Source organism: Arachis stenosperma, chromosome 9, assembly GCF_014773155.1.
Source record: "Arachis stenosperma cultivar V10309 chromosome 9, arast.V10309.gnm1.PFL2, whole genome shotgun sequence".
Lineage (NCBI taxonomy): Eukaryota > Viridiplantae > Streptophyta > Magnoliopsida > Fabales > Fabaceae > Arachis > Arachis stenosperma.
In genome coordinates this window covers 96,024,685-96,096,773 of record NC_080385.1, presented here as the reverse complement: position 1 = coordinate 96,096,773, position 72,089 = coordinate 96,024,685, and the positions used below count along the sequence as shown (strand labels likewise).

The 72,089-nt window shown below is 34.3% G+C and overlaps 3 protein-coding genes and 1 non-coding gene across 4 annotated transcripts; all 4 read left to right on the top strand.

The window, feature by feature from the left end:
• The first annotated feature begins 17,905 nt into the window (after positions 1–17,905).
• On the top strand, positions 17,906–18,013 carry LOC130953237 (small nucleolar RNA R71). The gene has a single exon (XR_009075409.1). It is a non-coding gene; the product is annotated as a small nucleolar RNA R71 (small nucleolar RNA).
• Positions 18,014–42,315: 24,302 nt separating this feature from the next.
• On the top strand, positions 42,316–45,601 carry LOC130949753 (uncharacterized). Its single transcript, XM_057878393.1, has 10 exons — positions 42,316–42,465; positions 42,586–42,853; positions 42,987–43,114; positions 43,229–43,333; positions 43,786–43,896; positions 44,009–44,163; positions 44,327–44,456; positions 44,611–44,811; positions 44,933–45,238; positions 45,428–45,601. Exons 1-10 carry the CDS (start codon positions 42,316–42,318, stop codon positions 45,599–45,601), a joined length of 1,728 nt encoding a protein of 575 aa, XP_057734376.1.
• A 4,415-nt stretch (positions 45,602–50,016) lies between these two features.
• Positions 50,017–51,782, top strand: LOC130949752 (uncharacterized). Its single transcript, XM_057878392.1, has 5 exons — positions 50,017–50,054; positions 50,193–50,614; positions 50,724–51,112; positions 51,219–51,234; positions 51,352–51,782. The coding sequence occupies exons 1-5, from the start codon at positions 50,017–50,019 to the stop codon at positions 51,780–51,782; spliced, it is 1,296 nt and encodes a 431-aa protein (XP_057734375.1).
• An 856-nt stretch (positions 51,783–52,638) lies between these two features.
• On the top strand, positions 52,639–54,291 carry LOC130949751 (uncharacterized). The gene has a single exon (XM_057878391.1). It carries the CDS (start codon positions 52,639–52,641, stop codon positions 54,289–54,291), a length of 1,653 nt encoding a protein of 550 aa, XP_057734374.1.
• The last annotated feature ends 17,798 nt before the right edge of the window (positions 54,292–72,089 follow it).

The window sequence follows — 72,089 nt, the reverse complement described above, 5'->3', positions numbered from 1 at the left end:
TCTCTACCATCTGGTCTATGAATGGTAAAGGAAAATGATCCTTTCTGGTGACTGTATTGAGCCTTCTGTAGTCAATACACATGCGCCACCCTGTAACTGTTCTTGTAGGAACTAGTTCATTCTTTTCATTATGAACCACTGTCATGCCTCCCTTCTTAGGGACAACGTGGACAGGGCTCACCCAGGGGCTATCAGAAATAGAATAAATAATCCCAGCCTCTAGTAACTTAGTGACCTCTTTCTGCACCACCTCCTTCATAGCTGGATTTAGCCGCCTTTGTTGTTGAACCACTGGCTTAGCATCATCCTCCAATAGGATCTTGTGCATGCATCTTGCTGGGCTAATGCCCTTAAGATCACTTATGGACCACCCAAGAGCTGTCTTGTGTGTCCTTAGCACTTGAATTAGTGCTTCCTCTTCCTGTGGATTTAGAGCAGAGCTTATGATCACTGGAAAAGTGTCACCTTCTCCCAGAAATGCATATTTCAAGGATGGTGGTAGTGGCTTGAGCTCTGGTTTAGGAGGCTTATCTTCTTCTTGAGAAATTTTCAGAATTTCTTTTATTTCCTTTAGTTCCTCCAGATCAGGCTGAACATCTTTAAAGATGTCATCTAGCTCTGATTCAAGACTTTCAGTCATATTGACCTCCTCCACCAAAGAGTCAATAATATCAGTACTCATGCAGTCATTTGATGTGTCTGGATGCTGCATAGCTTTGACGACATTCAACTTGAACTCATCCTCATTGACTCTCAGTGTTATTTCCTCTTTTTGTACATCAATGAGAGTTCGTCCAGTTGCTAGGAAAGGTCTTCCTAGAATAAGAGTTGCACTCTTGTGCTCCTCCATTTCCAGCACTACAAAGTCAGTTGGAAAGGCAATGGCCCAACCTTGACAATCATGTCCTCAATTATGCCTGATGGATATTTAATGGAGCCATCAGCAAGTTGGAGGCATATCCGGGTTGGTTTGACTTCTTCAGTCAACCCAAGCTTTCTGATAGTGGATGCAGGTATTAGATTGATGCTTGCTCCAAGGTCACACAGGGCTGTCTTGGTGCAAGCACCTTCTAATGTGCATGGTATCATAAAGCTTCCTGGATCTTGAAGCTTTTCTGGTAAGCTTTTCAGAATGACTGCACTGCATTCTTCAGTGAGAAACATTTTTTCAGTTTCTCTCCAATCCTTCTTATGACTTAAGATCTCTTTCATGAACTTAGCATAAGAAGGTATTTGCTCAAGTGCCTCTGCAAACGGAATCTTTATTTCAAGAGTCCTTAGATAGTCTGCAAAGCGGGAAAATTTCTTATCCTGTTCCGCTTGGTGGAGTTTCTGAGGATAAGGCATCCTGGCTTTATATTCTTCAACCTTAGTTGCTGCAGGTTTATTCCTTACAGAGGTGGTTGGAGAAGCCTTTTTAGAGGGGTTACTATCAGCACTCTCAGGTGTCTGGTTCCCCTTTGGCGTTTGAATGCCAGGATTGGGTGAAAATTGGGCATTTAACGCCAACTTTTCCCCCTTTACTGGCGTTTGAATGCCAGAACTGGGTAGGGAATGGGCATTTAACGCCAGCTTTCCCCCCTTTTCTGGCGTTTGAACGCCAATAGTATTCCTCTCTGGGCTCTTACTGTCCTCAGAGGGATTTTGGATAGTGGTTTGGCTATCCTCTGTCAATTGTTCCTTTATTGACTTTTTGCTACTTTGAGCAGTGTTATTCAATGTCTTCCCACTCCTTAGTTGAACTGCTTGGCATTCTTCTGTTATCTGTTTAGATAGCTGCTGTTTTGTCTGATTCAACTGTGATTCTATGTTCTTGTTAGCAATTTTAGTTTCTTGGAGCATCTCTTTAAATTCTGCTAACTATTTTGTCATCAGGTGTAGTTGCTAATTAAGCTCAACCATCTGTTCTTGAGGATTAGGATCAGTGGCTACTGCCATAACTTCTTCTTCTGTAGAGAACTCATTGCTAGAGTACAAATGTTGATTTCTAGCAACAGTATCTATAAGCTCTTGAGCCTCCTCAATCGTCTTCTTCATATGTATAGATCCACCAGCTGAGTGGTCTAGAGACATCTGAGCTTTTTCTGTAAGCCCATAGTAGAAGATGTCTAACTGTACCCACTCTGAAAACATTTCAGAGGGGCATTTTCTTAGCATACCTCTATACCTCTCCCAGGCATTATAAAGGGATTCATTATCCTCTTGTTTAAAGCCTTGGGTGTCCAGCCTTAGCTATGTCATCCTTTTTGGAGGGTAAAAGTGATTCAGGAATTTGTCTGATAACTGTTTCCATGTCTTTATGCTTGCTGTAGGTTGGTTATTCAACCACCTCTTAGCTTGATCTTTTACAGCAAATGGAAACAGTAATAGTCTATAGACATCCTGATCCACCTCTTTATCACGTACTGTGTCAGCAATTTGTAAGAATTGTGCCAGAAACTCAGTAGGTTCTTCCTGTGGAAGACTGGAATACTGGCAATTTTGCTGCACTATGATAATGAGTTGAGGATTTAGCTCAAAGCTGCTTGCTTTAATGGGAGGTATACAGATGCTACTCCCATATGCAGCTGTAATGGGGTTAGCATATGACCCCAGAGTCCTTCTGGACTGCTCAATTCCACTTAGGTCCATGATGGAGAAAGGGAAATGATATGGATTGCAAGTAGATTATTTATTTATTTATTTATTTATTTATTTATTTTAAAGTGACCGAAAAAAAATATAAAATAAAATAAATAGAAAATAAAATAAAATTTCGAAAATTAACAAAAAAATAAGATCAAAGCAAATTGAAAACTGAATCAATTAGTTAATTAAAAAGATTTTGAAATCAGCAATTGAAAAGATATGATTGAAAATTATTTTGAAAAAGATTTGATTTTTTTGAAATGAGGAAAGAGAAAAAACAACAAAATGACACCAAACTTAAAATTTTTAGAAAACCAAACACAAATTTTCAAAAATTTTAAAGGAAAAACACAAGGAGGACACCAAACTTAGAATCTTTAAAGAACAAGAAAGGACTAAGAACATGCAAATTCAAAAAAAATTAAAAGAAAACAAAGGCATGCAATTGACACCAAACTTAAAATATGAAACTAGACTCAAATAAAAGACTCTAAACCAACAAAAATAATACAGTCCCAATCTAAGCAACAAGATAAGCCGTCAGTTGTCCAAACTCGAACAATCCCCGGCAACGGCGCCAAAAACTTGGTGCACGAAATTGCAATCACACTTTTGCAATCCCGCACAACTAACCAGTAAGTGCACTGGGTCGTCCAAGTAATACCTTACGTGAGTAAGGGTCGATCCCACGGAGATTGTCGGCTTGAAGCAAGCTATGGTTATCTTGTAACTCTTAGGCAGGATATCAAAGATTATCAGGATTGATTGTAAAAAGCAAAAGAACATAAAACAGGTACTTGAATTGCAGTGATGGAGAATAGGTTGAGGTTTTGGAGGTGCTCTATCCTCTGAACCTCTGCTTTCCTACTGTCTTCTTCTTCAAACACGCAAGGCTCCTTCCATGGCAAGCTGTATTAGGGTTTCACCGTTGTCAATGGCTACCTCCCATCCTCTCAGTGGAAATGTTCAACGCACCCTGTCACGGCACGGCTATCCAGCTGTCGGTTCTCGATCTTGTCGGAATAGAATCCAGTGATTCTTTTGCGTCTATCACTAACGCCCCACAATCGCGAGTTTGAAGCTCGTCACAGTCATTCAATCATTGAATCCTACTCAGAATACCACAGACAAGGTTTAGACCTTCCGGATTCTCTTGAATGCCGCCATCAATTCTAGCTTATACCACGAAGATTCTGATTAAGGAATCCAAGAGATATCTACTCAATCTAAGGTAGAACGGAGGTGGTTGTCAGGCACGCGTTCATAGTTGAGAATATGATGAGTGTCACGGATCATCACATTCATCCGGGTTAAGAACAAGTGATATCTTAGAACGGAAGCAAGCATGATTGAATAAGAAACAGTAGTAATTGCATTAATCCATCAAGACACAGCAGAGCTCCTCACCCCCAACCATGGGGTTTAGAGACTCATGCTGTAAAAGGTACAATGAGAAACATGTAAAGTGTCATCCGGTACAGATACAATGTCAAAAGATCCTATTAATAGTGAACTAGTAACCTAGGGTTTACAGAAATGAGTAAATGACAGAAAAATCCACTTCCGGGCCCACTTGGTGTGTGCTTGGGCTGAGCATTGAAGCATTTTCGTGTAGAGGCTCTTTCTGGAGTTAAACGCCAGCTTTTATGCCAATTTGGGCGTTTAACTCCAATTTTTATGCCAGTTCCAGCGTTAAACGCTGGGAATTCTGAAGCTGATTTGCAACGCCGGTTTGAGCCATCAAATCTCGGGCAAAGTATGGACTATTATACATTGCTGGAAAGCCCAGGATGTTTACTTTCCAACGCCGTTGAGAGCGCGCCAATTGGGCTTCTGTAGCTCCAGAAAATCCACTTCGAGTGCAGGGAGGTCAGAATCCAACAGCATCTGCAGTCCTTTTCAGCCTCTAAATCAGATTTTTGCTCAGGACCCTTAATTTCAGCCAGAAAATACCTAAAATCACAGAAAAACACACAAACTCATATTAAAGTCCAGAAAAGTAAATTTTAACTAAAAACTAATAAAAATATACTAAAAACTAACTAAATCATACTAAAAACATACTAAAAACAATGCCAAAAAGCGTATAAATTATCCGCTCATCAGCTTCTTTAATGTCAGTAGCTTGACAGTGGGCTCTCATGGAGCCTCACAGATACTCAGAGCCATGTTGGAACCTCCCAACACCAAACTTAGAGTTTGAATGTGGGGGTTCAACACCAAACTTAGAATTTGGTTGTGGCCTCCCAACACCAAACTTAGAGTTTGACTGTGGGGGCTCTACTTGACTCTGCTTTGAGAGAAGCTCTTCATGCTTCCTTTGATTTAATCAACCATATGTGAATTAATGCAAATTCATGAGGTTTTATGCTATAATTGTTGCATATTATGATAGATTGAATATCTCATGATTTTGAGCATAGCTTTGATGTGTTTGGTTGATTAATGATAGGTGAAGAAAGCTTGGAGAAAGGTTGAAGTAAGAAGGAATGGCTAGAAGCAAAGAGAGGACAATGAAACAAGTGAAATTGAACCAGGAAGGACAAAGTTGGACTTGAAATTAGCCCTCAAACTTTTGCACAAACTTTTGGGTGAAAAGTTAGCCTCAAAGTTAGACCCCTAACTTGGAGGCTAACGTGAGAATTGGAAAATCACCCAGGGCTACTCACGTTTGCGCCAACGTTAGCCCCCTAACTTTGGGGCTAACGTTGGCGCCATTGGTGCATTAGGAATGGCCAACGTTGGAGCCAAAGTTAGACCCCTAACTTTGGCACCAACGTTGGTATCAGCAAATTTTGCTAGCTGATATGAAAAGTTAGCCTCAAAGTTAGACACCTAACTTTGACTCAAACTTTTACTCCAACTTTTACAAAACTCCAACCCGGTTCAATTGGTTCACTTTGGTTCCTCTCCAAACTTCAAGAGCAATCAACCAAGGCCTCTTTCAACCCAATTCCACCAAGAGCAAAGGCCCAACTCAAGGCTTGAAGATCATTTGAAGAAAGTGTATAAATAGGCTAGAATTCAAGTTATTCGGGGAGCTTCCTTTTCTTATTTTTCATAGAGTTTTCCTTTTGGCATTTTCAGAGAGTTTTAGATATTGAGTGAGCTTTAATTTCTTAGTTTGGGGAAGGAGAATTCTATTCTCTTCCTCTTAGTTTTATTGCTTTCAATTTCAATTACAACTGTCTTGGATCTTGGGTTGGAGAATTGAAGGAATTCTGTTTCAATCTCATCCTTGGATCTCTCTGTTTCTTTACTGCTTACTTGAATTAAATTTTCTGTTAATTGCTCTTCATCTAATTTCTTTGCAATTTACATTTCCCTTGTAATTGTTCTTGTTGGATCTAGGAAGGCATTGAGATCTAGACTTGATTTTCTAGTCTCTGGGTCCTGAGATCTAAATTCCAACTTTACATTCTGTTTAATGCTTTCCATGCTCATTTACTTTTCTGTTTAAGATCCGGTTTGATCTAAATCATTCTCTACTTCTCTGCTTGTTGCAATTTTGCTTTTCCTTGTTTAATTTCTGCAAATCCAACTCCCAATTCCCTTTACAATTCAAGCCATTTACATTTCCAGCACTTTAAGATTTTGCAATTTATATTTCTTGCAATCTAAGTTTCTGCCATTTAATTTCCTGTTATTTAAGATTCAGCAATTTATTTCCTGTTCTTTTTACTTTCAATGCAATTTAAATTCTGCAAATCACAAATCACTCAACCAAATCTTGATTCGCTTGACTAAATCAACCACTAAACTAAAATTGCTCAATCCTTCAATCCCTGTGGGATCGACCTCACTCCCGTGAGTTTTTATTACTTGATGCGACCCGGTGCACTTGCCGGTGAGTTTAGTGTCGGATCGTTTTCCACACGTCAAGTTTTTGGCGCCGTTGCCGGGGATTGAAATAGATTGACAATGATTAAGTGAGGTGGTGATCTAGATCAAGCACTTTTTCTTTATTTTTCTCTAATTTTGACTAACCCACTAACTGTTTGAATTTTTGCCTAACTTAACACTCACTTTGCTCTCTTAGTAGAGTACATTGCTTTTCTGGTTCTGTGTCCGTTTCTTGTTGTTCTGTACAACAAAAGCAATTTTCTTCTGATTTTCTCTCAAAGCCTATTAACTGTTTGACACATTGTGTCAACTAATCCTCTGACTACATTCTGGCATGAGAATATCCAATTTTCATTTGGATTGTTTGTGATTGTGCAGATCATGGAGGAAAGGAATCCTACAGAAAGAGGAAAAAAACTGAGGCATTATGATTTTCAGCCTCCATAATCAAAGAGCAAGATGTCAAGCTAGTGACAATAAAAGAGCGCTTGTTGGGAGGCAACCCAACCTGAGGTAGTTCTCTTTTCATATCTATTTCAATAAAAAGGTTAACTAACTTTATCTAGATTGCAAGAAGCTAAGTTTGGTGTTGCACACCAAAACAATCTAAGGGAGAATGAAGAATTCTAAGTTTGGTGTTCCACCAAAATCCCATTATAACACACATTCTCACCTTATGCATAATTCGGGCTTCAAGCATACTGGATAAATTACTTACTATTTTGCTGTTTTCTAGTTTTCAGCCTTATTACTTTTGAAAAAGAAAAAAAAGAATTTCACACATGGTTAATGAAAACCTTTGGCAAGGTACTAAGTTTGGTGTTCCCACACCAAAGTAAGTTCAAAAAGCCCACAAGAAAAAAATCATGCAGACTAACCACTGTTTCTAAGTGTTTGGGGAACAAGCAACTTCCAATATCACTGCAGAATATCATACAAACTTTTGGAGATTTTTAACATCATCAACCAAAAAGGTGAAAGATGAACATGAAAGCCAGCATTGATGATGATGAGAAGAGGGAAAGCAAGTGAACTCCAACAGGTTGTATTGTTAAGTGATTGTTTTACATCAAATATTGCTGTAATTGAAAGTTGGATTGTATCCTTATTTGTTCTACGTGTCTGCATAGTATAGTTTTCTTTATATACCCCTGCCTGCCTGCATAGCATAGTCTTTCTTTATAATTCAATAAGCAAGATGCTTGATTATTCACAACATTCTTATCTTCAAAACTTGTTTGCACTCAATTTTCAAGAATGCATCACATGAAAGTTCTTTGAAACGAAGGATTGAGGAATTAAACAATTTTGAGGTAAGCAAAAGATTAGGAGAAGTGGTGGTTCTAGTTGTATGATTATGTATTGAGGTTGCATGCTTGTGAAAACTTGCATGGGAGCTCATAGGCAGGATATGAAGTTCAAAGAAGTATTGTGGAGATTCTCAAAAATCAATTGATCCGAGAAGCAGCAAACAAAACAAAAAGAAAAGTAAAGAAAATACAAAAACAAAAAGAACATAGCCCAAGGCTCTGAGCATCAATTACTAGGCAGAAAAAGAAAGAAAGAAACAAAAACTCAAAGAGTTGCAATCCTAGTAAATGCTTGTGGTTGAAGTGTGTCAAGGAAAGAGGCTTGAGCAAGTAAATCCTTAGGGGTGCTTTAACACCTAATACCTTAAAACCAACTGGTTTAGGAGTATTGATTGAAAACTTATTTAAAGAGCCGCCTTGAGACATGACACTTAGAGTCGAGGCCAAAGCACAGAAACTATAAGCTGCTTCAAGGTGATTACATATAAAGAGATCTCTGTGATACCATTCGGATGAAAATCCTAAGACCTACGACTCCCAATATGTAAGGACTAGTGAGCACTGAAGCCCTTGCATGAGCATATAATTTAGAGTTCACCCCACTGTTACTTAATCACTTCACTCACTGTACTTTACAAGTGTTCTTCAATCCATCTTAATTGAAAGAACCTCTGAGCATAATTCATTTCTTGCTTGGGGACAAGCAAGCTTTAAGTTTGGTGTTGTGATGACAAGTCATCTTAGCCTAGTTTCACTAGTCTTTTTCTTTTGTTTTCACTTGAATTATGCACTTTCTTGAGCCATAAGCAAGCCAATTGGGTAGATTTTCATGCTTCCTTTGATTTAATCAACCGTATGTGAATTAATGCAAATTCATGAGGTTTTATGCTATAATTGTTGCATATTATGATAGATTGAATATCTCATGATTTTGAGCATAGCTTTGATGTGTTTGGTTGATTAATGATAGGTGAAGAAAGCTTGGAGAAAGGTTGAAGTAAGAAGGAATGGCTAGAAGCAAAGAGAGGACAATGAAACAAGTGAAATTGAACCAGGAAGGACAAAGTTGGACTTGAAATTAGCCCTCAAACTTTTGCACAAACTTTTGGGTGAAAAGTTAGCCTCAAAGTTAGACCCCTAACTTGGAGGCTAACGTGAGAATTGGAAAATCACCCAGGGCTACTCACGTTTGCGCCAACGTTAGCCCCCTAACTTTGGGGCTAACGTTGGCGCCATTGGTGCATTAGGAATGGCCAACGTTGGAGCCAAAGTTAGACCCCTAACTTTGGCACCAACGTTGGTATCAGCAAATTTTGCTAGCTGATATGAAAAGTTAGCCTCAAAGTTAGACACCTAACTTTGACTCAAACTTTTACTCCAACTTTTACAAAACTCCAACCCGGTTCAATTGGTTCACTTTGGTTCCTCTCCAAACTTCAAGAGCAATCAACCAAGGCCTCTTTCAACCCAATTCCACCAAGAGCAAAGGCCCAACTCAAGGCTTGAAGATCATTTGAAGAAAGTGTATAAATAGGCTAGAATTCAAGTTATTCGGGGAGCTTCCTTTTCTTATTTTTCATAGAGTTTTCCTTTTGGCATTTTCAGAGAGTTTTAGATATTGAGTGAGCTTTAATTTCTTAGTTTGGGGAAGGAGAATTCTATTCTCTTCCTCTTAGTTTTATTGCTTTCAATTTCAATTACAACTGTCTTGGATCTTGGGTTGGAGAATTGAAGGAATTCTGTTTCAATCTCATCCTTGGATCTCTCTGTTTCTTTACTGCTTACTTGAATTAAATTTTCTGTTAATTGCTCTTCATCTAATTTCTTTGCAATTTACATTTCCCTTGTAATTGTTCTTGTTGGATCTAGGAAGGCATTGAGATCTAGACTTGATTTTCTAGTCTCTGGGTCCTGAGATCTAAATTCCAACTTTACATTCTGTTTAATGCTTTCCATGCTCATTTACTTTTCTGTTTAAGATCCGGTTTGATCTAAATCATTCTCTACTTCTCTGCTTGTTGCAATTTTGCTTTTCCTTGTTTAATTTCTGCAAATCCAACTCCCAATTCCCTTTACAATTCAAGCCATTTACATTTCCAGCACTTTAAGATTTTGCAATTTATATTTCTTGCAATCTAAGTTTCTGCCATTTAATTTCCTGTTATTTAAGATTCAGCAATTTATTTCCTGTTCTTTTTACTTTCAATGCAATTTAAATTCTGCAAATCACAAATCACTCAACCAAATCTTGATTCGCTTGACTAAATCAACCACTAAACTAAAATTGCTCAATCCTTCAATCCCTGTGGGATCGACCTCACTCCCGTGAGTTTTTATTACTTGATGCGACCCGGTGCACTTGCCGGTGAGTTTAGTGTCGGATCGTTTTCCACACGTCAAGTTTTTGGCGCCGTTGCCGGGGATTGAAATAGATTGACAATGATTAAGTGAGGTGGTGATCTAGATCAAGCACTTTTTCTTTATTTTTCTCTAATTTTGACTAACCCACTAACTGTTTGAATTTTTGCCTAACTTAACACTCACTTTGCTCTCTTAGTAGAGTACATTGCTTTTCTGGTTCTGTGTCCGTTTCTTGTTGTTCTGTACAACAAAAGCAATTTTCTTCTGATTTTCTCTCAAAGCCTATTAACTGTTTGACACATTGTGTCAACTAATCCTCTGACTACATTCTGGCATGAGAATATCCAATTTTCATTTGGATTGTTTGTGATTGTGCAGATCATGGAGGAAAGGAATCCTACAGAAAGAGGAAAAAAACTGAGGCATTATGATTTTCAGCCTCCATAATCAAAGAGCAAGATGTCAAGCTAGTGACAATAAAAGAGCGCTTGTTGGGAGGCAACCCAACCTGAGGTAGTTCTCTTTTCATATCTATTTCAATAAAAAGGTTAACTAACTTTATCTAGATTGCAAGAAGCTAAGTTTGGTGTTGCACACCAAAACAATCTAAGGGAGAATGAAGAATTCTAAGTTTGGTGTTCCACCAAAATCCCATTATAACACACATTCTCACCTTATGCATAATTCGGGCTTCAAGCATACTGGATAAATTACTTACTATTTTGCTGTTTTCTAGTTTTCAGCCTTATTACTTTTGAAAAAGAAAAAAAAAGAATTTCACACATGGTTAATGAAAACCTTTGGCAAGGTACTAAGTTTGGTGTTCCCACACCAAAGTAAGTTCAAAAAGCCCACAAGAAAAAAATCATGCAGACTAACCACTGTTTCTAAGTGTTTGGGGAACAAGCAACTTCCAATATCACTGCAGAATATCATACAAACTTTTGGAGATTTTTAACATCATCAACCAAAAAGGTGAAAGATGAACATGAAAGCCAGCATTGATGATGATGAGAAGAGGGAAAGCAAGTGAACTCCAACAGGTTGTATTGTTAAGTGATTGTTTTACATCAAATATTGCTGTAATTGAAAGTTGGATTGTATCCTTATTTGTTCTACGTGTCTGCATAGTATAGTTTTCTTTATATACCCCTGCCTGCCTGCATAGCATAGTCTTTCTTTATAATTCAATAAGCAAGATGCTTGATTATTCACAACATTCTTATCTTCAAAACTTGTTTGCACTCAATTTTCAAGAATGCATCACATGAAAGTTCTTTGAAACGAAGGATTGAGGAATTAAACAATTTTGAGGTAAGCAAAAGATTAGGAGAAGTGGTGGTTCTAGTTGTATGATTATGTATTGAGGTTGCATGCTTGTGAAAACTTGCATGGGAGCTCATAGGCAGGATATGAAGTTCAAAGAAGTATTGTGGAGATTCTCAAAAATCAATTGATCCGAGAAGCAGCAAACAAAACAAAAAGAAAAGTAAAGAAAATACAAAAACAAAAAGAACATAGCCCAAGGCTCTGAGCATCAATTACTAGGCAGAAAAAGAAAGAAAGAAACAAAAACTCAAAGAGTTGCAATCCTAGTAAATGCTTGTGGTTGAAGTGTGTCAAGGAAAGAGGCTTGAGCAAGTAAATCCTTAGGGGTGCTTTAACACCTAATACCTTAAAACCAACTGGTTTAGGAGTATTGATTGAAAACTTATTTAAAGAGCCGCCTTGAGACATGACACTTAGAGTCGAGGCCAAAGCACAGAAACTATAAGCTGCTTCAAGGTGATTACATATAAAGAGATCTCTGTGATACCATTCGGATGAAAATCCTAAGACCTACGACTCCCAATATGTAAGGACTAGTGAGCACTGAAGCCCTTGCATGAGCATATAATTTAGAGTTCACCCCACTGTTACTTAATCACTTCACTCACTGTACTTTACAAGTGTTCTTCAATCCATCTTAATTGAAAGAACCTCTGAGCATAATTCATTTCTTGCTTGGGGACAAGCAAGCTTTAAGTTTGGTGTTGTGATGACAAGTCATCTTAGCCTAGTTTCACTAGTCTTTTTCTTTTGTTTTCACTTGAATTATGCACTTTCTTGAGCCATAAGCAAGCCAATTGGGTAGATTTTCATGCTTCCTTTGATTTAATCAACCATATGTGAATTAATGCAAATTCATGAGGTTTTATGCTATAATTGTTGCATATTATGATAGATTGAATATCTCATGATTTTGAGCATAGCTTTGATGTGTTTGGTTGATTAATGATAGGTGAAGAAAGCTTGGAGAAAGGTTGAAGTAAGAAGGAATGGCTAGAAGCAAAGAGAGGACAATGAAACAAGTGAAATTGAACCAGGAAGGACAAAGTTGGACTTGAAGTTAGCCCTCAAACTTTTGCACAAACTTTTGGGTGAAAAGTTAGCCTCAAAGTTAGACCCCTAACTTGGAGGCAAACGTGAGAATTGGAAAATCACCCAGGGCTACTGGTGCACGAAATTGCAATAACACTTTTGCAACTCCGCACAACTAACCAGCAAGTGCACTGGGTCGTCCAAGTAATAAACCTTACGCGAGTAAGGGTCGATCCCACGGAGATTGGTGGTATGAAGCAAGCTATGGTCATCTTGTAAATCTCAGTCAGGCAGACTCAAATGTATAATGGTGATGAACGAAAATAACATAAAGATAAAGATAGAGATACTTATGTATATCATTGGTGTAAGAGCTTCAGACAAGTGTATGAAGATGCCTTCCCTTCCGTCTCTCTGCTTTCCTACCGTCTTCATCCAATCCTTCTTACTCCTTTCCATGGCAAGCTCGTGTAGGGTTTCACTGTTGTCAGCAGCTACCTCCCATCCGCGCAGTGAAAGCTAATGCTCTTACACTCTGTCACAGTGCGGCCAATCACCGGTTTGGTTCCCTCCCCTACCGGAATAGAATCACTCTTTTGCGTCTGTCACTAACGCCCAGTAGGTTACAGGTTTGAAGCACGTCACAGTCATTCAATCATTGAATCCTACTCAGAATACCACAGACAAGGTTTAGACCTTCCGGATTCTCTTGAATGCCGCCATCAGGTCCTGCCTATACCACGAGGATTCCGATTAAAGAATCCAAGAGATATTCACTAAGCCTCAGATGCTTGTAGAACAAGAATGGTTGTCAGTCACCTTGTTCGTGAGTGAGAATGATGATGGGCGTCAATCATCACATTCATCAGGTTGAAGAACAAGTGATATCTTGGATAAAGAACAAGCAGAATTGAATAGAAGAACAATAGTAATTGCATTAATACTCGAGGTACAGCAGAGCTCCACACCTTAATCTATGGTGTGTAGAAACTCCACCGTTGAAAATACATAAGAACAAAAGTGATCATTGGTTTCGGCCCCAGAGAGGGAACCAGAAGAACCAAGATCTGATCTAAGAACTAGATGTCCCAAAAGATGAAAATACAATAGTACAAGGTCCTACTTATAGAAAACTAGTAGCCTAAGGCGTACAGAAATGAGTAAATGACATAAAAATCCACTTCCGGGCCCACTTGGTGTGTGCTTGGGCTGAGCAATGAAGCATTTTCGTGTAGATACTCTTCTTGGAGTTAAACGCCAGCTTTAGTGCCAGTTTGGGCGTTTAACTCCCAATTAGGTGCCAGTTCCGGCGTTTAACGCTGGAATTTCTTGAGGTGACTTTGAACGCCGGTTTGGGCCATCAAATCTTGGGCAAAGTATGGACTATTATATATTGCTGGAAAGCCCAGGATGTCTACTTTCCAACGCCGTTGAGAGCGTGCCAATTGGGCTTCTGTAGCTCCAGAAAATCCACTTCGAGTGCAGGGAGGTCAGAATCCAACAGCATCTGCAGTCCTTTTTAGTCTCTGAATCAGATTTTTGCTCAGGTCCCTCAATTTCAGCCAGAAAATACCTGAAATCACAGAAAAACACACAAACTCATAGTAAAGTCCAGAAAAGTGAATTTTAACTAAAAACTAATAAAAATATAATAAAAACTAACTAAAAGATACTAAAAACATACTAAAAACAATGCCAAAAAGCGTACAAATTATCCGCTCATCACAACACCAAACTTAAATTGTTGCTTGTCCCCAAGCAACTGAAAATCAAATAGGATAAAAAGAAGAGAATATACTATAGACTCCAAATTATCAATGAAACTTAGCTCCAAATTAGATGAGCGGGACTAGTAGCTTTTTGCCTCCGAACAGTTTTGGCATCTCACTTTATCCCTTGAAATTCAGAATGATTGGCTTCTTTAGGAACTCAGAATCCAGATAGTGTTATTGATTCTCTTAGTTAAGTATGATGATTCTTGAACACAGCTACTTATTGAGTCTTGGCCGTGGCCCAAAGCACTCTGTCTTCCAGTATTACCACCGGATACATACATGCCACAGACACATAATTGGGTGAACCTTTTCAGATTGTGACTCAGCTTTGCTAAAGTCCCCAATTAGAGGTGTCCAGGGTTCTTAAGCACACTCTTTTTTCCTTGGATCACAACTTTATTTCTTTCTTTTTCTTTCTTTTTCTTTCTTTTTCTCTCTTTTTCTTTCTTTTTCTCTTTTTTTTTTTGTATTCACTGCTTTTTCTTGCTTCAAGAATCATTTTTATGATTTTTCAGATCCTCAGTAACATGTCTCCTTTTTCATCATTCTTTCAAGAGCCAACAATTTTAACATTCATGAACAACAAATTCAAAAGACATATGCACTATTCAAGCATACATTCAGAAAACAAAAAGTATTGTCACCACATCAAACTAATTAAGCTAGTTTTAAAGATGAATTTGAAATCCTGTACTTCTTATTCTTTTGTGATAAAAACAGTTTTCATTTAAGAAAGGTGATGGATTCATATTGATAGCTTTAAGGCATAGACACTAAGACACTAATGATCATAAGACACAAACATAGATAAACATAAGCACTAAAATTCGAAAAACAGAAGAATAAAGAACAAGGAAATCAAGGAACGGGTCCACCTTAGTGATGGCGGCTCTTCCTTCCTCTTGAAGGTCCTATGGAGTGCTTGAGCTCCTCAATGTCTCTTCCTTGCCTTTGTTGCTCCTCTCTCATGATTCTTTGATCTTCTCTAATTTCATGGAGGAGAGTGGAGTGTTCTTGGTGCTCCACCCTTAGTTGTCCCATGTTGGAACTTAATTCTCCTAGGGAGGTGCTTAGTTGCTCCCAATAGTCTTGTGGAGGAAAGTGCATCCCTTGAGGCATCTCAGGGATCTCTTGATGAGAGGGGTCTCTTGTTTGCTCCATCTTCTTCCTAGTGATGGGCTTGAGGTCATGCCTTCTCAGTTGAACCGGCTTTGGATGCCATAAATGGTTATGGAAAAGCAAAAAGCAATGCTTTTACCACACCAAACTTAAAAGGTTTGCTCGTCCTCGAGCAAAAGAAGAAAGAAGAGAGTAGAAGAAGAAGAAATGGAGGAGAGGGAGATGGCCTTGTGGTTCGGCCAAAAGGGAAATGAGTGGTGTTTTATGAAGGATGGATGTGAGTGGTGAAGAGAAAGAGATGTTGAGGTGATTGGTGAATGGGTGAAGAAGAAGAGAGAGTGGTGGGGTTGTTTGGGGATCCTGTGGGGTCCACAGATCCTGAGGTGTCAAGGAAAAGTCATCCCTGCACCAATTGGCATCAAAATCCACGTTTTGAGCCATTTCTGGCGTTAAACGCCGGGCTGATGCCCATTCCTGGCGTTTAACGCCAGGTTCTTGCCCTTTCCTGGCGTTTAACGCCAGTCTGGTGCCCCTTTCTGGCGTTAAACGCCCAGAATGGTGCCAGACTGGGCGTTAAACGCCCAAATGCTAGGCTTACTGGCGTTTGAACGCCAGCAGCATCTTCCTCCAGGGTGTGCTGTTTTTCTTCCTGTTTTTCATTCTGTTTTTGCTTTTTCAATGGATTTTGTGACTTCTTATGATCATCAACCTACAAAAAAATAAAATAACAAAAGAAACTATATAAAATATAATATTGGGTTGCCTCCCAACAAGCGCTTCTTTAATGTCAGTAGCTTGACAGAGGGCTCTCATGGAGCCTCACAGATACTCAGAGCAATGTTGGAACCTCCCAACACCAAACTTAGAGTTTGAATGTGGGGGTTCAACACCAAACTTAGAGTTTGGTTGTGGCCTCCCAACACCAAACTTAGAGTTTGACTGTGGGGGCTCTGTTTGTCTCTGATTTGAGAGAAGCTCTTCAAGCTTCATCTCCATGGTGACAGAGGGATATCCTTGAGCCTTAAACACAAAGGATTCTTCATTCACTTGAATGATCAGTTCACCTCTATCAACATCAATCACAGCCTTTGCTGTGGCTAGGAAGGGTCTGCCAAGGATGATGGATTCATCCATGCACTTCCCAGTCTCTAGGACTATGAAATCAGTAGGGATGTAATGGTCTTCAATCTTAACCAAAACATTCTCTACAAGTCCATGAGCTTGTTTTCTTGAATTGTCTGCCATCTCTAATGAGATTCTTGCAGCTTGCACCTCAAAGATCCCTAATTTCTCCATTACAGAGAGGGGCATGAGGTTCACACTTGACCCTAAGTCACACAAGGCCTTCTTGAAGGTCATGGTGCCTATGGTACAAGGTATGGAAAACTTCCCAGGGTCTTGTCTCTTTTGAGGTAATTTCTGCCTAGACAAGTCATCCAGTTCTTTGGTGAGCAAAGGAGGTTCAGTCTCCCAAGTCTCATTTCCAAATAACTTGTCATTTAGCTTCATGATTGCTCCAAGATATTTAGCAACTTGCTCTTCAGTGACATACTCATCCTCTTCAGAGGAAGAATACTCATCAGAGCTCATGAATGGCAGAAGTAAGTCCAATGGAATCTCTATGGTCTCATTTTGAGCCTCAGATTCCCATGGTTCCTCATTGGGGAACTCATTGGAGGTTGGTGCACGCCCATTGAGGTCTTCCTCAGTGGCGTTCACTTCCTCCCCTTCCTCTCCAAATTCGGCCATATTGATGGCTTTGCACTCTCCTTTTGGATTTTCTTCTGTGTTGCTTGGAAGAGTACTTGGAGGGAGTTCAGTAACTTTCTTGCTCAGCTGTCCCACTTGTCCTTCCAAATTCCTAATGGAAGACCTTGTTTCAGTCATGAAACTTTGAGTGGTTTTGATTAGATCAGAGACCATGGTTGCTAAGTCAGAGGGGTTCTGCTTAGAACTCTCTGTCTGTTGCTGAGAAGATGATGGAAAAGGCTTGCTATTGCTAAGCCTGTTTCTTCCACCATTATTGTTATTGAAACCTTGTTGAGGTCTCTCTTGATTCTTCCATGAGAAATTTGGATGATTTCTCCATGAAGAGTTATAGGTGTCTCCATAGGGTTCTCCTAGGTAATTCACCTCTTCCATTGAAGGGTTCTCAGGATCATAAGCTTCTTCCTCAGATGAAGCATCCTTAGTACTGTTTGGTGCATTTTGCATTCCAGACAGACTTTGAGAAATCAAATTGACTTGTTGAGTCAATATGTTATTCTGAGCTAAAATGGCGTTCAGAGTGTCAATCTCAAGAACTCCTTTCTTCTGACTAGTCCCATTGTTCATAGGATTCCTTTCAGAAGTGTACATGAATTGGTTATTTGCAACCATTTCAATTAGCTCTTGAGCCTCTGCAGGCGTCTTCTTCAGATGAAGAGATCCTCCAGCTGAGCTATCCAAAGACATCTTGGATAGTTCAGAGAGACCATCATAGAAGATACCTATGATGCTCCATTCAGAAAGCATGTCTGAGGGACATCTTCTGATTAATTGTTTGTACCTTTCCCAAGCTTCATAGAGGGATTCTCCATCCTTCTGTCTGAAGGTTTGGACTTCCACTCTAAGCTTACTCCATCTTTGTGGTGGAAAGAACTTTGCCAAGAAGGCATTGACTAGCTTTTCCCAAGAGTCCAGGCTTTCTTTAGGTTGAGAATCCAACCATATTCTAGCTCTGTCTCTTACAGCAAAAGGGAATAGCATCAGTCTATAGACCTCAGGGTCTACCCCATTAGTCTTGACTGTGTCACAGATTTGCAAGAATTCAGCTAAGAACTGATGAGGATCTTCCATTGGAAGTCCATGGAACTTGCAATTCTGTTGCATTAGAGAAACTAATTGAGGTTTAAGCTCAAAGTTGTTTGCTCCAATGGCAGGGATAGAGATGCTTCTCCCATAGAAATCAGGAGTAGGTGCAGTAAAGTCACCCAGCACCTTCCTTGCATTGTTTGCATTGTTGTTGTTTTTGGCTGCCATGTCTTCTTCCTCTTTGAATAATTCGGTCAGGTCCTCTAAAGAGAGTTGTGCTTTGGCTTCTCTTAGCTTTCTCTTCAAGGTCCTTTCGGGTTCAGGGTCAGCTTCAACAAGAATGCCTTTGTCTCTGCTCCTGCTCATATGAAAGAGAAGAGAACAAGAAAATGTGGAATCCTCTATGTCACAGTATAGAGATTCCTTGAGGTGTCAGAGGAAGAAAAATGGAAGACAGAGGTAGAAAATTCGAACTTATTAAAGAAGATGAAGTTCGAATTTTGTATTAAGGAATAGTGTTAGTCTATAAACAGAAGGATGTGAGAAGAGGAGAAGTAATTTTCGAAAATTAAGTAAAAAAATTTTGAAAACATTTTGAAAAACACTAATTGATTCTCAAAAACTAAGAATAGAAAAAGAATCAAGTGATTTTTGAAAAAGATTTGAAATTAGAAATCAAAAAGATATGATTGAAAACTTATTTTGAAAAAGATGTGATTGAAAAATTATGGTTTTAAAAAGATATGATTGAAAAGATATGATTTGAAAACAATTTTAAAAAGATTTGATTTTAAAAATTAATGACTTGCCTAACAAGAAAAGATATGATTCAAACATAAAACCTTCCTCAACAGAAAAGGCAAAAAATGTTCAATCAAATCATTAATTGTTAGTAAGTATCTTTGAAAAAGGAAAGAAATTGATTTTGAAAATATTTGATTGAAAAGATATGGTTTGAAAAAGATTTGATTTTGAAAAACTTTGAAAACTTGAAAAAAATTGATTTTGAAAACAAAATCTTCCCCCTTTGCCATCCTGGCGTTAAACGCCCAGAATGGTGCACATTCTGGCGTTTAACGCCCAAACTACTACCCTTTTGGGCGTTAAACGCCCAGCCAGGCACCCTGGCTGGCGTTTAAACGCCAGTCTGTCTTCTTCACTGGGCATTTTTGAATGCCCAGCTTTTTCTGTATAATTCCTCTGCAGTATGTTCTGAATCTTCAATTCTCTGTATTATTGACTTGAAAAGACACAAATTAAAAATATTTTTGGATTTTTAATAATGAGGAATAATCAAAATGCAACTAAAATCAAATAACAATGCATGCAAGACACCAAACTTAGCAGTTTGTACACTACTGACATTAACAAAAATGAGAATGCATATGAGAAACAACAAAACACTCAAGTCAATAGAATTCAAAGATCAGAGCAAGAAATCATCAAGAATTACTTGAAGATCCTTAAGACACATGAATGAATGCATGCAATTGACACCAAACTTAAGATGAGACACTAGACTCAACCAAGAAACATCAAATATTTTTGGTTTTTATGATTTTTGTAAAATTTTTTTTTTGTGATTTTCGAAAATTAAGTAGAAAAAGATATCAAAATTCTTAATGAGAATTCCAGGAATCATGCAATGTTAGTCTAAAGCTTTAGTCTAAAGGAATTAGACATGGCCGGCCAAGCTTCAGCAGCACACTGCATTCAAGAGCTAAATTGATGAGAATCAATCAGCCTTGGTGATGATAAGAACATCACCTTGAAACACTAGAATTCATTCTTAAGAACTCTGAAGAAAAATACCTAATCTAAGCAACAAGATGAACCGTCAGTTGTCCATACACAAGAACAATCCCCGGCAACGGCGCCAAAAACTTGGTGCACGAAATTGCAATAACACTTTTGCAACTCCGCACAACTAACCAGCAAGTGCACTGGGTCGTCCAAGTAATAAACCTTACGCGAGTAAGGGTCGATCCCACGGAGATTGGTGGTATGAAGCAAGCTATGGTCATCTTGTAAATCTCAGTCAGGCAGACTCAAATGTATAATGGTGATGAACGAAAATAACATAAAGATAAAGATAGAGATACTTATGTATATCATTGGTGTAAGAGCTTCAGACAAGTGTATGAAGATGCCTTCCCTTCCGTCTCTCTGCTTTCCTACCGTCTTCATCCAATCCTTCTTACTCCTTTCCATGGCAAGCTCGTGTAGGGTTTCACTGTTGTCAGCAGCTACCTCCCATCCGCGCAGTGAAAGCTAATGCTCTTACACTCTGTCACAGTGCGGCCAATCACCGGTTTGGTTCCCTCCCCTACCGGAATAGAATCACTCTTTTGCGTCTGTCACTAACGCCCAGTAGGTTACAGGTTTGAAGCACGTCACAGTCATTCAATCATTGAATCCTACTCAGAATACCACAGACAAGGTTTAGACCTTCCGGATTCTCTTGAATGCCGCCATCAGGTCCTGCCTATACCACGAGGATTCCGATTAAAGAATCCAAGAGATATTCACTAAGCCTCAGATGCTTATAGAACAAGAATGGTTGTCAGTCACCTTGTTCGTGAGTGAGAATGATGATGGGCGTCAATCATCACATTCATCAGGTTGAAGAACAAGTGATATCTTGGATAAAGAACAAGCGGAATTGAATAGAAGAACAATAGTAATTGCATTAATACTCGAGGTACAGCAGAGCTCCACACCTTAATCTATGGTGTGTAGAAACTCCACCGTTGAAAATACATAAGAACAAAAGTGATCATTGGTTTCGGCCCCAGAGAGGGAACCAGAAGAACCAAGATCTGATCTAAGAACTAGATGTCCCAAAAGATGAAAATACAATAGTACAAGGTCCTACTTATAGAAAACTAGTAGCCTAAGGCGTACAGAAATGAGTAAATGACATAAAAATCCACTTCCGGGCCCACTTGGTGTGTGCTTGGGCTGAGCAATGAAGCATTTTCGTGTAGAGACTCTTCTTGGAGTTAAACGCCAGCTTTAGTGCCAGTTTGGGCGTTTAACTCCCAATTAGGTGCCAGTTCCGGCGTTTAACGCTGGAATTTCTTGAGGTGACGTTGAACGCCGGTTTGGGCCATCAAAGCTTGGGCAAAGTATGGACTATTATATATTGCTGGAAAGCCCAGGATGTCTACTTTCCAACGCCGTTGAGAGCGCGCCAATTGGGCTTCTGTAGCTCCAGAAAATCCACTTCGAGTGCAGGGAGGTCAGAATCCAACAGCATCTGCAGTCCTTTTTAGTCTCTGAATCAGATTTTTGCTCAGGTCCCTCAATTTCAGCCAGAAAATACCTGAAATCACAGAAAAACACACAAACTCATAGTAAAGTCCAGAAAAGTGAATTTTAACTAAAAAATAATAAAAATATAATAAAAACTAACTAAAAGATACTAAAAACAATGCCAAAAAGCGTACAAATTATCCGCTCATCAGCTACTCACGTTTGCGCCAACGTTAGCCCCCTAACTTTGGGGCTAACGTTGGCGCCATTGGTGTATTAGGAATGGCCAACGTTGGAGCCAAAGTTAGACCCCTAACTTTGGCACCAACGTTGGTATCAGCAAATTTTGCTAGCTGATATGAAAAGTTAGCCTCAAAGTTAGACCCCTAACTTTGACTCAAACTTTTACTCCAACTTTTACAAAACTCCAACCCGGTTCAATTGGTTCACTTTGGTTCCTCTCCAAACTTCAAGAGCAATCAACCAAGGCCTCTTTCAACCCAATTCCACCAAGAGCAAAGGCCCAACTCAAGGCTTGAAGATCATTTGAAGAAAGTGTATAAATAGGCTAGAATTCAAGTTATTCGAGGAGCTTCCTTTTCTTATTTTTCATAGAGTTTTCCTTTTGGCATTTTCAGAGAGTTTTAGATATTGAGTGAGCTTTAATTTCTTAGTTTGGGGAAGGAGAATTCTATTCTCTTCCTCTTAGTTTTATTGCTTTCAATTTCAATTACAACTGTCTTGGATCTTGGGTTGGAGAATTGAAGGAATTCTGTTTCAATCTCATCCTTGGATCTCTCTGTTTCTTTACTGCTTACTTGAATTAAATTTTCTGTTAATTGCTCTTCATCTAATTTCTTTGCAATTTACATTTCCCTTGCAATTGTTCTTGTTGGATCTTGGAAGGCATTGAGATTTAGACTTGATTTTCTAGTCTCTGGGTCCTGAGATCTAAATTCCAACTTTACATTCTGTTTAATGCTTTCCATGCTCATTTACTTTTCTGTTTAAGATCCGGTTTGATCTAAATCATTCTCTACTTCTCTGCTTGTTGCAATTTTACTTTTCCTTGTTTAATTTCTGCAAATCCAACTCCCAATTCCCTTTACAATTCAAGCCATTTACATTTCCAGCACTTTAAGATTTTGCAATTTATATTTCTTGCAATCTAAGTTTCTGCCATTTAATTTCCTGTTATTTAAGATTCAGCAATTTATTTCCTGTTCTTTTTACTTTCAATGCAATTTAAATTCTGCAAATCACAAATCACTCAACCAAATCTTGATTCGCTTGACTAAATCAACCACTAAACTAAAATTGCTCAATCCTTCAATCCCTGTGGGATCGACCTCACTCCCGTGAGTTTTTATTACTTGATGCGACCCGGTGCACTTGCCGGTGAGTTTAGTGTCGGATCGTTTTCCGCACGTCAATCTTCGTCCTCTTCAGAGGAAGAATACTCATCAGAGCTCATGAATGGCAGAAGTAATTCCAATGGAATCTCTATGGTTTCAGTGTGAGCCTCAGATTCCCATGGTTCCTCATTAGGGAACTCATTGGAGGCCAGTGGACGTCCATTGAGGTCTTCCTCAGTGGCGATCACTGCCTCTTCCTCCTCTCCAAATTTGGCCATGTTGATGGCCTTGCATTCTCCTTTTGGATTCTCTTATGTATTGCTTGGAAGAGTACTAGGAGGGAGTTCAGTAACTTTCTTACTCAGCTGACCCACTTGTGCCTCCAGGTTTCTAATGGAGGACCTTGTTTCAGTCATGAAACTTTGAGTGGTTTTGATTAGATCAGAGACCATGGTTGCTAAGTCAGAGTGGCTCTGCTTAAAATTCTCTGTCTGTTGCTGAGAAGATGATGAAAAAAGCTTGCCATTGCCAAACCTATTTCTTCCACCATTATTGTTGTTGAAACCTTGTTGAGGTCTCTGTTGATCCTTCCATGAGAGATTTGGATGATTTCTCTATGAAGGATTATAGGTGTTTCCATAGGGTTCTCCCATGTAATTTACCTCTTCCATTGATGGGTTCTCAGGATCATAAGCTTCTTCTTCAGATGAAGCTTCCATAGTACTGCCTGGTGCAACTTGCATTCCAGACAGACTTTGAGAAATCATATTGACTTGCTGAGTCAATATTTTGTTCTGAGCCAATATGGCATTCAGAGTATCAATCTCAAGAACTCCTTTCTTTTGATTCATCCCATTGTTCACATGATTCCTTTCAGAAGTGTACATAAATTGGTTATTTGCAACCATTTTAATGAGTTCTTGAGCTTCTGCAGGCGTCTTCTTCAGATGAAGAGATCCTCCAGCAGAGCTGTCCAATAACATCTTGGACAGTTCAGACAGACCATCATAGAAGATGCCTATGATGCTCCATTCAGACAGCATGTCAGAGGGACACTTTCTGATCAATTGTTTGTATCTTTCCCAAGCTTCATAGAGGGATTCACCTTCCTTCTGTCTGAAGGTTTGGACTTCCACTCTAAGCTTACTCAATTTTTGAGGTGGAAAGAACTTTGCCAAGAAGGCATTGACTAGCTTTTCCCAAGAGTTCAGGCTTTCTTTAGGTTGTGAGTCCAACCATATCCTAGCTCTGTCTCTTACAGCAAAAGGGAATAGCATAAGTCTGTAGATCTCAGGGTCAACCCCATTGGTCTTGACAGTGTCACAGATTTGCAAGAATTTAGCTAAAAACTGATGAGGATCTTCCAATGGAAGTCCATGGAACTTGCAATTCTGTTGCATTAGAGAAACTAATTGAGGCTTAAGCTCAAAGTTGTTTGCTCCAATGGCAGGGATAGAGATGCTTCTCCCAGAGAAGTCGGGAGTAGGTGCAGTAAAGTCACCAAGCACCTTCCTTGCATTGTTGGCATTGTTGTTGTTTTCGGCTGCCATGTCTTCTTCTTGTTTGAAGATTTCTGTTAGGTCCTCTACAGAGAGTAGTGCTTTAGCTTCTCTTAGCTTTTCCTTCAAGGTCCTTTCAGGTTCAGGGTCAGCCTCAACAAGAATGCTTTTGCCTTTGCTCCTGCTCATATGAAAGAGAAGAGAACAAGAAAATATGGAATCCTCTATGTCACAGTATAGAGATTCCTTTAGGTGTCAGAGGAAAAGAAGAATAGAAGGAGGAGGTAGAAGAATTCGAACTTATCAAGAGGGATAGAGTTCGAATTGTGCATTGAGGAGGAGTGTCAGTCCATAAATTGAAGGATGTGAGAAGAGGGGAAGAAATTTTCGAAAATTAAAGTAAAAGATTTTGAAACAATTGAAAGAAATTTTGAAATTTTGATTGATGATTTTCGAAAACCAAGATTGAGAAAGAAATAAAGTGATTTTTGAAAAAGATTTTGGAAATTAGAAATAAAAAAGATATGATTGAAAAGATATAGTTTTAAAAAGATATGATTGAGAAGATATGATTTGAAAAACAAGAATTAATTTTGAAAATTAATGACTTTGGCTAACAAGGAATTTTAAAGATATGTTTCAGACATTAAACCTTTCTCAACAGAAAAGGCAACATACTTGAAATATTGGATCAAATCATTAATTGTTAGCAAGTATTTTTGAAAATGGAAAGAAATTGATTTTGAAAATATATGATTGAAAAGATATGATTTGAAAAAGATTTGATTTTGAAAAATTATGAAAACTTGAAAAAATTTTGCATTAAAAACAAAATCTTCCCTCTTGTGCCATCCTGGCGTTAAACGCCCAGAATGGTATACATTCTGGCGTTTAACACCCAAAATGCTACCGTTTTGGGCATTAAACGCCCAGCCAGGTACCCTGGCTGGCGTTTAAACGCCAGTTTTCCTTCCTCACTGGGCGTTTTGAACGCCCAGCTTTTTCTGTGTAATTCCTCTGCTGTATGTTCTGAATCTTCAATTCTCTGTATTATTGACTTGAAAAGACACAAAGAAAAAAATTTTTTTTTGAATTTTTAATGATGAATAATAATCAAAATGCAACTAAAATCAAATAAACAATGCATGCAAGACACCAAACTTAGAAGTTTGTATACTACTAACAAATTGAGCAAGCATATGAGAAACAACAAAACACTCAAGACAAGAGAATTTAAAGATCAGAGCAAGAAAATCATCAAGAACAACTTGAAGATCAATGAAGACACATGAATGAATTTGAAAAATGCAAGAAGAAAAGAAACATGCAATTGACACCAAACTTAAAATTAGACACTAGACTCAAACAAGAAACATAAAAATATTTTTGATTTTAATATTTTATAATTTTTTGGATTTTTTTGAAAATTAAGTGGAAAAGAAAATAAGGATATCAAAATTCTTAATGAGAATTCCAGGAATCATGCAATGTTAGTCTAAAGCTTTAGTCTAAAGAAATTAGACATGGCTAGCCAAGCTCCAGCAGGACATTGCATTCAAGAGCTAAATTGATGAGAATCAATCAGCTTTGGTGATGATGAAAACATCACCTTAAAACTCTAGAATTCATTCTTAAAATTCTGAAGAAAAATACCTAATCTAAGCAACAAGATGAATCGTCAGTTGTCCAAACTCGAACAATCCCCGGCAACGGCGCCAAAAACTTGGTGCACGAAATTGTGATCATCAATGGCGCCATCAACATGGTACGCTTAATTGCAATCTCAACTTATTATCACAACTTCGCACAACTAACCAGCAAGTGCACTAGGTCGTCCAAGTAATAAACCTTATGCGAGTAAGGGTCGATCCCACAGAGATTGTTGGTATGAAGCAAGCTATGGTCATCTTGTAAATCTCAGTCAGGCGGATTCAAATGGTTATGGAGGATTGATAATTAAAAGATGAATAAAACATAAAATAAAGATAGAGATACTTATGTAATTCATTGGTGAGAGCTTCAGATAAGCGTATGGAGATGCTTTGTCCCTTCCGTCTCTCTGCTTTCCTACTGTCTTCATCCAATCCTTCTTACTCCTTTCCATGGCAAGCTGTATGTTGGGCATCACCGTTGTCAATGGCTACAGTCCCGTCCTCTCAGTGAAAATGTTCAACGCGCTCTGTCACAGCACGACTATTCAGCTGTCGATTCTCGATCATGTCGGAATAGAATCCATTGATTCTTTTGCGTCTGTCACTAACGCCCCACAATCGCGAGTTTAAAGCTCGTCATAGTCATTCAATCCTTGAATCCTACTCAGAATACCACAGATAAGGTTTAGACCTTCCGGATTCTCTTGAATGCCGCCATCAATTCTAGCTTATACCACGAAGATTTCGATTAAGGTAGAACGGAGGTGGTTGTCAGGCACACATCTATAGGTGAGAATGATGATGAGTGTCACAGATCATCACATTCATCAAGTTGAGGAACAAGTGATATCTTAGAACAAGAATAAGCTGAATTGAATAGAAGAACAATAGTAATTGCATTAATACTCGAGGTACAGCAGAGCTCCACACCTTAATCTATGGTGTGTAGAAACTCCACTGTTGAAAATACATAAGAACAAGGTCTAGGCATGGCCGTGAGGCCAGCCCCCCAAATGATCTAAGAACTACACGTCCAAAGATGATCAAAAGATCTAAAGTGATCCAAAGATGAGAATACAATAGCAAAAGGTCCTATTTGTAGAGAACTAGTAGCTTAGGGTTTACAAAGATGAGTAAATGACATAAAAATCCACTTCCGGGCCCACTTGGTGTGTGCTTGCGCTGAGCATTGAAGTTTTCATGTGTAGAGACTTTTCTTGGAGTTAAACGCCACCTTTTGTGCCAGTTTGGGCGTTTAACTCCCATTCTTGTGCCAGTTCTGGCGTTAAACGTCAGAATTCTTGAGCTGACTTGGAACACCTGTTTGGGCCATCAAATCTCGGACAAAATATGGACTATTATACATTGGTGGAAAGTCCAGGATGTCTACTTTCCAACGCAATTAAGAGCGCGCCAACTGGACTTCTGTAGCTCCAGAAAATCCACTTTGAGTGCAGGGAGGTTAGAATCCAATAGCATCTGCAGTCCTTTTCAGCCTCTGAATCAGATTTTTGCTCAGGTCCCTCAATTTCAGCCAGAAAATACCTGAAATCATAGAAAAATACACAAACTCATAGTAAAGTCCAGAAAAGTGAATTTTAACTAAAAACTAATAAAAATGTAATAAAACTAACTAAAACATACTAAAAACATACTAAAAACAATGCCAAAAAGCGTATAAATTATCCGCTCATCATTTACAAGTTCTTGTTTTGAGTTGGATGATTTTTCAGTTTTTATAATGGTTATATTGTTGATTATGAATATGACCATTAATTGTTAGTCCTGTGGTTTGCTTTTTTTAGGATTGTGGTTTTTTTTTAGTGGGTATTTGGTTCTTTTTGCTTGGATAGTTTTGGGTAGCTGGAAGAACGAGACTTGCAAGGAATTATTTGAATTTTATTTTGAATTTATTACTATGTCATTGTGTTTACTTTACTTCTTCAGAATTTTTGTCAGTTTATTTTTTATTATTTATTATTTTATATCAGTTAAGTGTTTTATATCTTTTAATATTTTGATTGGTGGATTGGGAGGTTGACAAAGGATATGATAAGAAAAATTATTTGAAGGTCAATGGTGTTAGCCTTCCATTGTTCATCTTGTATGGTGTTTTTATGCTAATGTATATATTTTGGTATCTTTCTTTTTGGTTGTGACAGAGTTATTTTGTGGATAAACAGATTCGCTGCACTGCCTACAACCTTGCTCACCTTCTCAGAGAATCTCTTTTTTCGCTGTTATACTCTCTCGTGTCTCTGTCATCTGCTTTGGTCCAAATTATTGCTGTTGTATTGCTGTCTCAAGTGGTTAAGGTGATGTATTTTCCATATAATCTTTAATAATTTTGGATAGATTACTGATATTTTTTAGTAGAAAATTGATATTTATAGTTGTTGGTTACAGGAATTGTGTATTGCTTACGTGGGTTACTGAGGAACTTCATTTTCAATGGGTCCTCAAAACCTCTATTGGTGGTAAGTAATGGGTTGACATCCATTAGCTGCTGGGTTCGGAGAAAAATATGTTCTAGCACCACCTTAAGTTAAATAATTTTTCTTTGTATCTTTTTTTAGGAAAATTGTTCAAACTTTGATTCAATGAAAGAATCTTGTGTTATTCTTTCTTACTATTCAAACACATTGTGTCTTGATGATTGTTGGAGTTTTCAGACTTTGTTTGTATTTTAATTTCAATTGACTGACGAAGGATATGATAAGAAAAATTATTTGAAGGTCAATGGTGTTAGCCTTCCATTGTTCATCATGTATGGTATTTTTATGTTAATGTATATATTTTGGTGTCTTTCTTTTTGGTTGTGACTGAGTTGTTTTGTGGATGAACAGATTCGCTGCACTGCCTACAACCTTGCTTACCTTCTCAGAGAATCTCTTTTTTTGCTGTTATACTCTCTCTTGTATCTCTGTCATCTGCTTTGGTCTAAATTATTGCTGTTGTATTGCTGTCTCAAGTGGTTAATGTGATGTATTTTCCATATATTCTTTGATAATTTTGGGTAGATTACTGATATTTTTTAGTAGAAAATTGATATTTATTGTTGTTGGTTATAGGAATTCTGTATTGCTTACGTGGGTTACTGAGGAACTTCATTTTCAATGGGTCCTCAAAATCTCTATTGGTGGTAAGTAATGGGTGGACATCCATTAGCTGCTGAGTTCGGAGAAAAATATGTTCTAGCACCACCTTAAGTTAAATAATTTTTCTTTGTATCTTGTTTTAGGAAAATTGTTCAAACTTTAATACAATGAAAGAATCTTGTGTTATTCTTTCTTACTATTCAAACACATTGTGTCTTGATGATTGTTGGAGTTTTCAGACTTTGTTTGTATTTTAATTTCAATTGACGAAGGATATGATAAGAAAAATTATTTGAAGGTCAATGGTGTTAGCCTTATATTATTCATCATATATGGTGTTTTTATGCTAATGTATATATTTTGGTGTCCTTCTTTTTGGTTGTGACTGAGTTGTTTTGTGGATGAACAAATTCGCTGCACTGCCTACAACCTTGCTCAACTTCTCAGAGAATCTCTTTTTTTGCTGTTATACTCTCTCTTGTGTCTCTGTAATCTGCTTTGGTCCAAATTATTGCTGTTGTATTGCTATCCCAAGTGGTTAAGGTGATGTATTTTCCATATATTCTTTGATAATTTTGGGTAGATTACTGATATTTCTTAGTAGAAAATTGATATTTATAGTTGTTGGTTACAAAAATTGTGTATTGCTTACGTGGGTTACTGAGGAACTTCATTTTCAATGGATCCTCAAAATCTCTATTGGTGGTAAGTAATGGGTGGACATCCATTAGCTGCTGGGTTCGGAGAAAAATATGTTCTAGCACCACCTTAAGTTAAATAATTTTTCTTTGTATCTTTTTTTAGGAAAATTGTTCAAACTTTGATACAATAAAAGAATCTTGTGTTATTCTTTCTTACTATTCAAACACATTGTGTCTTGATGATTGTTTGAGTTTTCAGACTTTGTTTGTATTTTAATTTCAATTGACTGACGAAGGATATGATAAGAAAAATTATTTGAAGGTAAATGGTGTTAGACTTCCATTGTTCATCATGTATGGTATTTTTATGCTAATGTATATATTTTGGTGTCTTTCTTTTTGGTTGTGACTGAGTTGTTTTGTGGATGAACAGATTTGCTGCACTGCCTACAACCTTGCTCACCTTCTCAGAGAATCTCTTTTTTTGCAGTTATACTCTCTCTTGTATCTCTGTCATCTGCTTTGGTCTAAATTATTGCTGTTGTATTTCTGTCTCAAGTGGTTAATGTGATGTATTTTCCATATATTCTTTGATAATTTTGGGTAGATTACTGATATTTTTTAGTAGAAAATTAATATTTATTGTTGTTGGTTATAGGAATTGTGTATTGCTTACGTGGGTTACTGAGGAACTTCATTTTAAATGGGTCCTCAAAATCTCTATTGGTGGTAAGTAATGGGTGGACATCCATTAGCTGCTGGGTTCGGAGAAAAATATGTTCTAGCACCACCTTAAGTTAAATAATTTTTCTTTGTATCTTTTTTTAGGAAAATTGTTCAAACTTTGATACAATGAAAGAATCTTGTGTTATTCTTTCTTAGCATTCAAACACATTGTGTCTTGATGATTGTTGGAGTTTTCAGACTTTGTTTGTATTTTAATTTCAATTGACGAAGGATATGATAAGAAAAATTATTTGAAGGTCAATGGTGTTAGCCTTCTATTATTCATCATGTATAGTGTTTTTATGCTAATGCATATATTTTGGTGTCTTTTTTTTTTTGTTGTGACTGAGTTGTTTTGTGGATGAACAGATTCGCTGCACTGCCTACAACCTTGCTCAACTTCTCAGAGAATCTCTTTTTTTGCTGTTATACTCTCTCTTGTGTCTCTGTCATCTGCTTTGGTCCAAATTATTGCTGTTGTATTGCTATCCCAAGTGGTTAAGGTGATGTATTTTCCATATATTCTTTGATAATTTTGGGTAGATTACTGATATTTCTTAGTAGAAAATTGATATTTATAGTTGTTGGTTACAGAAATTGTGTATTGCTTACGTGGGTTACTGAGGAACTTTATTTTCAATGGATCCTCAAAATCTCTATTGGTGGTAAGTAATGGGTGGACATCCATTAGCTGCTGGGTTCGGAGAAAAATATGTTCTAGCACCACCTTAAGTTAAATAATTTTTCTTTGTATCTTTTTTTAGGAAAATTGTTCAAACTTTGATACAATAAAAGAATCTTGTGTTATTCTTTCTTACTATTCAAACACATTGTGTCTTGATGATTGATTGAGTTTTCAGACTTTGTTTGTATTTTAATTTCAATTGACTGACGAAGGATATGATAAGAAAAATTATTTGAAGGTCAATGGTGTTAGCCTTCCATTGTTCATCATGTATGGTATTTTTATGCTAATGTATATATTTTGGTGTCTTTCTTTTTGGTTGTGACTGAGTTGTTTTGTGGATGAACAGATTTGCTGCACTGCCTACAACCTTGCTCACCTTCTCAGAGAATCTCTTTTTTTGCAGTTATACTCTCTTGTATCTCTGTCATCTGCTTTGGTCTAAATTATTGTTGTTGTATTTCTGTCTCAAGTGGTTAATGTGATGTATTTTCCATATATTCTTTGATAATTTTGGGTAGATTACTGATATTTTTTAGTAGAAAATTGATATTTATTGTTGTTGGTTATAGGAATTGTGTATTGCTTACGTGGGTTACTGAGGAACTTCATTTTAAATGGGTCCTCAAAATCTCTATTGGTGGTAAGTAATGGGTGGACATCCATTAGCTGCTGTGTTCGGAGAAAAATATGTTCTAGCACCACCTTAAGTTAAATAATTTTTCTTTGTATCTTTTTTTAGGAAAATTGTTCAAACTTTGATACAATGAAAGAATCTTGTGTTATTCTTTCTTAGTATTCAAACACATTGTGTCTTGATGATTGTTGGAGTTTTCAGACTTTGTTTGTATTTTAATTTCAATTGACGAAGGATATGATAAGAAAAATTATTTGAAGGTCAATGGTGTTAGCCTTCTATTATTCATCATGTATAGTGTTTTTATGCTAATGCATATATTTTGGTGTCTTTTTTTTTGGTTGTGACTGAGTTGTTTTGGGGATGAACAGATTCGCTGCACTGCCTACAACCTTGCTCAACTTCTCAGAGAATCTCTTTTTTTGCTGTTATACTCTTTCTTGTGTCTCTGTCATCTGCTTTGGTCCAAATTATTGCTGTTGTATTGCTGTCCCAAGTGGTTAAGGTGATGTATTTTCCATATATTCTTTGATAATTTTGGGTAGATTACTGATATTTCTTAGTAGAAAATTGATATTTATAGTTGTTGGTTACAGAAATTGTGTATTGCTTACGTGGGTTACTGAGGAAATTCATTTTCAATGGATGCTCAAAATCTCTATTGGTGGTAAGTAATGGGTGGACATCCATTAGCTGCTGGGTTCGGAGAAAAATATGTTCTAGCACCACCTTAAGTTAAATAATTTTTCTTTGTATCTTTTTTTAGGAAAATTGTTCAAACTTTGATACAATAAAAGAATCTTGTGTTATTCTTTCTTACTATTCAAACACATTGTGTCTTGATGATTGTTTGAGTTTTCAGACTTTGTTTGTATTTTAATTTCAATTGACTGACGAAGGATATGATAAGAAAAATTATTTGAAGGTCAATGGTGTTAGCCTTCCATTGTTCATTATGTATGGTATTTTTATGCTAATGTATATATTTTGGTGTCTTTTTTTTTGGTTGTGACTGAGTTGTTTTGTGGATGAACAGATTTGCTGCACTGCCTACAACCTTGCTCACCTTCTCAGAGAATCTCTTTTTTTGCTGTTATACTCTCTCTTGTATCTCTGTCATCTGCTTTGGTCTAAATTATTGCTGTTGTATTTCTGTCTCAAGTGGTTAATGTGATGTATTTTCCATATATTCTTTGATAATTTTGGGTAGATTACTGATATTTTTTAGTAGAAAATTGATATTTATTGTTGTTGGTTATAGGAATTGTGTATTGCTTACGTGGGTTACTGAGGAACTTCATTTTAAATGGGTCCTCAAAATCTCTATTGGTGGTAAGTAATGGGTGGACATCCATTAGTTGCTGGGTTCGGAGAAAAATATGTTCTAGCACCACCTTAAGTTAAATAATTTTTTTTTTGTATCTTTTTTTAGGAAAATTGTTCAAACTTTGATACAATGAAAGAATCTTGTGTTATTCATTCTTACTATTCAAACACATTGTGTCTTGATGATTGTTGGAGTTTTCAAACTTTGTTTGTATTTTAATTTCAATTGACGAAGGATATGATAAGAAAAATTATTTGAAGGTCAATGGTGTTAGCCTTCTATTATTCATCATGTATGGTGTTTTTATGCTAATGCATATATTTTGGTGTCTTTCTTTTTGGTTGTGACTGAGTTGTTTTGTGGATGAACAGATTCGCTGCACTGCCTACAACCTTGCTCAACTTCTCAGAGAATCTCTTTTTTTGCTGTTATACTCTCTCTTGTGAATCTGTCATCTGCTTTGGTCCAAATTATTGCTATTGTATTGCTGTCTCAAGTGGTTAAGGTGATGTATTTTCCATATATTCTTTGATAATTTTGGGTAGATTACTGATATTTCTTAGTAGAAAATTGATATTTATAGTTGTTGGTTACAGAAATTGTGTATTGCTTACGTGGGTTACTGAGGAACTACATTTTCAATGGATCCTCAAAATCTCTATTGGTGGTAAATAATGGGTGGACATCCATTAGCTGCTGGGTTTGGAGAAAAATATGTTCTAGCACCACCTTAAGTTAAATAATTTTTTTGTATCTTTTTTTAGGAAAATTGTTCAAACTTTGATACAATAAAAGAATCTTGTGTTATTCTTTCTTACTATTCAAACACATTGTGTCTTGATGATTGTTGGAGTTTTTAGACTTTGTTTGTATTTTAATTTCAATTGACTGACGAAGGATACGATAAGAAAAATTATTTAAAGGTCAATTGTGTTAGCCTTCCATTGTTCATCATGTATGGTATTTTTATGCTAATGTATATATTTTGGTGTCTTTCTTTTTGGTTGTGACTGAGTTATTTTGTGGATGAACATATTCGCTGCACTGCCTACAACCTTGCTCACCTTCTCAGAGAATCTCTTTTTTTGCTGTTTGATGATGCGTAAACTTGTTATGCTACGATTTTAGGAAATTGCACAAACGGCAAAATTCCTTCCGGCAAGTGCACCGGTTATCGTCAAGTAAAAACTCACAATAGAGTGAGGTCGAATCCCACAAGGATTGGTTGAATGAGCAATTCGAATTAGAAGTTTGATTAGTTGAGCGGAATCAAGAATTGGGTGTGAATTGCATAAAGTAAATTGGCGGGAAATGTAAATTGCAAGGAATTGAAATGACTGAATCTTAAATTGCGAGAATTAAATTGCGAGAAGTTAAATTGCTGGAATTAAAAGGGAATTGGGGTGATTGCATAAATTAAAATTGCAGAATATAAATGGAAAAGGGTAGATCAGAGATGGGGAGTTCATTGGGGTCAGGAGATATTGAAATCTCCGAATCAAAACATTTTCATCTCTTCCTCAACCAATGCATTCATTGAATCTTGCTTGGCAATCTTATATGATTGGATCCCAATTCCTTGGCTCACCAATTCTCTCTAAAAACAAACAAATTCCCAATCCCTTGGTTTAAATGTTCATAAGAAGAGATGATGCTTGATCACTGATTATACCACACAGTTTCATGAACCACAATTTGGTAGGATTACATGTCACAATATCCATCCAAACCCCAATCCAATTCACTGTGAGAAAGCTTCTCTAGCATGAATCCATCATTCCTTTCCCAAGGTTCCGAAGGATTCCAATTATGGGTAGTTTCTTTCCCAAGACAACTACCCAATGGAGTTAGATCGAGAAGCTTTCTAACAAAAATTCAAGAGAAAAGATTGAAGAAGAAGATGAAACTATTATTGATTCATTGAATTACAATAGAGCTCCCTAACCCAATGAAAGGGGTTTAGTGTGTCATAGCTCAGAATTCAATTACAAGCAAAATGATCAAAAGTTCCGAAAAATCAAAAAGTGTCAAAAGATGCTAACTAACTTCAATTCTATCCTATTTATACACTTTCTAAATTGAGCTTCTGTTGTGTTTCTTGGGCTTTGAGGCCTTTCCTTGAATTCCTTTTGCTTTGGGTTTATGGTCCATAATCCTGATGAGGCTGTGATTCAAATCTGTAACATTTATTGAGCAAACTTAGTGATAAACAAGTAATGACACAAGACTCAACAAATGGATGCTCCAGACTCATCAATTCTTCAAGCCCAATCCCATAAACCATGATATTCAATTGGGTTTCATACCATAATAAGTTTAAGTTAATAATTGTGCTCAAATGCTAACTTAAACTTCAATATATTTGGCCCAGAAACCTTTTCAAATGGTGGTGTTTAAGTTGAAGTTTAAGTTTTAGTTTAAGGTCAAACTAAAGCTTAAACGTGGAATTGGAAGAAAGCAACCCAGGAGAGTGAATATATCGAACACGTTTAACCTCCAGTTTGAGGTCAAACTGGAGGTTAAACTTGGAAATGAAGAAAGCACCCCCTGGAGGCAAATTGGGTCGAGAACGTTTAACCTCCAGTTTGAGGTCAAACTGGAGGTTAAACTTGGAAATGAAGAACACACTATAGAACACGTTTAACCTCCCTTTCTTGAGTCGTCACTTTGTTCTCTTGTCAACCTTGCCAATTTGATGCCAAATATAGACTATTATACCTCGTTGGAAAGCTATGGATGTCAGCTTTCTAACGCAACTGGAAGCACCTCAATTGGATCTCTATAGCTCACGTTATACTCCAAGGAAGGTGAAGAGGTCAGCTGGCCTGATTGCATGTTGGTACTATGCTCTTCTATGCACATTACGGGGCTGTTTTCCCCCTCAATTTTTAGTATCCACCATGCATGCCATATATGCTTGGAAAGCTCTAGATGTCTTCTTTCCAATGCATTTTGAATCATCTCATTTGGAGTTTTGTAGCTCCAGTTATTTATGTTTGAAGAAGGCATGGTCAAGCTGTTCCATATAACACGTTTAAGCTCCTGGTGCCTTTCTTACTTCTGGCGTTTAACCTCCAGTTTGAGGTCAAACTGGAGGTTAAACGTGGAATGCTTCTTGGTGAGAAAAGAAAGTGTCGAACACGTTTAACCTCCAGTTTGAGGTTAAACTGGAGGTTAAACGTGGAAATGCTTTTGTGCCTCCCTTAGTTCAATTCTCATTCTGGCGTTTAACTTCCAGTTTGAGGTCAAACTGGAGGTTAAACGCCAGTTACAGCATTTCCTCTCTTCTCATGATTTTGGCGTTTAAGCTCCAGTTTAGGCTTAAACTGGAGCTTAAACGTCCCATTTGAATTTCAAGCTTCCTTTATTGATTTTGTTGCTTCCTTGCCTAGCCTCTTCTTCCCTGAAATCATCCAAACCATTGCATCAAAGTCTTGCAAAATTTCATGAGAATTCATCCATTCATAGCATTCAAGTAATATAACTAAAAACTCATGGAATTTGCATCAAAATCTTCATGTTTGAATGATTTAAGACAAGCATGACTTTTTGGCCCAAATGATTACTTAAGGCTCAAGAAAATGCATAAAACAACTAAAAATAAAAGAAAAAGGCTAGTGAAACTAGCCTAAGATGTCTTGGCATCACTGTTATACTCTCTCTTGTATCTCTGTCATCTGCTTTGGTCTAAATTATTGCTGTTGTTTTGCTGTCTCAAGTGGTAAATGAGATGTATTTTCCATATATTCTTTGATAATTTTGGGTAGATTACTGATATTTTTTAGTAGAAAATTGATATTTATTGTTGTTGGTTATAGGAATTGTGTATTGCTTACGTGGGTTACTGAGGAACTTCATTTTCAATGGGTTCTCAAAATCTCTATTGGTGGTAAGTAATGGGTGGACATCCATTAGCTGCTGGGTTCGGAGAAAAATATGTTCTAGCACCACCTTAAGTTAAATAATTTTTGTTTGTATCTTTTTTTGGGAAAATTGTTCAAACTTTGATACAATGAAAGAATCTTGTGTTATTCTTTCTTACTATTCAAACACATTGTGTCTTGATGATTGTTGGAGTTTTCAAACTTTGTTTGTATTTTAATTTCAATTGACGAAGGATATGATAAGAAAAATTATTTGAAGGTCAATGGTGTTAGCCTTCTATTATTCATCATGTATGGTGTTTTTATGCTAATGCATATATTTTGGTGTCTTTCTTTTTGGTTGTGACTGAGTTGTTTTGTGGATGAACAGATTCGCTGCACTGCCTACAACCTTGCTCAACTTCTCAGAGAATCTCTTTTTTTGCTGTTATACTCTCTCTTGTGAATCTGTCATCTGCTTTGGTCCAAATTATTGCTATTGTATTGCTGTCTCAAGTGGTTAAGGTGATGTATTTTCCATATATTCTTTGATAATTTTGGGTAGATTACTGATATTTCTTAGTAGAAAATTGATATTTATAGTTGTTGGTTATAGAAATTGTGTATTGCTTACGTGGGTTACTGAGGAACTTCATTTTCAATGGATCCTCAAAATCTCTATTGGTGGTAAGTAATGCGTGGACATCCATTAGCTGCTGGTTTCGGAGAAAAATATGTTCTAGCACCACCTTAGGTTAAATAATTTTTCTTTGTATCTTTTTTTAGGAAAATTGTTCAAACTTTGATACAATAAATGAATCTTGTGTTATTCTTTCTTATTATTCAAACACATTGTGTCTTGATGATTGTTGGAGTTTTCAGACTTTGTTTGTATTTTAATTTCAATTGACTGACGAAGGATATGATAAGAAAAATTATTTGAAGGTCAATGGTGTTAGCCTTCCATTGTTCATCATGTATGGTATTTTTATGCTAATGTATATATTTTGGTGTCTTTCTTTTTGGTTGTGACTGAGTTGTTTTGTGGATGAACAGATTCGCTGCACTACCTACAACCTTGCTCACCTTCTCAGAGAATCTCTTTTTTTTGCTGTTATACTCTTTCTTGTGTCTCTTTCATCTGCTTTGGTCCAAATTATTGCTTTTGTATTGCTGTCTCAAGTGGTTAAGGTGATGTATTTTCCATATATTCTTTGATAATTTTGGGTAGATTACTGATATTTCTTAGTAGAAAATTGATATTTATAATTGTTTGTTACAGAAATTTTGTATTTCTTACGTGGGTTACTGAGGAACTTCATTTTCAATGCATCCTCAAAATCTCTATTGGTGGTAAGTAATGCATGGACATCCATTAGCTGCTGGGTTCGGAGAAAAATATGTTCGAGCACCACCTTAGGTTAAATAATTTTTCTTTGTATCTTTTTTTAGGAAAATTGTTCAAACTTTGATACAATAAATGAATCTTGTGTTATTCTTTCTTATTATTCAAACACATTGTGTCTTGATGATTGTTGGAGTTTTCAGACTTTGTTTGTATTTTAATTTCAATTGACTGACGAAGGATATGATAAGAAAAATTATTTGAAGGTCAATGGTGTTAGCCTTCCATTGTTCATCATGTATGGTATTTTTATGCTAATGTATATATTTTGGTGTCTTTCTTTTTGGTTGTGACTGAGTTGTTTTGTGGATGAACAGATTCGCTGCACTGCCTACAACCTTGCTCACATTCTCAGAGAATCTCTTTTTTTGCTGTTATACTCTCTCTTGTGTCTCTGTCATCTGCTTTGGTTCAAATTATTGCTTTTGTATTGCTGTCTCAAGTGGTTAAGGTGATGTAGTTTCCATATATTCTTTGATAATTTTGGGTAGATTACTGATATTTCTTAGTAGAAAATTGATATTTATAGTTGTTGGTTACAGAAATTGTGTATTGCTTACGTGGGTTACTGAGGAACTTCATTTTCAATGGATCCTCAAAATCTCTATTGGTGGTAAGTAATGGGTGGACATCCATTAGCTGCTGGGTTCGGAGAAAAATATGTTCTAGCACCACCTTAAGTTAAATAATTTTTCTTTGTATCTTTTTTTAGGAAAATTGTTCAAACTTTGATACAATAAAAGAATCTTGTGTTATTCTTTCTTACTATTCAAACACATTGTGTCTTGATGATTGTTGGAGTTTTCAGACTTTGTTTGTATTTTAATTTCAATTGATTTTCTTATCCATTTATATGTGTTTTTGATTTGAGTGGTATACAATTTTGAATGTTCATGTTACTTTTTTTTCTCACAGTCACTATGATTAATTGTATGTTGATTTTTGTTTCTTTTTCTAATTATTTGAAGTGTTGCTTTGTATTGCTAATACTGTGTGTTTTTTTTCTTTTTTTTTTGGTTTCTTGTGGTTAGTGGGTCTAATATTACTCTTTGGTCTAATACATCAATAAAAAGTTTATTCAATTACCTCAAGATCAGAGAATTTTTCTTCTCTCTTTGTATATTTTGTATAATTCTTTATTCTCTTTTTTTTGATATGCTCATCTCATTGTGGTTTTCTGCTTTATGAGATTTGGTTTGTTTATAATGTGTTCCAATTTTTTCAAAAAAATGGTGTTCCCAAAGTATAGCAGTATAGCAGTATTCTTACTTTGTTTTATCAGTTTTATTTTTTATTTTATTTTCCATGTTGAGTGATGTCTTTGTTTATTTTTTATAGGTGTCTCATCTTAGATATCATGATTGATGTGATTGAGAAAGATATTTGGTATTCCCAATAAGATCTCTCTTCTTTTTGTTTTCTAACTCTTATACGTGTAAAATTAAATTTTAAATAATTCTAGAATCTAATTCTTAGGTTCAATTGAGTGTGCTGTTTAGTATGCAATAACTCTATATATCTATATTGACTTGTGTACTCTTGTTACATGGATTTGGTAGAAGTTAATAGTTTATGTGTGGGAGGTCTATTACGAGGTAAAATTATTTAGTTTGCTATGGGTGGGCTGTAGGATCATTTATCACTCTATATTATTATTAGATTTGATGAAATGTCTCTTTTTTCAGTTGAGGTAGGACTAAATGGTAACTCAATGTGTTTTCTCTCTCAAGATGAATTTAATTTAATATTTTATTGTTTATTTAATTTATTCTACTTACTATTTTTACACATTGTTTGCTTTGGAGGAATATGAGGTAGAAGAAAATGTAACAAGACAGAATGGGTTTAAACAAAATTTCTTGCTGTTTGGTTTGGGGGAGGAAATAAAAAAAAGGAAAAAATGAGTTGGAGTCCATGTAACTCTTTTCTCTTCCTTCATTCATGGCTTGAAAATAGGTGAAAAATGTCACAACAATATCAAGATGAGAACTTTGTGCTTTGTTTGATAGAGTTGTTAAAATTTTTAAGTTTATTTTATTTGAAATTTTAAAATACATCTCTGTTGTTATTTAATTTTAAGAAATACTTTTTGTTAGATAAAATATTAGTTAAAAAAGTTAGTAACTTATTTATTTTAGGTTTTTCTCACCCTACATAATTCACGTGTGTTGATTGCTTTTTATAGGTTTTGGTTGTTTGTTGTGATGGTTGATGTGATGACTGACGTGATTGAGAGGGCAGTTATTATTTCCAAGTATAATTTGCTTTTTATGTATTATTACTAGGTGCTATATATGTCAAATCAACTTTTTTGATGTAGGAAGTTGGGGGTAGCTTCTGACTTTCCCTTCTTTTGTGTTCTTTTAGATTTATCACTCTATATTAGTATTAGATTTGTTGAATCCTCTCTTTTTTTCAATTGAGGTAGGACTAAATGGTGATTCAATGTGTTCTCTCTCTCAATATGAATTTAATTTAATATAGTTATTGTTTTTTAATTTATTCTATTCATTGTTTATGCACATTGTTTGTTTTGGAGGAATATGAGGTAGAAAAAGTGTAACAAGACAGAATGGGTAGAAAACAAAATTTCTTACTGTTTGGTTTAGTGGATAAAATAAAAAATGTAAAAAATTGAGTTGGAGTCCATGTAACTCTGTTCTCTTCTTCATGACTTGAAAATTGGTGGAGAATGTCACAATAATATCAAAATGAGAACTTTGTGCTTTATTTGATAGAACTGTTAAAATTTTTAAGTTTATTCTATTTGAAATTTTAAAATACCTCTCTCTTGTTATTTAATTTTAAGAAATACTTTTTGTTAAATAAAATATTCCTTAAAAAATAGGGTAACTTATTTATGTTAGGTTTTTCTCACCCTACATCATGGATAATGTGTTGACTGCTTTTCATAGGTCTTGGTTGTTTGTTGTGATGGTTGATGTGATGACTGATGTGATTGAAAGGGCAGTTATTATTTTCAAGTAAAATTTGCTTTTTTTGTGTTATTACTAGGTGCTATATATGTCAAATCAACTTTTTTTGTCTATAGAGTTGGGGGCAGATTGTGATTTTCTCTTCTTTTGGGTTTTTTTAGATTCTAGGTATATATTGCATCTATTTAATCACTAAGCCAATGAACTATAATTTACTTGATATATTAATATTAAATTAATATAATATATGTATAGATATACTATTACTATCTACACTAAAACTACATTATCCAAGAAATTATATTGGATTTGATTTGATTTATAAGTTAACAATGATATTCTAACTATTTTCTATTGAATGTTGTATATTTAGGTTGAATGCTTAATTGATTTAATTGAGAATATTTTAATATTCTTTTGATATTGCTGCTCTTTTTATTTCCATTCTGTTTGTGAATGATTACTCTAATTGATTTATTGATTGGTATATTTATGTTTTGTTTATTTTTTTTAAAAATTTTTTCTTTTCATGCATCTGAAATTCTGGGATTTAGTCAGGTGAGATATGCTAATAGATGTCTTTTCCTATTCAGTTTCTTCCCAATGACTACATTATAGGTGTTTTTGGGTGTACCTCATATGCATATGCACATATGTTCAAGTAGATTAGATGTTAGTGGGTTTTAGGGTACACTATTCTATTACTTTATAATTATTATTATTATGATTCTATGAGATTTGTTGGAATGTGTCCTTTCTTATTTAATTGTTGTGCAGGGAGGATAGCATAGGTGTTCTTGATTGTGGTTGCTGGATATGTGTGTGATAGGTAATAGATGATGTATGCTATGTGATACATGTTTTCCCACCCTTTCTTTGAGTTATTCAAATTCAAATTCAAATATTTTGGTGATTTGTTAGCTTGTCTATAAAAAGGACTCCTTGGTTGTATGGTTCAATGCACCTCATTCCTTCTCTGAAATCCTTTGTTTCTGGTTTTGTATTTATCTTTTTAGTTTTCTCTATTGTGTTTGGTGGTTGAGCCAATGCCTCCTCTATTTGATTCTATCTCTAAGATCCACCTTCCAAGGGAGGCATGGAGACTTAAAGTTAGGGTACTAAGAACTTGGATTGTTCCTTCTTTTGGAAATTATGAAGTTGCAAATTCAATGGAAATTGTTCTTGTTGATGGAGATGTGAGTGGCTGTTCAATGTCGGTCTTGGGTTGATTTTATCTACGGTTTTCTTTCATCTTTTGTTTTTCTTTGTTGTTACTATTTTTTGTTTTTTAAATTTGTTGTTATTTTCTTGTGCAGTCTAACAAAATACAAGTAACTGTTAAGAAGCATCTCATAAATAGGTTTAAAGAGAGTATTATTGAGGGTCAAACATACCGGATGTCATATTTTAGTGTTGTTCCAAACCAAGGCAATTATAGGGCAGCAGAACATGAGTTTAAGTTGGTTTTTCTTAACCGTACAACTGTTATTTCTGTCCCTGACGATGATATCCCAAAGACATGTTTCAGTTTCTGTCCCTTTGATGAGCTCTTGAAAATGACTGAAGATTACGTTTACTTAGTTGGTAGGTGACTTTAAATTTTCTTTGTGCCCTTCATTTTTTTTGTTTCAGTTTGTTACCTTTTTTCTTGGCTGATTTTTTATGGAAGTGTGCACTTTTAAACTGTGATTTTATTGATGTTTGTTTTTTTGGATAGATGTTATTGGTTTGCTGACTTCTGTTGGTGAAGAGAAAGAGTATGTGAAAGATGTGAAAGTGATGAAGATGATCGTTCTTGAGTTATCTTCAAAAGAGTTTGTTTTTTTCCTGCTTGATGTTGATTGTGTTTTGCATTGATTAACTATTATTTATGTTAAGCACTTGTATTTTAGTTTTTATTGGTGTTTTACATTGAAATGTTAATGGATCTAAGTTTTTCAATAAATATTTTTTTTTCAGGTTGACAATATGCTTGCTCTGTTTGGGGAGTATGTGGATGAAGTGCATCATTTCTTAGGTTCTGGCTATATAGAGCAGCCGATTGTTGTGATCCAACTTGCCAAAGTTAAATTCTTTAGGGATAGTCAATATTATAATGTTTATGCTTCCCAATATCCTCTGATATTTCTTTGCTTTATGTTTAATTCCTTGTTTTTAACTATTTATTTATTTATTTATCTATTATTTATTTAGCTGGGTGTTTTGTAGGGCAAGTTGGTTTCCAAAATGTTATGCATGCTACTCGGTTGTTCTTTAATCCAGATTTGTCTGAAGTAGTTGATTTCAAAAATAGGTTATTGGATAGTATCTTATTAGATGACATATTTAGTTGATTGATGTTTTTGTTTATAGTTTTAACTTGGTTAATATAATTTCAGTTTATTCTCTTTATTCATGTTTTAAGTTTTGTTGATACTGTTTCTTTTTTTTTCCTTTTTTTAACTGATTTTTCCTTTTTTTCCTGTAATTCTTCTGTGATTATTAGTATGATTGACCAAGGTATCAATTGAACATAGCCATTGTTTATTGCTAATGAGGGCAAGGGTGTTTCATTGGAAGATGATTTTCTGCGGCATACTAGAAGATGCACTATTGACGAACTTCATGATAACAACGAGGTTTATTGGGTTTTTTCCATGTCTTTGGTCAATTTTGACTTAGATGTCCTTTCATGAAAAATTTATACGAAGTTTATGTTTTCCATTCATATCTCAATGTTTATTTTTTATATTATGATAGGAGGGGTCTTTTGTGGTTTTTGGTTGTGTGAGATCTATTGTGGATGAGGGACCTTGGTGGTATTCAGCTTGTGTTTGTGGGAAGTCAATTCAGCCTCAAGGTGGTGCATATTATTGTGATTTTTGTCAGCACTATGTTACCAATGTGACTCCTAGGTACATTGTGTTTATTCCTTTATGTGTGATGTTCTTTTCTTTTTTCTTTCTCTTTCCTGCTGTTGTTTATTTCTCCTTGTTCCATTTTCCTAATTACAGTTATTTTGTTGTTTTTTTTGTTTCGTGTATTAAATTTTTTATTGGGTAATTCTTTGGTGGTCAGATATAGGATCAAAATAGCTGTTGAGGATGATAATGGACATGGTGTATTTGTGTTATTCGATCGTGAAGCTGCTTACTTATTAAAAAAATCATGTGCTGATCTGTTTGGAGAAGTTCAGAAGGATGCAAATGTATGGTTTATTCCCTTTGTTTTTCTTTTCTGTTGTTGAGTTTAATAGTGACTGAGATCTATTTCTGCCATGTATAACTGTTTGTTGAGTGTGTTTGAGTGTGTATTTTGTCCTAGATTCCTCTAAGAACTATGTTTTTCAAATTATTTCACAGGTCGTTTGTGGAGATAGTTATCCTGTGATGTTCCAGCAATTGGTGGGTAAAAAATTGCTCCTTAAGATAAATACCAAGAGTGTTGGTGCATACAAGTATTTTGGAACTTTCCGTGTGAGAAGAGTTTGTGATGATGCTGCTATTATTTCCATGTTTGAGTTGCCTAACTATGATGCCGATGATGAGCGTACTCCATTGAAGGTTGCATCTACAAACTTGTGTTTTTTATTTTCTTTATTGTTTTTTATTGTTTCTTATTGTTTTTTTTTTATTGATTTTCTTTTATTTATTTATTTATTTATTTTTTGTAAATTGTGGTTAGGATGGTAAGTTGGGAAAAATCCCTTCAAGTGAGGATGAACATATTGTTGACAAGAGGGAGCCCTGTGAGGTGTTGGATGAGGGTATCACTGCTGATGGGAATTGTTCAAATATGAAGACAAACTGCAGGCCTTTGATTGATTTTCTTGGTGAAAAGGGTGCTGAAGTTCCTGGATTGGATGATATAAGTACTGAAATTGATATTGTAAGAGAGGTAGAGAAAAGTGTTGGTGATAGTGTACTTGTTGATGGGAAGTGCAGTTTGGAAATTGAGGGCCTTTTGAATTCTCCTCCCGTGGAAACTACGGTAATTTGTTTATTAGAATTGAATTAAATAAGAATTTGTTGCTTGGTTAAATTACCTATTCTTTTCCATGAATTATGGATAATAATCAATTTAGTTTGGCTAGAAAACTAACATGATTTGTCAATCTATATGGTTGTGTGTTCTATGCTGTTTCTATTTATTCAGCCATTCTATTCTTTTGCATTGCAGGATGTACTTTCTGCTATTCTTGATGGATCCCCTATTCATGTGATCAAGAAAGAGAATGTTTCCAATCCTCCAAGGGGTAGAAAAGCTAAGAGAAATCTGAAAAAATCCTTTGATGATGTTGCCGATGAGGAACTTGGCCCAACTTCCAAGGTTCTCAAGAATTGTGATGTTTGAGATGTTAATAGAGCTGCTAGTGCTGCTGTGAAATAGTTTATTAATCTAAGAAGTAGTTAACTTATATGCACTAAATCCAATGTTTCAATTAGATGTGAAGATGCTGTCTGTATCCCATCCTTTTTTTTGAGTTGTGTCCAAAGACTAGCATGATTTTGTAGTATCGTTTTGTTTGTTTGTACTTTGCTAGGGATTGTACACAGTGTCCTATGTAAATGATGTGATATAGGCAGGTTATAGATTCTAGGTTATTTTGAAATTTGTACCTATGCAGTTTATTTATATATATGTATGTACTTTCTAGGTACAACACTAAATGAAATCCGGCAGCTTTTCTATTTATTAGTATATATTAGTATATATTGTATACTTTTAATTTCGTTAAACGTTGTTTTGTAGTTGTTCAGAGTATCCTACCAAGATAGTTTTCTTTTCAAATTTCAAAGTGTTGCAGCTCGAAAATAATAATAATAATAATAATAATAATAATAATAATAATAATAATAATAATAATAATACAAGATAAACGTATACCATTACTGCCACTGTCGAACAAGAAATTGTGAGTTATATGTTATTCTTTTAGATAGCTATGTACTAGGTATAATGTGTTATTAGGTATAGCTGAGATACTATGGATTGTGACTCACCTTTTACTATATGTTTTTGTTAGATTAGGATCACATTAATATTAGACATTTAGGTTTTAGATTGTTCCTTTCATTCCTATTGTAGCTTTAATTTATAGATATATATATGTGTGTGTTTATATATATGTGTATGTGTATAGTTTTGTTTGTTGAAGTGATTTGTTAGTATCCTTTCACACAAATAAATGACTCAAGTGCCATCTTGAAGATTCCTTATTCCATGGTGGTGTATTTATCTTCTATTGTTTTTTGTGGGAGAAGTCAAGTTTAAATGTCTCAGTTATGTGCTTCTGCAAGATTATATAGAAAAAAATCTTTAAAAAGAAAACGAAGTCAAAGATCTTAACACTCACGTGCTTCGGGTAAATTTTTTCACATATTTCTCAACTACATGTTAGATATGGTGTACATTTTGGTGTGCTCATTGTTGTTTGTGATATTTTGTAGGGAATGTTGTTGGTTAAATTACCTAGCACTACGTCCACAAATATTATAGGCTCTTTTTCTTTTTTATCTAATGGTTAAATATTGTAGATTTCCATTCCTTTTAACCTATTATATTTGTTGTTGTTACTATGATTTTTTTTATATATGGCGTTTCTTTTTTAGTTTTATTGTTTTTATAATTTTTTTTACTATTATCTTGTTTCTTTGTTTATTTGAATGTTCTTTTGATTTATTTTAAATATTGGATGACGTAGGTGTTGATCGAGATTCTAGCAGTCTAACACAAAATTTATTACCTTCAGGTATTATTGTATGTTTGAATTCTAATTTAATTATGTATAACATAGTCTTATATTTCGTGTATTCATGTACGTTTATAAGACTTAGTTTCATAATAATAATAATAATAATAATAATAATAATAATAATAATAATAATAATAATAATAATAATAATAACAACAACAATAACAACAGTGGTAGTCGTGGTTACTGTAGTAATGTTTAATTTAATCTATCTTGAATATTAGTTTCTTTTAATTTTTTTGTTTTGTTTAATATCCTATGTTTAATTTTTTTCTGAGTAATTTTTTTTTATTTCGTGTTGTAAATGATATGTGCGTAACATGTGTTTAAAATATCAAAGATTAATTATACTTACTCCATGATGAGCGGATAATTTGTACGCTTTTTGGCATTGTTTTTAGTATGTTTTTAGTATATTTGGTTTAGTTTTTAGTATATTTTTATTAGTTTTTAGTTAAAATTCACTTTTCTGGACTTTACTATGAGTTTGTGTGTTTTTCTGTGATTTCAGGTATTTTCTGTCTGAAATTGAGGGACCTGAGCAAAAATCTGATCCAGAGACTGAAAAGGACTGCAGATGCTGTTGGATTCTGACCTCCCTGCACTCGAAGTGGATTTTCTGGAGCTACAGAAGCCCAATTGGCGCGCTCTCAATGGCGTTGGAAAGTAGACATCCTGGGCTTTCCAGCAATATATGATAGTCCATACTTTGCCCAAGATTTGATGGCCCAAACCGGCGTTCAAAGTCACCTTCAGAAATTCCAGCGTTAAACGCCGGAACTGGCACCTAAATGGGAGTTAAACGCCCAAACTGGCATAAAAGCTGGCGTTTAACTCCAAGAAGAGTCTCTACACGAAATTTCTTCATTGCTCAGCCCAAGCACACACCAAGTGGGCCCGGAAGTGGATTTTTATGTCATTTACTCATCTCTGTACACCCTAGGCTACTAGTTTTCTATAAGTAGGACCTTTTACTATTGTATTGAGATATATCGGGGTAGCAATCTTCATTTTATGCTATCTTAGATCATTGGGAGGCTGGCCATTCGGCCATGCCTAGACCTTGTTCTTATGTATTTTCAACGGTGGAGTTTCTACACACCATAGATTAAGGTGTGGAGCTCTGCTGTACCTCGAGTATTAATGCAATTACTATTGTTCTTCTATTCAATTCCGCTTGTTCTTTGTCCAAGATATCACTTGTTCTTCAACTTGATGAATGTGATGATCCGTGACACTCATCATCATTCTCACCTATGAACGTGTGACTGACAACCACCTCCGTTCTACCTTAGATTGGGTGAATATCTCTTGGATTCCTGATACACGATGCATGGTTGATCGCCTGACAACCGAGTGCTCGCCTGACAAACGAGCCAGCCATTCCGTGAGATCAGAGTCTTCGTGGTATAGGCTAGAACTGATGGCGGCATTCAAGAGAATCCGGAAGGTCTAACCTTGTCTGTGGTATTCTGAGTAGGATTCAATGATTGAATGACTGTGACGTGCTTCAAACTCCTAGCAGGCGGGGCGTTAGTGACAGACGCAAAAGAATCATTGGATTCTATTCCGGCCTGACCGAGAACCGACAGATGATTAGCCTATGCTGTGACAGAGCATAGGAACGTTTTTACTGAGAGGATGGGAGGTAGCCACTGACAACGGTGAAACCCTTGCATAAGCTTGCCATGGAAAGGAGTAAGAAGGATTGGATGAAGACAGTAGGAAAGTAGAGAGACGGAAGGGAAGGCATCTTCATACGCTTATCTGAAGTTCCTACCAATGAATTACATAAGTACCTCTATCTTTATCTTTATGCTTTATTCGTATATCACTATACCCATTTGAGTCTGCCTAACTAAGATTTACAAGGTGACCATAGCTTGCTTCATACCAACAATCTCCGTGGGATCGACCCTTACTCGCGTAAGGTTTATTACTTGGACGACCCAGTGCACTTGCTGGTTAGTTGTGCAAAATTGTGTTTATGCCATGGTATTGAGCACCAAGTTCTTGGGGCCATTACTAGGGATTATTTGAGTTGTGAAAAGTAGTGATCACAATTTCGCACACCACTCCATGATCATTTTCCCCCAAAAAAACAGATGAAACGGTTATATAGATCCTTCCATAAATTCGTGTAATACATTTGGTTCTCTGATTGATCATCCTCTTTTCTTGCAAAGTGAGCTCCAAGGTACTTTTTTTAAAATTTTTTATTTCATTCTATGATAATATTTCTTTTTATCGTTCGATTTAATTTGTATGCATTGATTTATTTAAATTATTCATACTAATTTTCATCGCATATTTATTATTAAATGTTTGATTTTTTTGGATTATAAATGTAAAGATGTGATGCATAGCAAATGTATTTTCCTGTAGATAAATATAAATTTATATATGCAAAGAAAATTCCAATATAGGTGATGAAAGATAATAAAAATTTTGGTTTTAAATATGATGATCTATGAATGATTTTTTTTACATCATTTTTGGTTTATTGTATTTCTGTAAGCAAAATATTGATAGATAGTTGTGATTCGTTCTCAATGTGTTTGGGGTGTAAGATGATTGCATTGATCTTTTCTTTTTGTTTGAAATCTATACAGACTATCTTGATATTGGTGATGCTGATTATAGTTGTTCATTTTGTGGGGCAAACTTCTGGTTGTTAGAGCGTGTTGAAAGATATTCAACAATAAATTAACCAGTATTTACACTTTGTTGCTCGAAAGGAAAAGTCCAATTACCCTATTTGCAAAGGCCTCCAGAATTATTATGTAACCTGTTAAATGGTCGTGATAATAAGTCTTTGCATTTTTAAAAAAATATCAGATCATACAATAGTATGTTTGCAATCACTTCTTTTGGATGTAAGGTGCATGACTGAATTAATGATGGTAGTAGACCTCCTCAATTTATCATAAATGGGCAAGTTTATCATCGAATTGGGAGTTTGCTACCAGCCATTGGTGAAAATCCAAGATTTGCACAGTTATATATCTACGACATGCAGCACGATGTAGTCAATCAGCAGGGGAGTTTTGGGTATGTTCTTCTTAACTTCCATGGTTGATTATTGGTGTGGTTATTTTCTATAATATGTGTATCTTTGTTATTTTTTTTTGTCTTATACCATGGGCAATAGGGATTTTAAATGAATTGTTGTATTATGTCTTCCTGTAGGCAAACAACTGAAATAGATAAGGAATTGATAGTTGGTCTAATGCAAATGATTGATGAGCACAATGTTATAGCCCAATTGTTTCGGAGAGCTCGAGAATTTTATGGGGATCATCCTTCGCAAGAATTTTGTTTGAGATTGTTTTCTCAGCGAGTACATGATCCAAGAATTTACAATTATCCTTCGTGCGATGAGGTTGCTGCTTTGATAGTTGGTGATTTCGAATCATCCGACTGTGGTCGTGATATTATTGTTCAGTCCACCAGTGGTCAATTGCAGCGAATTTATGAAACTCATGCTTTGTACTTGCCATTACAATATCCTTTTATTTTTCCTTATGGTGAGGATAGGTATCAACTGAACATCCCGTATCGAGGGGTTCAAGCAACTTACGTGCGTGGAAGAAGGACAAGGATGCCTCTGCGTGAGTTTGTGAATTTCCGATTACAAATGATAGAGGATAAGGGGAAGCATCATTCACAAAACTAGGAGGTTGTTCCAACAATTTGTTGTTGATTGTTTTGCATCGATAGAATCACAGAGACTCTTTGAAATTAGGAAGAAACAAAGTACAATTAGAGGGGAGTTTTTGCATGGTATAGAGGAAGCTATGCAGCGTGGTGATGTTGAAGCATCCTCAATTGGGACAAGGGTTATACTACCATCTTCTTTTACAGGTGGTAAACGTTATATGTTTAATAATTGCCAGGATGCTATGGCGATTTGCAAGCATTATGGTTATCCTGATTTGTTCCTCACTATTACTTACAATCCAAATTGGCTTGAATTTCAAAGATACACCCGTCGTGAAGGGATTCCAATTGCTGATAGACCCGATATTTCTTGTCGAGTTTTTCATGCTAAGCTGAAGTGTATTCTAACTGACCTAAAGGTGGCACTTTTTTCGATCCTCTCAATGCCGGTAAATTCATCATATTTCTCTGGTTTTATATTTTTTTTTTGGGATTAACTTAGAATAACTTGTTTTTATTAAATGGTTTTTGTTTTTATATTTATTGATTTATTAGTTGTTATTTTATGTAGGTATGTATACAATTGAGTTTCAAAAAAGAGGTTTACCCCATGCACATTTTTTGCTTTAGCTTGAAAGAAGGAACATGTTGCAGAATGTTGAACTTGTTGATGAATTGATTTGTGCAGAATTACCTAATCCTGCAAAATTTCCTAATTTGTATAGGATGGTCACAAAATATATGATTCATGGTCCGTGTGGTAGGATACGGTCGAGTTCTCCATGTATGAAGGACGGTAAATGCTCAAAATTTTACCCTAAGCAGTTTGTGAATGAGACTTCATTTGACGATGATGGGTATCCAGTGTATAAACGTCGTGACATGGGAATTACTGTCAAGTTGTGCGGTGCAGATATTGATAACAGATTTGTGGTGCCTTATAATCCGCTGTTGTTAATGAAATATCAGGCTCACATAAACTTAGAGTTTTGTAACAAGTCAAATATTATCAAATATCTTTTTAAGTATGTCAACAAGGGCCCTGATCGTTTGACTGCTACAGTGGACCAATCAACGAGTGGTCATCAAGATTCGCAGATTTTGGATGAGATTAAATAGTATTATGATTGTCGTTATCTTTCTCCTTCAGAGTCCATGTGGAGAATCTTTGCATATGATATACATCATAGATGGCCTGCTGTGCAGCGGTTGACTTTTCATTTGCTGAGCCAACAGTATGTTGTGTTTGATGATAGTGACATTGTTAGTTCAGTTTTTGTTCGAAATAGAGATTTGATGACGATGTTTACTGCTTGGATGTTGGCTAATAGGCGATATGCTGAAGGGCAATGTTTGACATATGTTGAGTACCCAAGTAAATTTGTATATGATCCAGAGTCTAGGGAATGGATGCCGAGATGAAAAGGGTTTTCAATTGGTAGATTAAGTTTTGCTCATCCGTCTACAGGTGAATTGTTTTACATGCGATTATTGTTGAATGTTCAGAGGGGTTGCACCAGTTTTCGAAGTATAAGAACAATTAATTCAATTGTATATGATACATTTCAAGATGCATGTTCAACTATGGGTTTTTTGGTTGATGATAATGAATTTGTTTGTGCTCTGAAAGAAGTTGCTGAGTTGTCGTCAGGAGAGCAGTTAAGGAAGTTTTTGTGACATTGTTGTTGTCTGGTTCTGTTGTGCGGCCATTGTTTGTTTGGAAGGAAACTTGGAAGTTGTTTTCTGATGGTATCCTTTATTATAGACGATGAGAACTTGGAATTCCAGGTATGATTTTTTTTACTACTACATTGCGAAACTTGTTTGACAGGAATTGTCTGTGTGTATGTATAGATTAATATGCACGCGTGTTTGTTTGTGCACACATTTCTATAGAGACACATAGTTTGTTTTAAATTTATGTGCTAAATCTTTATTTTGGGTTTCTAAGCTACTTGTACTTGCAGGGTTACAAATGACTGAAGGTGAACTACAGACTTTTTGTCTGATTGAGATTCAGAAGTTGCTCCAGAATAATGGGAAGTCGTTAAGAGATTATGCTGGTATGTCATGTCCAGATATCCAATTGGTTTCTCAGTTCAGCAACTCTATGTTGCTACGGGAAATGCAATATAATATTGGTTTATTAATCCAGGAGCATGATTCAAATTTATTAAAGTTGAATGAAGAACAGAGAGTTATATATGAGAAAATTGTCAACCGTGTTTGTAACAAAGAAGGCGGATGTTTTTTTATATACGGATTTGGAGGAACTGGAAAAACTTTCTTGTATAGAAAATTGTCAGCTAGGTTGCGATCTGAGAGGAAAATTGTCATTAATGTTGCATCGAGTGGAATTGCAGCATTGTTGTTACCAGGGGGCAAGACAGCTCATTCAATGTTCAATATTCCAATTGAGTTAAATGAGTGTACTGTTTGCAGAGTCTCAAAGGATAGTGTTAAGGTAGAATTGATTCGATGTGCTGATTTGATTATTTGGGATGAAGCACCAATGACTAATAGGTTGGCTTTTGAGGCATTGGATAGAACCCTTCGCGATATAATGTCGTCTGTGTCTGTTGTTAACAAAGATTTACCGTTTGGTGGAAAAATAATTGTTTTGGGTGGTGATTTCCGACAAGTATTACCTGTTGTCCCCAAAGCTTCCAGAGCTGAGATTATGATGGCCACTATTAATTCTTCAATTCTTTGGAAGCATTTTGAGGTATTAACCTTAACAAAGAATATGAGATTAGATAGTGCATTGGAAGAGGCTGTTGTGGAGGAGTTAAGATCCTTTTCAGATTGGATACTTCAGATAGGAGAGGGAAAATCTGGTGTGGTTATCAGTGATAAACTTTGTGTTGAAGTACCAACTGATTTGCTTATTGATACTTCTGATAATCTGGTTGAAGATATTATAAATGTGGTTTATCCAAATATTGTTGTCAATTTTGCAAATCCAATTTTCTTTCAAGATAGAGCAATTTTGGCTCCAACGGTTGAAATTGTTGAAGAGATTAATAACTACATAGTTAATCTGTTACCGGGTGAAGAAAAGGAGTATTTGAGTGCCGATATTATTTGTGGTAGTGATGCTTATGGTGATGTTGATTGTAGTTGGATAACCACCGAATTTTTAAACCAAATTAGATGTTCTGGGTTACCCAATCATTCTGTCAAATTAAAGAAAGGTGTACCTATTATTTTGCTGAGAAATATTGATCCAACTAATGGGTTGTGCAATGGAACACGACTTATTATAAAAGACCTGGGATCAAATATGATTGCAGCCGAAGTTGTTTCTGGTAGTAACATTGGTGATCAAGTATATATTGCTCGAATGAATCTCATTTCAAGTGATGCTGGGATACCTTTTAAATTCCAACGTAGGCAATTTCCAATAAGTTTGTCGTTTGCAATGACGATTAACAAAAATCAGGGGCAAACGTTATCTGTTGTTGGATTATTCTTACGGCATCCAGTATTTTTCCATGGTCAACTCTATGTCGCTGTATCTCGTGTGAGGAGCAGAATTGGACTAAAGATTTTGCTGCTTGATGAAAATTCAGAATTTTCAAATTTCACTGAGAATGTTGTTTTCACAGAGGTTTTTGATAAAATTTGAATGGCTTCTTGTTTTGTTCAAGATTCAAAAGACTATAAAACTTTTGGTTAGTCTTCTAAGTATTAATTTCAGTTATGACTAATTATTATGGGGAAAAATATATATCTAATGAGTATGATATTTTTTATTTATTTGGATAATATTTTTTTCTATGTTTAACAAATAGTGGTTTATACTATATCAATTTTTATTTAAATGTTATCAAGATTTGTTTAAGTATGGAAATCAACTATGTGTTAAAATATTTTATTAGTCAACAATTACATATATTGCAAATTAAAATCTGATGTATTATCAAATTAAGGAATAATGTCTTGTTTCTTTTTCTTAGAAGAGATCTGCCGTGTTCTCTTCATCCTCGGTGCCCAGATGCCAAATTATGCTCCTTCCCCACTGTTGTTGTTCCTCTCTAGCGATAGCGCTGTTTGTGTCAAGATACAACATTCTAGTGAGTGGGTTCATCTGTGGGTTCTCAATTGTATTAGTTATCCATAGCATCACATCCTATTCTTATTGCAACAGAACTACCATGGTAGCGTTCTCTCCTTCATGGGCAGTAGGTCATCTTCGCCATGGGACAAAGGAACCGTGGTTGTTTTTTCTTTTCCCAGTCGTGGTACGAATTTCTTTATATACTCTGGCTGATTTGGTTTCGCAACCTCCTCTTACCTTGAAATTCTGCCCAATTTATGGATTGTTCTAGGGTTTGACATTGAACATCTTTGGGTCTTTGAAATTTGTTGATTTGTTGATTTATCCTTTGTTAATTTAGTTTAATTTTTTTTTGGCAAAGTAGGTTGTGTTTATAACAGTTTCGTTTTTCACTGTTTATGATACATAGAGTGTGGTTGAAGATGGTCTGTTAGGTAATTCATTTAGAACATTGAATTAGTGTTCAATGTAGGATAAATTGCAACAGGCTCCATGATTTGAAGTGAAAATCGACTAGGCTCTAAGATCTGAAGTGAAAATTCATTGTCAGTCTTTTTTTGTTGTCATAGTGTATAAGTAAAAGTATCTGCAACTATATCTACTTGCCTATGATAGTATCTATTATATTATATGTAATAGGCAATAGACCATAGGATGTGGTGTAATATTTTCTATATTTTTTATTATTTATTTACATTTATTATCATTCTTATTATTATTTCTATATAAATGGGTCACTAATGTGTTGTTCCCAGCCATTAGTTTTATTTTCCCCTTTCTTTCTACTATGTTGTATACAGTTGATAAATAGATCCATACATTGGTGTGAAGGCATTCTATCATGAATACTTGTTTTCATTCCCTGGATAAGATAACACCCTGGAGAGATGACTGGAGAATAAGAGTCAGGATTAACAAGGTATGGTCTGCTTCATATGGTGTTCCAACAAGACATGGCAATTTGATACACATGGTGTTAATGGATGATAAGGTAAGTCTCTCATGTGACCTCTTTTTTCTTTTTTTTTTTATTTGAGTCATGTTCGTGTGTTACTACTTTTTCATATGTTTATTTCTGTTAATTTTTTTCTTCCCATGTTCATTCTTAAGTTACTTATTTACCTGGAGTGACCTATTTTTTTTATTATTTATAATTGATTGTGTTTTTTGTGATTATTCACAGTTAACAAAAATTGAGGCAACTATCACACAGTCTCTAATTCCATATTTTAATGAAGTTCTAGAAGAAGGAGATGTTTATGTGATTGCACATTTTACTGTGGTTCCAAACTCTGGGTTAACTAGGTTGACAAAGCACCGCTTTAGGATTATTTTCCATAGAAAAACAATTGTTGTACCAACCATGTCTATTGGTATGCCCAATGCGGCATTTAAGTTTACTTCAATCGATGAAGTAGTTGAGAAGAGATGTAATGAAGATTTCTTGATAGGTAATCATGAGTTTTTTGATTTAGTGCTCTCAAATTTTCCTGCTGCGACTAATACCCTAAGAATGATCTGATTTCGTTTGTTCATATAAAATTCTCCACAGAAATTTTTTTCTTGTTTGCAGATTTCATTGGGTTCATAGTTGGTATACGTCAAGAAGCTGATATTGGTTCACATGGGGAAAGAATGAAAGTTATAATCTTGGAAGTTGTTTCAGACGGGTATAAATTATATAAATATGCTCTCTATCGTGTTGTTTTGTTTTTGGTTTGATTATTTAAGTTGGTGTTTTTTAGTTGCTTCAATTAAATTAAGGAAGAAGAAGATGCAGTGTAATGTTATTGGAAGATCGTGTGAGGTATTTGATTTGTCTATGTTAAGGAAATATCAAAGACCACCAGTTGTGGTGCTAGAGGCTTTCAAGATTAAAGTCTTTGGAGGTTAGTTGAAGTAGTGCTTATTATTCATTGAAGATTTGTATAATATTGTTAATGTTAACCAGTTATAGTTAAAATCTGTGATCCTTGGTCTATGTAGTAATAAAATAATTAAAATTTTCCTTGTCAGATTATGTGTGCCTGCAAAATGTGATTAATATTTCTATAGTTCTTATAAATCCTGATATGTACGAAAGTATGGAGTTTCTTAGCAGGTTGGTGACTTTTTTATTCTGGATTGGTTGTTGTTCTTTGTTTTGTATGTTGATGTTTTACTTGACGTTCCATAACTCATTTTTCTTTCTTTTTTTGCTATTTATTAGATTTAATGTTGCATGCTACGAGTTTTCAAGATTTGTTCCCATTGTATCTGGTTATCTAATAGCCAGTGTTGGTGATGGTTTCGTTGACTGGAGAGTTGTTCAGTCTATTGATCAACTAAAGAAAAACTATCAGGTTTGTCACTATTAATTACGTGGAATTTGTAGTGTATTGAAAATACTACTTATTTTTTATTGTGAGAGTACATATTGCAATTTAAAGCAACAAGAACAAAAGGGTTATAGTTGTTCCTTTCATTTATATATATATTTTTTTGCAGGATGAAATTTTCTATGCTATGGGAAAAGTTACAGAGGTTGTTGATGATCCAAATTGGTATTACCATTCCTGTGTTTGTGAAAATGCTGTTGTTGCTGATGAAAATAGTTATCATTGTGATATTTGTGACTCATGTGTGGAACATGTGGTTTTAAAGTAATCTTTTCTCTCATCCTATTTTCTTGTATTATGTCATTATGTGATGTGATATAATTATATGATATAAGTAACTTTTAATAGTTTACATTGTAAGTTTTTTAAGTTACTTCGTGTTAACAGGATAATTTATTTGTATTTTCTCTGTATTTACTTTTATAGGTATAGAGTAACTGTCATTGTTGATGATGGAACATCATCTGCAGCATTCGCACTTGATGATAATGCTGCAACAAAATTGTTTGGGAAAACCTGTGCTGAAGCTTTCTTGCATATAGAGAAAGAATTACACTCAGATTGGATTGATGTCTCAATGGTAAATCTTTTTTTTTCATCTCCTCAATTATTTGGTTGATATTTTAACGTGTCTGTTCATCACCTTATGTGACATGAGTCAACTTGTTTTGCAAGGTTGATCAATCTAGCAGTGTTCCCCTATTCCATTGGATTATTGGAAATAAGATACTGTTCAAAGTTCAGATGTGCAGTGTTTGGGACAACATTATTCTGATCAATTCAAAGTTGTTAACCTCTTTGGTGATATAGCTGAACCATCTTTGCCTGTTCAGTGTCTTAATGTATGTGGTTATATGTATATTTACTTTTAATATTCTTAATTCAGTGCTAAATGGTGACGCAAAAAGTTATATTTCAGGAATTTATCCATTGCCCAATCTTCAACCCAATATATCCAAGTTATTTAGCAACTTCGTGTATTCAGAATTCAAGATGTCAAATTAGTTCCTCTAGTTTGATAGAAACTGAACCTATTGGGGAGATGCTTGGGGAGATTATCTCACTATATTTTTCTCAACGAATTCCTGAAATTGTACGTTTTAAATATAGTTTACTTAGTATTATATTTTTTGTGTATATTATCACTTTGCTTACAGTATTTATACAAATGTAGATATAATTTTATTTGGTAGTTGTTTATTATTGGAATCTTTGTCTTTTTGTTTTTGTTTGCCAGGAATCACTGAAAATCCTTGTTGGCACTATTTCGCATGTCTTTGAGGATCATGAGTGGTGGTTAGCAACTTGTTTATGTGGTTCAGCTGTTTCAATTGTGAATGGTGCAGCCTATTGTGTAATGTGCCAAATTGAATGTGTTGACACTGTACCAAAGTATGCGACTAACTTGTTTAAGATTTATCCTCTGCGTTTTCATTTTTTATTGTGATGTCTTAATATTCTTTGGTTTAAATAATGTCTATTTGTTATGAAGGTACTCATTGAAGGTAATCGTGTCTTATAGAACTAGAAATAATATCTTAGTCCTTGGAGATTCTTTGGTTGCACGAATTTTGTTGAAAAAATGTGCTGCTTTGTTGGAAGAAAATCCAATTTCAAGACAGGTTCATTTTCTTATATTTTATTATTTCTTTGAATATACAAATAAGAATCTAAATAGTATATGTACTTAAGTAGTTGGTTTTTTGGTATCTTTATAGAATGTTATGACCCTGTTTATTGATATTATTTTTTATATTTTCTTATTTTTTTCAGACTTTGGACAAGAAGATTGTTCCACAGGATATTATTTCTCATTTAATCAAAAAAAATTTGCATTCATTGTTGATCCCAGAGTTGTTGGATATGAGCTGAACACGGGTGTTTATATTGTAAGAGATTTCACAAATGAAAGTTGTATTGTTAATCTTTTGGAAAGTGTTACTCAGACAACTGATTAAAAGATCCTTATACTTTTTTTTATTAAGCTCTAAAATCATATTAGTAATTTCTTTTTATTTACTCATCTATGTAATGCGATACATTTAATTTGTTGGTGTAATTTTTATATAAATATTCATGTAAACATGAATATTTATGAGCTTATAAAATAGTTGAGTTGCATTATAAATTGTAAGATAAGTATGTCTATTAGTTTAATGAAGTTATATTTACATATATTAAATTGTGTTTCGTTTTGTGTTGGATAAGAATGAGGTGCCTTAAGTTTTTGTTTCAGTATTGTGTTCACTTTTTTACCTTGATATCAAAAAAATTTTAGATTTCCTTTTTCATTTGGACCCAAATTTTTTTTAGATACCAGTTATGTCTTTCATTATTCATATATTTATTATTTTTTTATGGTATTTTTTCTCCAATAAATTTTCATGGATATTATTATTTTTATTTATATAATTTTTTTTCCTGTTATTACTGTTTATGTATGAAATATTTTATTTGTTTTGTAATATAATTTTATTAATTCTATTATGATAAAGAGTACTGTGAGTACTTTAAAAAAAATATTAAAATTTAGTTAGATGTCTAAAGTAACGTTATCAGATAACAAAAAATAATTATTTAAATTTGTGTTTTTCTTTTTTTCTGTAATTTGGCATCTAAAAGTTATTTTAAATAATATAATTCAATCTATATTTAGTTTTTTTATATTCTATTTTGAATGAAAATTACCAGACACAATTTATGTTAATATCAACTCACCTTTAGTTAAAATTTATTTTTGTAAACTTAATTTTTATACAATTTTTTTGTATACAAGCGGTAATATAAATACACACAACAATCTTTTGGTTAATCTGTCGGTTATGTTAATAAATTGGATAATTTTTGTAAAAAATATATTATAATAAAATAAGTATTATTCCGACTGAATTATTTAACATGATCTTTAGAAAAAAAATTAGTGTGAAAAAAAACGTAAAATTATGTAATTTGAAACTAGGTTTCTTCAAACACTCCTTCCTTATTTTTTCTCTTGTTTCTTTAATTTCTTTAATATCACATCGTGCTCTTTGATCATTTTTCTTTAGGGCTAAATATGTTTGATTTCACGTGAAAAATCCAATTTAATTCTTTGTTTCGAATTATTTGATTCTTTTTTCATGCATGTTATTATTATCATTATTATTATTATTAATATTTTGATGATGATAATGATTATTATTATTATTATTATTATTATTATTATTATGTACAGATTTTTTGAATATATATTAGGATTTCTTTATCTAAAACATCAACAATTGTTTTTTCCATGAATTTAAAGATAAATTGTCACTTCAATAGTCAGTGTTTGGTAATGATTTCTGTATTATTCTCTCTCTTCTTTGGTTCACATCATTTACTTCTCTCTTCCTACTAAAAATCCCGTTTCCAATAGAGAAGATCTTTCTTCACTCTGAATTTCATCCTTTTCCTTTTTCTTTGGTCAGATTTTAGCCCTTCCTCTACGGGTGGCTACAATACTCATGATGTTCCCTATTAGTCAGCATTTTTCTTTTCTTCTAGATGGTTACCTACTCCATCGTCAGAGATCGCCCAAGCAAATTCCTGATTTTCTGGTTGTAATTTTTGTCGCGTGTAGTGGGGTGAGGTTTGTATTGTTCTGCCATTTATGTGTTAGATTTATGTGTTAGATTTTATGGTTAGTGGTATTACATATATTCCTCTATCCCATCTTTTTTGGTGGTATTATATTACAGGTATTACATCGTGTGATATGCTTTTGTCTATTCCAAGAGTTTTTCATCTACTTATTTTGGTTTTTGTTTGAATAGAAATGTCACGCTTGGTTGCTATTGTTCTAGTTCAATGCAAGCGACATCTTTGTAACGTCAATCCTTTGACTGAATTCTGCATAATCAAGTTCAGTTGATGAGGTTGTGGAGTTTCTGTGATTATTCAGATTATGAAGAGTCTGTTTTTAGAAGGTTTACAGGTTGATAAATTGGTTAGTGTTTTTTTGCTAAATTTAGTTTTTTTTTTATTTATACGAGTGGTGATATTTTTATAAAAACTATGATTTAATATCTCTGTTTTATGTTCTGTATAGCTAAACAGAATCCATTTTGTTGTGAGGAAAGACTTTAGCAAACACTTTCAAAATATCCTGAGGGAAGGGTGTATCTACTACATATCTCGGTTTATTGTGGTTCCAAATAATGGGTCTACTAAAGTCACGAGGCATAGATATAAGTTGATGTTTGACATTAACACAAAGTAGAAGAAGTTACTGATATCAATTTTCCTCGGATACCATACACACTATATAAGCTGGAGGATTTGTTTGTATTTCGGAAAGATTCATCGTATTTGATAAGTTATATAATATATCATAATACTTTTTTCCTGCTACTTACATCTGTGTGTGTTTTTGAATTTATTTGTGTATATTTTTTGCTAATTTTGTAAAATATATTTGTTACGAATCTTACCTTATGATATGTATCCTTTGTTGTGTTAGATTTAATTGATTTCTTGATAAGTGTTTGTGAATATCCAGGAATACAACATGGTTATGCAGATAGGATGAAATTGGTAGTGATTCAGCTATATGCAAACGGGTTAGACAATTTACATTAATTTTGGTTGATGGATTTATATGTTCATTTTTTTAAAGCTTTTTCTGTTTTATTAGTTATATGTTGAATGTGATATACTCATTGTATTAAGAATCACATGGATAGTTATAAATATGAGTTCCTAGGATTATTTGTACTAAATTCTGAACTCCGGTGTGGTTTTTAACAGGTCTTATGTTTTGTGTTACCTGTATGGAGAATTCTTTAACTGTATGTCATCTACATTAATGAATTTTCCTAACCAAGCTCCCATTGTTTTACTTGAATCTTTTAAAGTCAGAGTCTCTAGAGGTGTGTAAAATTTTTATCCTCATACTGCTCACTTGTTTATATAATTATATTTTTTTTGTATCATTTATTTATATTCATATATTTGTAGTTATAAAGTTACTCTGTGTTGGTTATTTTGTGTATTTAATGTTGTGCATTTGTATTACAATGAAAAAAACTGATTATTTTGCTATATATTGTTATTCATAACATTGGGATCGCAAAGGACTCCCAGCACTTGAAAATGTGATCAATTGCAGTAGGATTTTGATTAATCCTGACCTCCCGGAGACTACAGATTTTATTTACAGGTTGAGTAAAGTGATTATATAATTCAATTTATGTGAATACCTTTCCAGGTGCAGTTGTACTAAATAGGAATCTAAGTTAAATCTAGTTTTTTCTATGAAGCTTGAATCTTCTTGAGCCTTGTATTACTGGTGTTCTCTCTTGTGTGGATCATTTCATATCTGCAAATATTGATGATGATTTTGTCGATTTTTTGAATGCTGCAAACATTCTTCATCTCAAGGAAAAAGATGAGGTTAAAGTCATTTGGTTGATAAATTAAATATAATTTGCATAAAGATGTTTTTTTTCATGGGATATAACAATATTTGGTTTATGTTTATTGTTTGATTTATATCTCACTTGAGGCGTATTATTGCAGGATGGTATTTATAATGTTGTTGGGACTATTAAAAGTATTCATAATCATTATGATTGGTGGTATTATTGCTGTCCCTGTGGAGCTGCTTTGGAATTGTTAAATAATGGTTTCAGATGTTCAGCCTGTGAAAGAGATATAAAGAATTCCATTAAAAAGTATATAATCATTGTTGTTGTTCACGATAAATGTTTGTTAACTATTTTATATTGCGAGTTGTTTATTGTCTTTGATTAAATATTTATACTATTTTCCTTTTTTTATTGATACAGGTTTAAAGTTATTGTAGATGTTGAAGATTATAGTGGCCACTCTATATTCATCTTATATGGTCGAGTTGCAACACTTTTATTGAAGAGAAAATTACGTGATGTTATTCAACTGTTTGAATCTGACTATCCGGTCTCTGTTGTGGTGGTTTTGTTTTTGAAACATATTACCTTTACTTATTTATTCATGGTGTTTATTTTAGTGGTTGAGGAACTAAGCTTGCTGACATTAGCTATCGTTCAATTTTTTCTTCTTTCCCTACAGGTTGTCTATGTGCCTTCTTATCCACCTTCCTTTGATGATATTATTGGGAAAGAGGTTGTACTTAAAGTTAATCGGAAACGAGTAGGATATGCGCCGTATATTGGAACTTTCAAATTTATTAATTGTTGTGATGATGTTGGAGTCATCTCCAAGTTTAAGATTGAGGAAGTTTCAAATGTTAGTTTTTGTTTCTTTTGTTTTGTTTTTTAACTCCTTGCACTTTTATAGAGATTCATCTCTGTTTTTTTTTGTCTATTTTGTTAACAAACTGCTTACTAATTTTTGAGGTTTACTATTAACTATGTCAATTTAGATGTTATCTTCTTATTTAAATTTTTTCTTTATTATAGGAGGTTACAAGTATTCCTATGTTGTTTCCTATTTTTGAAGATTTTGGCCAAAATGCCGAATTTGATGTCAATCTGAAGTTCCTTGGGTGTAGACTTTCTATTCCTCCAAAGATTTTGAGAACAGTTGGAGTGGACACTGATGCTCTTATTGATAAATATAATTTCCAAAAACCCGTAATTCATTGTTTCCCCTTGTTTCTTTTTTTCTTTTTTACATATTTATTGTTCTTCGGTAATCTTTGGTTGTATTGTTTATGTTAGTTACTCTGATGTGAAGCCTTTTATTGAAAGTATAGGATCCATGTGTGTTTTGGGTGGGTACAATAGCTTTTATATGTAATGACAAATAGTGGTATTTTTCAATCTGTTTGTGCGGTAAGGAGATTGAGGCACTGGCATTGAATTCATTTTGTTCACGCTGTTTGACACATTGGTCTGATGGAATTCTAAGGTAGTTATGACTTTTTGTTAGTTTATGTATACTTTCTTATTTTCTGATATTTTCTGTTAATTATATGAATGATTGGTATACTGATTTTTGTGTTTGTGACTATCTTTCTTTGTAGATTCAGAGTCAGGGTTGTTGTCAGTCACTCTAGAGGTTCTAATTTGCTGATCCTTCATGACAGAGATGTTACATATCTCATGAAGAAAAATTGTTCTGACTTATTAGAAGAACATCCTACTTCTATAATTGTTTGTTCAATCGAAAACTCTTGTTCAGAAATTTTTCTGTTCAATATACTGAAATTAGTGTCTTTAATTTGTTTCCTATGATGAAAATTTCGGTATCAATGGATCTAAATTGTTGTCCAATTTGGTTGCACAAAAAATTATTTGCATGGTTGATCCTAATGGGGTTCAGGAATACCCAAGAACCATTTTTTATAATGTTTTTAGATCTTTCGATGATGCCTTATTGATCAAACTCTTTGAAGATTCTATTGGTGATCAAATGGTTAGTTTTTATCTTTCAGTTGTTTTTTATATATTTTACTTGATATTGATATTCATTAGTTTTGATGATCTATCTTTGTTATTGTTACTGCATTTATCAATCCTATTAATAAATTTTTCATTTTATCATTGAGGTTAGACTATTGGAGATGAATCTTTCCGTATAGATTCTCGTGGAAATACTTTTCCAACTGCATCAAGTATTTTATCAACTAAGGTAATTGTGTATTTTTTTCCTTTTTTTCGTTAAACTTTATCTTTTTTTTTTCATTTAAGTTAAAGTTGTTTTTTCGTAATAATACAATAGAAAATAATTTTATGGTTAGAATAATTTTTATTATCAATTAACAACATACTGAAAAATCTGTTTAAAATGAGTGTTTGCTAAATTTTATCATGGAATTATTGTTCATTTATTCATATTTCATTTTGAGTATTAGGTTAACGTATACTATTGTATTTATGAATCTTTTTGCAGCATCTTTCTGCAAATTTTCCACATCATCTTATCTGTAGAAAAAAGCTAAAGACTCAGTTTGAGAGTCTACCAGCATCTGCTAGAAAGAGATTAGAAGATGCATTCGAGGCTTGGATGGAAACAAATGCTATTGGCGGCCATAAACCATAAGTAGAAGAAAACAAAAAAAAATGCATAAAAATTTATGTGTTGTAACCGAATGACTATGGAAATTGAAGTATTTTGTTTTTTATATATGTATTTTTTGTTATGCTGTTAGTATGGAAAAACTTCAATGTTAACCTTTATACATTAATATATTCATATGTTTTCCATGTTCTATATATTTTAATTGTTTTGTATTTGTAGTTTATTATTTTTTATCTTTATTTTATAATTTTGTGATGGATTCAATTATTAGATACAAAGAAATTATTTTGACTATTATTAAACAGGAGTTCCTGTGGTTAAAATTGGATGAAAGTGTGGGTATAGATGTTAATTCATTGTACCAATATTAATAGTATGATAATATATTCGTTATAATTATTCCTTATTAGCGTATCTCAATTTTTTTTTCATTAAATCTATTTCCGAAGGAAAATCAGACCATTTATTTAAATTAATTTAATTTTATAATTAGGATTTATTTTATTTTAAACATTTTAATTTTATATTATAAACAACCCTTTGGCTTTTCATTGTACTCCTTTTATATTTTTGTTACCTTTTTTTTCTTTTGTTTCATCTTCTTATTTTTTTACTCAAAATAGACAAGAACCCTTGTTCTTGCAGGGAGATTTACCACGGAGGATCAATGCATTCAAGTGATTGAATGCTCTCTTTAGTTGAAGAGTTTGCACAAGTCAATTACAGCAACGTATTCTTCTTCTTCAATATTCCATTTTTTCCTAATCAACGACGACCACACCCAAATGGGATTGATATCTGTAAATTTGTTGGTGCCAGAGAAAAGGGAAACGAACTAATCTGGGTAAAACAATGGGTCGAAGGGGGGTCGTATCAGCTTGGCCAGGACGTGGTTGCCGTCATGAATTGACCTTATCTTCCCGTGATGCGAGAGGAGCCAGAGATTGAACTCATATTGGCTTGCTACGTTATCCCCAATTTCGTACATTATCCAAACTTGGTTTGATTTCTTTCCTATGTGATCTTTCATTTTATTCAACATCTTTCTTGTTTTCTTTTTATTTTTTATTTTTTTATTTTTTTTTGTTCTACTTTCGGATAGACCTAACTATGGCAATGGTTAGATTTTTTGTTGGTGTGATTTATGTGAAAAGTGTGTTCTTTCATATATGTGTCCTGTTAATCTACATATTCATTCTTAGTTGTATTGGATTGAAACTTTTCCAAACGTTATTGCAGATCTCATGTTTGATGAAATACCACAGGTTATTTGGAATAATTTGTTAACTATATAATATAAGATTTCAAAAAATAGTGATTAATCTCTGGTTATAGGCTTCAGAACTGAATTACTCTATGTGATTATTGTGATTTGGAGCTCATAAAAAGAGACTATGTTCAGTTCAAACCTAGATGAATAAATAAATAAATAAATAAATAGATAAATAAATAAACTGGTATATGGATGGACAGATAGATAGATGGATAGATGTGCTTTCTGATCTAGTGATTTTGTCAACGTTTCTGATATTTGAAACTGCTCCACTTTATGGATTTTCCTTTTCTTGGGTATTTTTAGATTCTATTTGTCAAATCAGGTAGAGCATGTATCATAGCTTCATATATCTACATCTACATAGATATAGTGGTTATGCAGGATAGACATTGACCAATAAATTACTTGTCATGTCATCAATATTTTCTTTTTTTTTTTTTGGAAGAAAGATTGTGTATGTGATGATGTATTTTCTCCACATTAAATTAAAAGGTGTTAATGTTTTTAAATGGTTGCTGAAGATGCATGCTATACTGTAATATAGATTGATAGAATATCTATACTAGGTATAATAAAGGTGTTCCCTAATGCTTTCATATTGTCACTGTTTATGATGTGGATAGTTGGACACTTTGAACAATTGTGGTTCTCTTTTTTTACTTGTTTTTGTGGATTTTGTAGATATATGGTACAACTGTTGCTTAAAAAATTATTGTTCTCTACGCTATACATATCCACCTATTTATATATGTTTATTTATTTATTTATTTATATTTATATCTATATCTATCTATTATTGCATTTTATTTTATAAATGTCATTATGTTTCTCTTGTCAGTTAGGATTTAGTTTTTAGAGATAGAAATAAAGGCATATAATTTATTAAATATATTTATTTATATCTGTGTTGTACCCAATGCTATGCTATTTAGATGGTGATATAGATAAATAGATAAATAGATAGATATAGGGATAGATAGAGAGATAGATAGATGGATAGATGTGGTCTCTCACTTACTGATATTCTCAATGTTTATGATAATTTTGAGTTGACTCTTTGTGACTTTATGGGTTTTTCTTTTCTTGGGTTTTTTTAGATTATATATGTCAAATCAGGTAGAGAATGTGTCATACTTTTATATACAAGCACAAAGATAGTGTCTATAGAGAATAGATGTTGACCAAGGAGTTATTTGTTATGTGAAAGATATTGTTTTGGGAAAGAAAGATTGTGTCCCTGACTATGTACTTTATGAATGCTATAGTATGATATGAATTGTTAGGACATGTATATACTAGGTATAATAAATGTGCTTTCTAGTGCAGTCATGTTGTCCCTGTTCATGATGTGAGCAGTTCGAGGCTTTGAATCTTTGTAATTGTTTTTCTTATTTTTGTTTTTTTAATCTTGTTTTGTTAGATATATGGTACAACTCTTGTTTAAAAAATTAATGTCCTACACTCTATACATATATCTACTTGGTTATTAATTGTATCTACATCTACTTATTATTGTATTTTATATTTATATTTTATATTTGTAGCTGTGTTTATGTTGTCATTTAGGACTTACTTTTTACTGATAGAAATAAACTAGTGTACTTTATTGATTATATTTAGTTATAACTATGTAATAGGCTATGCTCCTTTCCTATTCTGCAATAGCTATTTAAAAAATATTAATTCTTTTTCCTTTTACTGAATTATATAGTTGATATAGAGTTGATTAAGGGGTGAAATGATTGATTCACACTATAACAAAGCTTTCCTTGCAATTTTCTTGATATAAATATACATAAATATAAATTCACTATTGTGTCCACTACTCTTTATCTATATGATTATATAATTATATATATGTATAAATAGATACATGGATAGATGATATTCTAAAATGTGTATTGTGTTTCACCCATTCTATCTTCTTAGTTTAGTCCTCTTCTCTTGTTACTTTATTATTTATTGTTTCATATCGACCATGAACAATTGCATCGTTCCCCTCACAAGAATTACTCCATGGAAACATGATTGGAGTATTCGAGTGAAGATTATACGGCTATGGAAAGAGACAACTGTAGTTGAGGGATCAAAACAAGAATTATTACAGCTGATCTTGATGGATGAAAATGTAAGTTATCATATAGTTTTGGATTTCTTACTTTCTTCCTCTTAATAACATTATTTAATGTTTAAGACTTGGAGTATCAGTTGGTTACTTTTGGGCTTTTTGTTTTTCAGATGAAAATTGTTAACTATTTTGTTTTTTAAATTTCTTTGTAGTTGGAGAAAGTTCAGGCAACTGTTAAGCATCTTGATGTAGCTATCTTTTCGGGTGTTCTAAAAGAAATAGATATCTATGAACTTTCTAATTTTATTGTCATCCCTAACTTAGGAGGATTGAGAGTTACTAAACATAAGTTCCAGATTATTTTCAATGAGGAAACATCTGTCATCAATAGTCCAGATCCTATTATATCATCATCTGGTCTAGAAGTCGCCTGCATTGATGAAATACTGGAGAGAAAGGTTGATTGTGATTATCTAGTTGGTAATATTCAGTATCGATTTATCTATATTACCATTTAGATTTGTATTTTTTAAATAAATCCAATCAAATCTGTTATTAGTATTTTATAATTCCTCATACTAGAAATCCTTAGGTTAGTATCTAACATGTTTTCGTGTGTGGTATACAGATTTCATTGGAATTCTTTGTGATCTAAGAAGAGGGGAAGATATAGATTTTAATGGAAAAAGTTTCACTGTTGTAATCCTTCAGCTATATGATAATGGGTACTCAATATTAGTTATAGATTAGCACTCTATTCATGAAGACTTCATGTTCTTATGATTTAGTTCAATATAAAAGCATTTTCAAGTATTCTTTTATATGCATTGATATTTTTTTTGGTTCATACAATACAGCAAAAAAATCCAATGCAATATTATTGGAGACTTTTTCCCGGTGTTGGATATAACTCTGTTAACCAAATTTCAGAGAGCGCCTGTAATTGTTCTGGAATCTTTTAAGGTCAAAGTGAAAACAGGTTAATATTTGTTTGTTTTCGGTTTACATGTTATTCATGTTTTCATTTTTTTTGTACGATATTACTAATTTTTTAAACTTCTTTGTTTTTTTGTTCAGATAAGGTTATTTTACATAATGTTTTGAATGTATCCACGATTTCTGTGAATCCCGATTTAGAAGAGTCCGTTCACTTCCTTAGTCAGTGCGTACATTTTCTTATATCTATTGTTTTTCTGTTTGTTTCTTAACTTATGTTACAAATTTTTAGTCAAATCAATCAACATTGTTGTTTAATTATTTTTGGTTTCCCTTTTTTTTTACAATGTCCATTTAGATTCAGTATTACCAAATGCCACTTCTCAAGATTGATTCATGCTGATTCAAGAGGTTTATATTGCAAGATTGATGATGAAACTTTTGACTGGAGACTCATGAGAACCATTGCTAATCTAAAATCTAACGAGGAGGTGTATATATTTTTTGGTGTTCTAAGATCTTCATGTGATAATTCACTTATTTTAATATTTTTTACTCTTCCGTGAAATTACGCTAGATTGGTTTTGTCTTTACAGTTTATTTTGTGCAATTGTAAAAAATGCAGGAAAGGCAATTTTTTGTATTGGGGAAAATTACAAGTGTTGTTGATGATCTTGAATGGTGGTACTTATGTTGTATTTGTGGTCATCCAATTGTAGGAAATGACAATGTTTTCCGTTGTCACTTGTGCAATCGGGAATCTGAACATGTTATTATCAAGTAAATGTATTCATATTATTCTCATGTTTTTTTATTCTGTCTGATAACTTTATTGATATATAATTAAGTAAGTGCATGAACAATCAGTCATGTGTTCATGTATTATATTTTTTTTTTTAGGTATAGGGTTAAAACTGTAGTGGAAGATGGTACTTCTACTGCTATGTTTGTGTTGTTTGATACTCCAGTGACTAAATTACTTGGAAAGACTTGTTCTGAAGCATTCTTGGTCAAAGAAAACAATGATAAGGTGATGAATATGGATGTTATCATGTTCAATCAAACTCTAATTCTAATATGTGTATGATAAATCTGAAAATATAACCATTGATATTCTATATACTGATTATTAATGTGAATTATTTTCTTGAGTTAATATGAATTATTTCTTTGAATGACAACAGGGTATCCAATTTTTGTACTGTCCTACATTGTTCCAACATCTTGTTGGCATGAAGACAATTTTTAAGATTCAGACCAAGAGAGTTAGCAACAGAGGTTTTTGTGGTACATTTAAGGTTATCAATGTTCTTGGCGATCCACCTTTTTTTGAAAAAGCTGAGGTAGAAAAGTCTGATAATGTATGTAGACATTCTATTTACTGTTACTAATTATAGCATTTATTTGTTTATATTTTATTATATTATTCTTTGTGTGATGTTTATATTAATTAGGATATTATTGGTGGTCCTGTATTTACTCCAATTTTTGGTGACTACATTCAATATACACAAGTTGGGAGACATGGACATCAAGTGGCTACTAAAGTTCCGTTACAATTGGAGACTCTTAGGGACATGCTTGATGATGTTATGTCTACTAAGATATTCTCTGCATCGTCAAATAGTGTTAGAACCCATTTAAATTAGAAGTTCAATAATTTTCATTTAATACTTGTTTATTATCTTTCTTCTCATGTATTGTATATCTAATCTATACATGTATGTATATTATATGTAATTTCAGGATGAAATGTGTTTCTTACTTGCTAACATAGTCTCTGTGTTGAAGAACCAAAAGTGGTTCTTTTTTGCATGTTTGTGTGGTGCACCGGTATCCTGTGTAGCAGATGTACATTATTGCAGTATGTGTCGGGTGGAATGTGTTGACGTGATTCCAAGGTATTCTTTTTAAAAATTGTAAATTTTTACCTGATCTATTCCCCTCAGTTTTTTCCTAATCCCTAAAGTTTTCAACTACTTCAAGCTATCGGGTCAAGATACTTGTTACACATGCAAATGGGTGTAATGTTTTCGTCCTAAATGATGACGCAGTTTGTCAATTCCTTGGCAAATGTTGTTCTGACCTTTTAAGCGAGAACCCAACGTTCTCACAGGTAACAACAATGACTAATTGTGATGGCTATCAAAGTTTGTCTGTTTGTAAAGTTGTGGTTTTAAAAATAATCTATTAATGTTGATTTCCCTTATCTTCTTGTGTTTCAGTCATTTTATGACTATAATGTTCCCAATACTATTGTTTCACTTATCAAGGACAAGCATGTGGTATTCATTGTAGATCCAAGACCCGTTGGTTATGAGTTAAAAACATATATTCATATTGTACGTGCAATCTGTGATGACTCATCAATCATCAAAATTTTTGAAGATGCACTTAACATGAATCAAGAAATGGTTGGAATATCAATTTTAGTGTAGTATTATTTTTGTTTGTGTATTCATCTCATGTTGTTTGTATATTACAAATACAGCTAATATTCTGATATATTCGTTCATTCATTTTCAATTCAGTTGTTTCATTTACAGTTGTGTGTTCTTGATTTTCCATTGGAATCTAATAATGCTATTCAGCTTCATTCTTATGTGAACACTGGTGGTGCTTCAAGCTCAAGTGTTCAATTCAATGGTGTTTCACCAACATCTGTTATTCCCTGCAATCCCTTGGTATATTAACTTCCAATTCTATATTTGAAATAGAAAATAAA

What these genes read in the sequence shown, in the direction of transcription:
- LOC130949753 (XM_057878393.1), top strand. Translation starts at nt 42,316, where the DNA reads ATGCCTCCTCTATTTGATTCTATCTCTAAGATCCACCTTCCAAGGGAG. An exon ending in ATAACAACGAGGTTTATTGG is followed by an intron (nt 43,897 to 44,008) that starts GTTTTTTCCATG and finishes ATATTATGATAG; the next exon opens with GAGGGGTCTTTTGTGGTTTT. An exon ending in GTTACCAATGTGACTCCTAG is followed by an intron (nt 44,164 to 44,326) that starts GTACATTGTGTT and finishes TTTGGTGGTCAG; the next exon opens with ATATAGGATCAAAATAGCTG.
- LOC130949752 (XM_057878392.1), top strand. Translation starts at nt 50,017, where the DNA reads ATGCAGCACGATGTAGTCAATCAGCAGGGGAGTTTTGG. An exon ending in AATCAGCAGGGGAGTTTTGG is followed by an intron (nt 50,055 to 50,192) that starts GTATGTTCTTCT and finishes GTCTTCCTGTAG; the next exon opens with GCAAACAACTGAAATAGATA. An exon ending in AAGGACAAGGATGCCTCTGC is followed by an intron (nt 50,615 to 50,723) that starts GTGAGTTTGTGA and finishes TTGCATCGATAG; the next exon opens with AATCACAGAGACTCTTTGAA.
- LOC130949751 (XM_057878391.1), top strand. Translation starts at nt 52,639, where the DNA reads ATGACTGAAGGTGAACTACAGACTTTTTGTCTGATTGAGATTCAGAAG.